General features: G+C 38.0%; 1 protein-coding gene across 4 annotated transcripts; it reads left to right on the top strand.

Moving 5' to 3' along the window:
* The first annotated feature begins 24,317 nt into the window (after positions 1-24,317).
* On the top strand, positions 24,318-43,388 carry LOC114301031 (apoptosis inhibitor 5-like protein API5). Of its 4 annotated transcripts, none has more exons than XR_014339588.1 (16): positions 24,318-24,731; positions 24,864-25,028; positions 27,391-27,490; positions 27,578-27,643; positions 30,505-30,602; positions 30,682-30,756; positions 30,923-31,072; positions 34,765-34,830; positions 34,924-34,989; positions 37,705-37,815; positions 38,198-38,287; positions 38,375-41,346; positions 41,623-41,737; positions 41,840-41,905; positions 42,091-42,194; positions 42,956-43,388. XR_014339588.1 is itself a non-coding variant. In XM_028245926.2 (16 exons), the coding sequence occupies exons 1-16, from the start codon at positions 24,645-24,647 to the stop codon at positions 43,152-43,154; spliced, it is 1,665 nt and encodes a 554-aa protein (XP_028101727.2). In that variant the 5' UTR covers positions 24,555-24,644; the 3' UTR covers positions 43,155-43,388. The 4 variants fall into 4 exon arrangements, 2 of the variants coding, with proteins under 2 accessions (XP_082742767.1, XP_028101727.2); XR_014339589.1 differs by having other exon boundaries at positions 41,455-41,737; XM_028245926.2 differs by having other exon boundaries at positions 24,555-24,731; positions 38,375-38,481.
* The last annotated feature ends 28,701 nt before the right edge of the window (positions 43,389-72,089 follow it).

Genomic DNA, 72,089 nt, shown 5'->3' with positions numbered 1-72,089 from the left:
CAGTTAGCCCAGTCCGAAAGAGCTTGGTGGTTAGCTCGGTCACCACGATCGGTGCAGTAACAGTTAGCCCGGTCATACTATATTGAGCCAAAGTATGTTAAGCCTTCCTTAGAACCATGCTATGGGTTAGTTCGGTCCTAGCTCAGTGTGGTTAGCATGATCTCAACAGCCTGGTTGGAGTATGTCGAACCGAGGTACACGCAGCGAAAGGAAGAACCGAGTTAGGTGGAGCTCGGTCTAGTCTGCGGCTTTAGCATGGCCACATTATCCCGGTCGTATTGACATCCGACCTAGGTAAAACCATCTCACTTGGTTTAAGCAGTGAGGGGGGTGTTGAAGGATAAACATTATCTTTCAGGAATGTGATTCCTAGGAGGACTCTACATGGAGGAGTAAGAGTCCTACTAGGATTGTGCCACGTGGAATCTATAAAAAGCTCATAACATCACCTATAGAGAGGTAACACAACTTTGATTCCCGAATTCACAGAGCTTTTTGTCTATTTGTCTATTTTGCTGACATAGGTATCGGAGAGGTATTCGGCACACACCCGCCGGCTAGCTCACGTTTGTGCTTTTAGGGAGTAAAGCGACGACGTATGGAGGAGTAAAGCGACGACGTATGGAGGAGCGCAATCTTAATCAACAGGATTATATGAGAAGGTTTATTTCTTTCCCGTACAATTGGCGCCGTCTATGGGAATATCAGACAAAGAACAAAACCTCTTGGTCAAGTTTCTCTCGCTAGTTGAATGGCGCACAACGAAGATTTGCCGCAGTCTGCCATTGATGGACAAATCCCAAAGGGGGGTGGGAGGCGCGAGGGATTGCACTCTATCCCTCCCATGGCGGACTTAGAGCCCAAGCGACAGAATCCCCTGAGGGATACAAGGGGAAGGCGAAACAACAGCCCCCGTCGCTCTCGCTCACAAAGTCCTAAAAGGCAAAGGCGAAGAATCGACCCTCAAGCTTTAGAGGATCGCGTAAAAGAGCAAGATGAACTAATAAGGAAGATGGCGGCGGACATGGAGGCCATGAAGCGCCAGATCAAGGAAAAAAGGGTGACGACAGGAGAAGGGCGCAAAGGCAATACGCCTCCTCGCCACTCAGAAGATCGTGATGGGCATACCACGCCATCGCAAGCAGAGAGCAGAAGCCTCAGGACAGGCGACACCCAATCAAGGACTTCCAGAACTCGTTACTCCAGGTCTGAGAGAACGAGATCATTGAGGTCTTACACTGAGGGAAGTACCTATCGGGCCTCACATACGCACCAGACATCATCCAGGCAAACGGAGTTGCCTAGATCGTCCGAATTACGGATTGTGCTTGAGGAAAGGGCGCAACAGAAGGAGGATGCCAGGGCACACGACCCACACAGAGTTTCAGGCCTTCAGCGGTTGACTCCTCGGACGCATGGAAGCGTCGAGGTTGGAATGCCAATACCGCACCTTGCCTACGAACCAACAGATAAAGCGTTGGCAAGACTACATAGCTCGCCGTTCGTTCCGGCGATTGAGAACGCACCATTACCCTCAGACTTCATCCAGCCTAAATTTACCACGTACGAAGGGAAGACAGACCCTTACATGCACCTAAGCCACTTTCGCCAGGTTATGGCAGTATACCGGCAGAACGAAGCTTTGATGTGCATCCTATTCCCATCTAGCCTTGGCGACCTAGGTTTAACTTGGTTCGAAAAGCTACCAGAAAGCAGCATAGCCTCCTGGGCGCAATTAGCGGAGGCGTTCGTGACGAGATTCAGAACGAACACCAAGATGCCAGTGGAGATTGATCAGCTACTCTCCATCGACATGGGCGACAAAGAAACATTAAGGTCCTACAACAGTCGCTACTGGGAGATATTCAACCAGATAGGGGACTGCCCCACTAATCTCGCCATCGCACAGTACCAAAGAGGACTTCCAGTCGGAAATAGATTGAGGGATTCGATTACAATGACTCCACCCTCACGATGGAAGCCTTGATGGAAAGAGTGCACCAATATATTCGGGTGGAGGAGGATGGCGCCCGTGCCAAGGCAAAATCTAGTGCGACAACAATACCAGAAAAGAAGACTACGGCAAAGGTCAATACAGTAGAACGTCAAAGTAAGAATGGACGAGGCAGGCGAAATAACGAAGAGGACCGAGATAAAAGATGGTTGAGAGTCCGCACTGCCATCACCACGGTATTCAAGAAACCAATCTACCAAATTCTCAGTGAGATACGCGATGAACCATTCGTCAAATGGCCAGCTAAATTGGGAGAGGCTCAGAAGGACTACGACGAAAGATCACGGTGCACCTTCCATAAAGAAAAGAGGCACCGCACTGAAAATTGTACACCATTGAGACAGCATCTAGAGGAGTTGGTGGCAGCCGGTCACCTGGACAAATACATTGAAGGAGGGCCGCAGCCAGCCCCCCAGAATGACAACCACCCGAACGGAATGCCAATCGACGCCCCACCTCAAGGCATGATAAACGTAATACATGGGGTATGCGAACTTGAGCGCGTATGTGAGCTCAGGGGCATGATCAAAAATGCTGAGCACTTAAGGGAGGTTCTAAGTGCACAACCCACAATCAAGAAAGAAAGAACAGAGGCCACCAATGTCATCTCTTTTTCAGACAGAGACTTGGCGAGGATATACTGCCCTCACAACGATGCGCTGGTCGTTACACTCCGCGTCAAGGATTACGACATCAAGCGGATTTTGATAGACCATGGTAGCTCGTGTGAGATAATGTACTACGACACCTTCAAACAACTGAAATTGGAGGACGAAGACTTGGCACCAGCTGTGTCCCTCCTGATCGGATTCAACTCAATGCCAGAGTGGCCAGTCGGCAAGATTATCCTTCCAGTCAGGGCAGGAAGCGTGACAAAACAAGTGGAATTTTGGGTGCTGAAGGTCCCTTCTACTTACAAAATAATCTTGGGAAGAACATGGCTGCATGTCATGCGAGCGGTAGCTTCATCCTACCACCAAGTAATGCAATGCCCCAATGAAGCCGTGGCAATTGAAGAGGTCTTTGGAGACCAAATTATGTCCAAGCAATGCTTTGTCACGGTTAATTACAGCCGCGCTGCCAAGGGATATATTCATTCGGTGGAAGAACCTGAGAGCAATGAACTGTTCGCAAATGTTGGCAAAGCAGCTGATCAAAAAGCGGTGGAAGACTTGGTAGAGGTAAGAATAGATGAAAAGAACCCGAATAAGTTCCTTTTGCTCGGTTCGTCGTTGTCCAGCACTGAGAAATTAGAGGTCTTGGAATTCTTGACCTCTAACATCGAAGTGTTCGCCTGGACGCCCTACGACATGCCAGGCATTGATCCAAACTTCATCTATCACCAACTCAATGTCCACCCATCCGCCAGACCAATTATTCAGCGCACTCACAGATCAGCACTCCACCACGCCGAGATAGTGGCAGAAGAAGTGGGAAATCTGCTAGAGACAGGAGCTATCAGAGAGGTGCACTACCCCAGATGGATTTCCAATACAGTTGTGGTGCCAAAGAAGAATGGCAAATGGCGCATCTGCGTCGACTATAAGACAGTCAACAAAGCATGCCCAAAAGACAGCTTCCTCCTACCACGGATAGATCAACTGGTAGACCTAACGGCAGGGCACAACCGACTTAGCTTTCTTGATGCGTACAGAGGCTACCATCAGATTGCCATGTATGAACCAGACCAGGAGGTCACGTTCTTTACAACTCCAAGAGGACTGTATTGCTACAAGGTCATGCCCTTTGGCCTAAAGAATGCAGGGGCAACATTCCAGAGAATGGTCACCAAGATGTTTGAGCCGTTGTTAGGCAGAATAATAGAGGCTTACATCGACGACATGGTGGTCAAGAGCAAGGATGAAAACGACCATCTTAAGGACCTAGGTGAGATGTTTCAGATCCTTACGATGCACAAGTTACGCCTCTATGTGTCTAAGTGTGCATTCGGAGTAGGATCTGGCAAATTCCTAGGCTTCTTGGTGACTAACCGGGGTATAGAAGCAGACCCCTCTCAAATCAAAGCAATTCAGGATCTGGAGAGGCCAAACACAGTGAAAGAAATGCAGCATCTCACCGGTATGGCAGCCGCACTCAACCGATTCATAAGCCGGTTGTCAGACAGACTACGACCATTTTTTCAAGCATTAAAAGCCAAGTTCGAGTGGGACGAAGAATGCGACTGCGCTCTGGAAAGCTTGAAAGAATACATGTCTTCTCCACCACTGCTGGTGACCCCCAATACCTGGAGAAGAACTCTTTCTGTACCTAGCAGTTTCACAGCACGCAATCAGCGCAGTGCTAGTCCGAGCAGAAGAAATCCAACATCTACCCATCTTTTATGTCAGCAAGACATTACTGGGCGCCGAAACAAGGTACTTGCCACTGGAAAAACTGGTCTTGGCCTTGATGATGGCCTCAAGGAAGTTGTCACACTACTTTCACGCCCACACCATAGTCGTCCTCACAGCTTTTCCATTAAAAGCTTTGTTTGAGATGGCGAACTTTTCTGGGCAAATCTTAAAGTGGGCGGTAGAGTTGGGACAATTCGACGTCAAGTTTCAACCAAGGACCGCGATAAAGGCTCAAGCTTTGACAGACTTTGTCGCAGAATTCACCCCAGGAAGTCATCATATCTGCCTAGTCGACCTGACTGACACAACCGAACTAAGGATAGAAGTTGACGCCGGAATAGCATAGCCCCTGGTGCAGGATACTCAGTCAGACCCCAAGGCAGACCAGAGTAAAGAAAGCAAGGAAGAAGTGAACCATGCTACACCAAGCCAAGACTCACCAACAAATAAAGACTTGGTACAATCAGATAACGAGGGGCAGACAGCAAGCATGGACCTTGAAGAAAACACCAGCAACCTTCTTGACCCCACGGCATCATCTAACCCCTCTACTTGCTGAAAGTTGTTCGTTGGAGAGATGTGGAAGCTCTTCGTAGATGAAGCATCCAACCGGCACGGCGCAGGACTCGGCATAGTCCTCATCTCACCAGACGGCCTAGTTGTAGAGCAAGCAATCAATCTTGGCTTCCCAGCATCAAACAACGAAGCAGAGTATGAAGTGCTTCTTGCAGGTCTCAAAACAGCATTCTACATGAAGGCCACCGAGCTAATGGTTTACAGCGACTCACAATTGGTGGTAAACCAAATTTCAGGCGACTACGATGCAAAGGATGACAGGATGGCTAAGTACCAAAACTTAATTAGAAAAGAGATCAAGAAATTTGAAGTAGTAAGGATAGAACAGATTGGCAGGGAGGAAAACAGCAGAGCAGACGAGCTAACAGGCTTTGCTTCAATGACAAATACATCAATCCCTCATCCACTACTAATCGACTACCTACCAAGACCAAGCATTGAAGACCTCGAAGCAGAAGAGGTATGTTGCGCTGAACTAGGCCCCTTATGGATGGATCCCATCATACTGTTCTTAAAAGACGGCGTTTTACCGGAAGAAAACAAAGAAGCTAACAAAATTAGAGCAAAGTCACAGCGATTTTGGCTCTCCCCTTCTATGGCATTGTACAAAAAGTCATTCTCAGGACCTTATCTAAAGTGTGTTCACCCCAGCAAAGTGGAAGCATTCTTGTTCGAGATACACGAAGGTGTGTGCGGAAGCCACCAAAAAGGAAGATCGTTAGCTTACAAAGCCATTTCGCCAGGATACTGGTGGCCATACATGCAGGCAAACTCGGAGAAATATGTGAAGAAGTGCGAGAAATGTCAGAAGTTCGCACACCAAATACATCAGCCAGCCAGAGAGCTCCTACCATTGACCAGCCCATGGCCCTTCGCAATGTGGGGCTTGGACATAGTAGGACCACTTCCAACAGCACCCGGAAACAGGAAGTTCTTTCTCGCAGCAATAGACTACTTCACAAAGTGGGTGGAAGCAGAAGCATTGGCGTCAATCAAGGAAAAAGATGTGAAGAAGTTCGTCTGGCAGAATATTATTACTCGGTTTGGCATACCTAAAGCCCTAATATCAAACAACGACACTCAGTTTGATAGTAAAATCTTTAGAGGCTTTTGTGAAGAATACAAGATAGAGTTCTATAATTCTACACCGGCATATCCCCAAGCAAATGGCCAAGCAGAAGCATCAAACAAGGTTGTCTTAGATGGATTGAAGAAGAGGTTAGAAAAAGCAAAAGGCAAGTGGGCTGAGGAACTGCCTCATGTTCTGTGAGCTTACCGTACCACACCTCGGCGATAATTGGAGAGACACCATTCTCTTTAGCCTATGGCATGGAGGCAGTAATCTCACTGGAAGTTGGCATCCCCACAATTAGAAGCGAAAATTTTGATCTAGACTTAAATGGAGAAGCCATAGCATTGGAACTCAACCTCGCTGAAGAAAGAAGAGAAAGAGCATTGGTTCACATTGCCTCGTACCAGCAAGAGTTGTCCAGAAAGTATAACAAAACAATGCATCCAAGACAATTCAAAATCGGAGATTGGGTACTGCGCAAAGTGATGAGAAACACCGTGGTACCAGGAGATGGCAAGTTAGGGCCTAATTGGGAAAGACCTTACAAAGTGGTCGGATTAGCTGGCAAAGGGGCATACCACTTAGAAGATGAGGACAGCAAAGCCATTCCCAGGCCATGGAACACTGCTAATCTCAAACTATTTTATTTTTAGCCCTTTTTCATAATACTTGTAATTTTTTCATTTCTCAATAAAATAAGTAGTTTCTTTTCAGTATAGTTGTTTCCTTCTGTAAAAGATCGTTTTAGTGAGTTAGGGACATTAAAAGCAAAGTTGGCCGGAATAACCAACTATGCACCCTCTTAAGCCTAGGATAAGGATCCAGGCTGTAGGACGTTTGGTCAGAATAACCAAACACTTTACTCTAGGTTGGCTGGAAAAACCAATCTAGAGGTTGGCTGAAAAAACCAACACCCCTCCTAAGCCCAGGATAAGGATCCAGGCTATATGACGTTTGGTCGGAATAACCAAACACTTTACTCTAGGTTGGCTGGAAAAACCAATCTAGAGGTTGGCTGGAAAAACCAACACCCCTTCTAAGCCCAAGATAAGGATCCAGGCTGCAGGACGTTTGGTCGGAATAACCAAACACTTTACTCTAGGTTGACTGGAAAAACCAATCTAGAGGTTGGCTGAAAAAATCAACACCCCTCCTAAGCCCACGATAAGGATCCAAACTGTATGACATTTGGTCAGAATAACCAAACATTTTATTCTAAATTGGCAAGAATAACCAATTTAGAGGTTGGCTGGATTAAACCAACTCTTGGTACTCTTCAGCCGAGGTAAAGATCTCGGCTAAGGAGTGGTTGGCTGAATTAAACCAACTCTTGGTACTCTTCAGCCAAGGTAAGAATCTCGGCTAAAGAGTGGTTGGCCGGATTACACCAACTCTTGGTAATCTTCAGCCGAGTTAAGTATCTCGGCTAAAGAATGGTTGGCTGGATTAAACCAACTCTTGGTAATCTTCAGCTGAGGTGAAGATCTCGGCTAAAGAATGGTTGGCAGGTATACTTATAATTGCAATGTTAAGACCGAGATAAAGTATCTCGGCAAGGGAATGCTATACCTCATCCAAGACTTCAGTTAGAAAGTAAAGTATAAGCATAGAGATCAACCGAAATAAGAGTTGGAACAAAAAAGCAGACTTCATTAAAAATTCAAAGCAAGTACAAAGGATGGGGCCTCAACCCGGTTGCAATCTGTGTCCAAAAGCAAAGAAAAGAAAATACAGAAATCAAGCAAAAAGAAGAAAAATACAAAGTCAGGCAAACAGATCATCAAGATTAGCATCAAGTTCAACTCGCAGCCCGATTTCAGTTGGAAGCTCGATTTCGGTCGGGAGTATGGTCTCGGTTGGAAGCACGGTTTCAGTTGGTAGTTCGACAGTCAGGTTTTCCACCGTTGGCTCCGCCCGAGCTGACTGAATGGCAGGTTCATTGACGACTGGGGTCTCGTTGGGCACGATTTCTTCTTCATTATCCAAATCTTCAAGAAATTGTTACTGAAAGGTCGCAGCATACTCTGATAGTGAGCTCGGAATGAAGTATGGAGGAGGATTGAAGACCTCGGTCTCAGGTCCATGACCGAGCTGCACCACGGCCTCCCTCCAACCGCACTTAAAGAAGAGATCTTTCGCAGCTTCACACTACTTGGCATAGAGGGCTTCGCCTTCCTTGAAGCCGCGGGTCTTCGCATCTTCCAGCTGCTTCCTAAGCTTTGTTATCTCGGCGTTCTTCTTTCCTTCAAGTTTAGCCAGTTCACGCAGGTATTTGTCTTTTATCATGGCAGCAGCCTTTTGTTTGTCTGCTTCAGCCGAGCTAACGAGACCGGTCAGACGACCGTTCTCGGTTTTTAGCTCGGCTATCTGCTTCCTGGCCTGTTCTAGTTCGGTTGTTTTCTCGGTTACATCGGCCATGGCTTGCCTTGCTATTTTACGAAGCTCCAACACACGCTTATGAGCAATATGGTTCTTTTGCATGGCCTGAAAAAGAATGGGAAGAGACTTGTAGTAAAACCGAGCAGAAAGTTGTACAAATTAGAAAAATCAGCAAAGAAAGCTACTTACAAGCACCATGGATTTTGTGACCGAGCGGATGGCCTTTAGCTCGGTCAAATGGTTGTGGTGCTTCATGTCTGCTGGAAGGCAAACACTCTTGGCAAGGGTAAATGCCATTAAGTGATCTTTTTCAGCGATCACTGAATCAGTGTCCTTGATAGCCCGGTTTTGGAAAGAAATCTTTGGAGCCCACTTAGAAGAGCCAGCTCGGTCTGAACGCTCCGACTGTGGGCTCAGTGGAGAAGTTGGTAGAGTGGTTTGAGGAACCACGGTTTCGTCTTCATCAACCAGACGTTGCTCAGTTGGAGTAGTCCGGGCACGCTTCATTTGGCGGGATGATGAGGGTTGATGAGATGGAAGGGCCACCACAGTCTCCTGAGGTTGACCGGCTGGTGGTACCTCGGTTGGGTTTGTTTCGGTGAGAAGGGCTCACACGGCTCTCTTCTTGGCCATTTCTTGTTCGGTAGTAAGAGGGATAAGGTTGATTTGAGGCAAGAATGGGTCCGGTTCAGGAGAGGCTTCTAGTAGAAAGTCAGTTACCCTGGTCCTTCGTTTTCCACTGTATTGGTAGGTCGGTTCAAAATTAAGCAGGTCAGTTCAACTCCGGTCTGGATATCGCAGCGCGCGCGCGAAACACGTTCAAGTTGGGGTAGCTGTATTGGGACTTAAGAAAGTTCCTATCTGCAAAAAAGAAGACAACATTTAGTTCGGTTCACAATCAGAAAATTGAAATAACGAGAAGAATGCAGTAAAGCCGAGGTAACCCTACCGACTACACCCTTGTTCCAATTTATTCTGTGGCCTGGGATCTGGGCTTGGTAGTCTTCAAAATTCCCAGATACCCAGAAAAAATCATCATCGTTCAAGTCTTTGTTCGGTGTGTCCTTTATTATTTTTTCATGCTGGCGCTTTATTCGTAAGTAGTAAACCCAACCATCTTCGGCTGATCCTATGGAATACCGGTAGAAAAGCTCGGTGAGACCGAGGTTAAGGCCAGCCTGGCGGTTTAGCTCGGCTAGTCCATTTATTATGCGGTAAGAATTAGTGGAAAGTTGGGTAGGGCAGAGTTTGGTTTGCCTAAGGAATTCACAGAGGAGGGGCTGTACAGGGAAACGTAGACCGCACTCTACGATTGAAATAACATTAAAAGGGACAAAGCCTTGCTTTCCCCAAGGAACGGTTTCTGGTTCGGCCAGGGAGAGGTGGACATCATCTGGAATTTGGTAGTCCTTATGAAATTCGGCTATGGCCCCTGGTGAGTTTACTAAAAATCTATACTTCCCCATTTATAGTTTAAGTTATGTACAGATTAAACTGGGTGTAAGCTCGGTCGAAGAATGGTGCTGAGTAGCTCGGTTGAGAGCTCAAAGGAATGCCTAGGCAACAGATCGTTGGATCGTGCTAAAAGAAACAATGGCAAGATAAATAAGGTCCTAACTCAGCTATGTGAGATACTGCGAGTCTTAGCTCGGTTTCAGCAAGGTATTTGTTAGCCCGGTTGAGCCTTTAGGGGCAGCATTCTTAGTTCGGTATTGACTAAGAGGGCTGGTTTAGCCCCAGGCTGTAGCCCGGTCGTCGTTAAGGCATTCAAGCACACTATTGCGCAGACTTACTATGGTTCGGTAGTTTGGTAAAAATGAATCAAAAGATGGTTTGACTTGTTGAAACTACTAGTATAGCGCAAAGTGTTAGTTCGGTTGGTAAGTCTGGCCAGACTGACATGAACCACAAACAATTTTCTAGTTCGGCTAGATGATGATTTTGGATCAAATACAATGTTCAGAAGATTATTCCATAAATACGAATAGTTTTTACAAAGTTCTTCCCAGAAAACGCAAGCCTAAGCAGAAAATGGTAATAATATATTTTGCAAAAACACAAACACTATGCTATGGATTGTAGAAAGCAAGTGCAAAAACAACAAAAACAAGAGAGATTTGAGTAACTTACCAGGCCAAGCGGCACTAGAAGATGGAAATAGCACTAGGAGGCAGGAGCTTCGCAGTTACAAGATTAAAGAACAAAAGGGGCTCAGAGACGAGAGAGAGAGAAGGAGATGAATAGTATGAGAGTGATTCGAAACAAGGGTCTGTTTTGTGTAGAAGGAATGACGAAAATGCAGGAACTGTTCAAAAAACATGAGGTACGAAGACGGCGTGACAGCTACCCTCAGCCAATAAGAGCATGCCACGTGTCCTTGGAATAAGAAGCGATTGAAGAGACACTTTGACCGGACAGATAGAACCCAATGTAAATTTAGCTCGGCTGGAAAGGCTAAAGAGTTTTAGCTCGGCGGGAAAGGCTAAAGGGTTTTTAAGCTCGGTTGGAAAGGCTAAAGAGTTTAGCTCGATCGTAAGTTTTTAGCTCGGCTGGTAACAGGTAATCCCTATCATGCTATGCAGATGGAATTAAGGGACAATTGAGAGGGTTATTTATATATAAAAATTAGGCCGAGTTGAGTAATGGGCCGTTCATTGGGCCACGGTAAGAAGGGCTGGATAAACAGGGGCTTGGAGTTAGCCCGGTCTTGAGAACGCCTTATTGTTATCCCGGTCCAGAGGAGCCTCACAGTTAGCCTGGTCCGAAAGAGCTTGGTGGTTAGCTCGGTCACCACGGTCGGCGCGGTAACAGTTAGCCCGGTCATACCATATTAAGCCAAAGTATGTTAAGCCTTCCTCAGAACCATGCTATGGGTTAGTTCGATCCTAGCTCAGTGTGGTTAGCATGATCTCAATAGCCTGGTTGGAGTATGTCAAACCGAGGTACACGCAGCGAAAGGAAGAATCGTGTTAGGTGGAGCTCGGTCTAGTCTGTGGCTTTAGCATGGCCACGTTATCCCGGTCATATTGACATCCGACCTAGGTAAAACCATCTCACTTGGTTTAAGCAGTGAGGAGGGTGTCGAAGGATAAGCATTATCTTTCAGAAATGTGATTCCTAGGAGGACTCTACATGGAGGAGTAAGAGTCCTACTAGGATTATGCCACGCGGAATCTATAAAAGTTCATAACATCACCTATGGAGAGGTAACACAACTTTGATTCCCGAATTCAAAGAGTTTTTTGTCTATTTGTCTATTTTGCTGACTTAGGCATCGGAAAGGTATCCGGCACATACCCGCCGGCTAGCTCACGTTTGTGCTTTCAGGGAGTAAAGCGACGACGTACGGAGGAGCGCAATCTTGATCAACAGGATTATACGAGAAGGTTTATTTCTTTCCCGTACAGCATTATATATATATATATATATATATAAGACCCTTTAAAGAATTAAGAAGTAAAACGTGAAACGCAAAATTGGTATTGGATTTGTGGATTATTTCAATTTACCATGAAAAATACATGGAAAAAAATATTTGTTAAATAGAGTCCATATAAAATGGGTAAAGTTAGTATAATTTAAATTAAATTTGAATTTGTATAAAACCCTATATGTAATTAAGAAAATATATGTTGACGTGTTTCTCTTAAAAAAAAGTAAGTCTTCATAATGTGCTATTGCCACCTAAGAGCATCGGCAGTGGACACGTTAGTCCACCCATTAGTGTCAGTTGCTAAATTTCAGCCAGCTATTTTCACTTTAAACTTCACAGTGGAGCTGTTAAGGGAAACGTTAGTGGTCAAGGTTAGTGTCAGATGTTAAATAGTGTGTTAACCGCAACTAGCGAGAGAGAGGGAGAAGTGCTATGAGGTCGTTCAGTCGGTCATCTCCTCGGATGTCCGGACCTTCAAGAAGAACAAAAAAACAAAAACAAAATTGCATGAGTTTTTTTTTTTTTGCCAACCGGATGATTTTATGGTCGACAGGCTTATTACCAAGCAAATGTGATAACTGACAGATAAAGAGAGAGACACTAACAGTGCAATGGGGTGGGGTCCTACTTCACTTTTCAATTATTTTATATTATACTAGCGTATGCTCGTGCCTGAAGGCACGGTGTAAATAATGATGAATAGCTATCATTGGTGCAATTTCCCCTTCACTGAATTACTAAAATTCTATGGCACTACCTTTGTTTACAACAATTAATTTCTTCATTAATCCATCATGGAGACCTACAAATAATGGATAAAAAATAGTGCATGTATTAAGCACTAAGTACAATAAGGCAAACTTATTGGAAAAGAGCTGCAGATCTAATATAAATTATATAGCCTATGTTTGGGAAGTTGGGTTTGAGGACTTAGCAAAAGAAGCCAAAAATGTTTTTCAAGTTTCAAAATTATATAATGGTAAATACTGGAAGATAAAAGTCAAACCAGTCATGCACTTCAATGCAATAATCAAACAACATAAAATATAATCATCAAGCCTAATTCATCCTGTTTCTTCCAGTCTATCAACTGGGGGTTGGATTATATATATAAAGCTTAAACAGTCAAATGGGAGGTCAGACAAAACAACCCGTGTTCACCTTTCCTTTCTTAAAAATTAGGAAGAAACTTCAATTGGTTGGAGCCCAAGTGTGCCAACAGGAGAAGTAAAAACTTACTTGATTCAGTACATGTGAAAAAAAGGCATAATCAACAAATGCAATTAAGTGCCCTGTAAGTTTTCATAATCAACAATGAAAAAAGGGCATTGAACTTGAAAGAACAATAGACGGGTAATATAATCCTGCTGAGTTGTAGGGCATTAAACTTGAAAGAACAATTGAAGTTTGGGTTTTAACATAAATAATAAAAGCATGCCAAATATTTTCAAAAACTGTCATGCTTTATTATATAGATACTCATCCATTTCCTAATACTTCAATAATAATGTAGCTCAAAGAGTTCGCAGAATTTAATCAATGGCAGAATATGACATACTTGCACCAAATAGCATTTTTAGTTGCAGCAAGCCACCAATTGTGAACTAATAGCTCAGAGTTTAATCAATGGCAGAATATGACATACTTGCACCAAATAGCATTTTCAGCATCATAAAATATCGAAATTAAAGAAAACGACACTACCATTGGAGATAATTTTCAGCATCATAATAGTTAAGACAGAACCATAATTTTTAGCATCATAACAATTAAAACAAAACCACTTAAAAATTTGAAGTGTGATTCAAACCCAAGAACGAACAAAATCTCACAAACCATAAGAGGTAAATTTGTATTTAGATAAACCAACGGTCAAAAACCCAGAAATCCCACATTCACATGTCCCTATGTATGCCCATCTAATTCAACTAATAGTGTCAAATATAACTTTCCAGAAAGAAACCCTTCTGTCAAACTAATAAACAGACAAATACCATTGTATATGAGGCAATATGCAAAAACACTTTGATGAACACTATGATATTGTTTTTTGCACATAAATTGCTTCATACTGACAATATAAATGCTACACTGAAACAGTGAATAGAACTCACTTGAGAACATGGGATGCCATTAGCAACTCAGGCTCTCCACCACATACATAAGGTTGTCGAATTATTTCCACATACGCTTCAATGAACCTAAAATCCATGAAAAGAATGAATAAGCACTTCCATTCCGATTTAACCATGTGCAATAACACTAACTAATGTACTTCAAAAAAATAAAAATCAAGTTAAACCATACCTACTGTTTTCAATGTGTTTGATGAAGGAAGTCTTAAATTGCAGCAAGGGAAAAGGTTGATTTAAAGGATTGATTTGATGAACTCACCTATTCATCTCAAGCAGTAGCAGTTACCAGAACTAGGTGGTATGCCCGTGCTTGAAGGCACGGTGTAAATAATGATGGAAAAGGAGGTGAGAAAGAAAAACCTGGTGGTGGTGGTGATATAGATGGTAGTCTTAAGTTACCATCTGAGTCATACTTTATTGGCCTCCCTCTCTTCTTCACCAACAAACCACCACCACCACCAACTACACCATCACCACCTGTGGTGGTGATCTGTAGGCTTCTCTCCATGCTCATGTTCATCACTTCAATAACAAATTGTATTATTATTAAAATAAAAAATAAAAAAATAGAAAAGCCCTGTCATTAACTAATGTACTTCAAAAAAATAAAAATAAAAAGCGCACCAACGGGAAAAAAAGAAATAACAAAATTTAAATCAACAACCAAATTGAACTCATCTTGGTAATGAAAAAAAGAAAAGAAACAGAGAATAACAAACTCTTCGCTTGGTAATTCAACAACAAACCCTAACTAAATTAATTGCTCCATAATTTACAAATCAACACAGCATAAAAAACCCCATTTATTTTAGAAACAGAGCACTTCAACTAAGCCCTCAACTTCATAGTAAAACAGCAAAATCATGAAATTGAACAGCGGTACCAAATTTGAATAGCAAAATCATGAAAAAAATTATAATAACAAATAAATTGTAAAAAAACCCAACAATTAAAAAAAACAAAAAAATAATCAATTATATGGAACAAAAAAAATTGGAAATTTACTATTTCACAACAATCAAAACCCAACAATTAAAAAAAATAAAATAAAACAATAAATTAAAATTTGAACAAAAAATATAGTAAAATATTTATTCTACAATATAAATGCTCTGAAAGTTAGAAAATACTAATAATATAGTAAAATATTCATTCTACATCAAATTGTAGTAGGCTAGTAGTTAAATGTAATATATGGTCTCTTTCATGTAACTTCAGTGCATAATCACAAAAAGTATGTTACAATACTTAGACTACATCCAATAAAAGGTGTCTAATATTGTCTAGAACTATGTAAACTTTTTTTTTTCTTCTTCTTCTTCTTCTTTTTTTTTATTTTTTATTTTATTTTAATAATTGAGAACGAATCCTAGCAGGGCCCTTTGAAACAAATCAATTATGTGAAGATTTTATTCACTAACCCTTTCAATGGTGCTACAAATTCCCATTTCTGAGGTTTAGCATCCTTATCCTTGCATATCTGTAATAAATTGAAAAGATTACAATTCCTTTTTCGCAAAATATAGTGGAAATATACTTCAAATTTTAACTAAATTTTCTTGCAGTCTTCCCAGTTAAATCATTTTTTGCACATCTTAGGAGGGTTTGTATGGTCTAACTTATCCTGAATCAGGATTTGCTCAAGCTTATTCAAGTGTAACATACCTTATGTCCTATATAGACCCATTTATGTTCTGTTTGCTTCTCTAATATTTGATATCTTTTGCCTTCGGTGGTACTTGGGATAAATATGATTCCTTTCTTACCACTTTAAAAGCACAACTAATTTGTAGCTTTCAAAATAATCTTTTAGTCATTTTGGTGATGACCCCATGTTTGCTTGCGCATGAGTGCATGCAATTCTATTTTAATAGGAGACATGCTGTCTAAATGCCATATGACAAAAATGGAATGCTATGCTGTCATCGCGTCCAACTTAAGTTATAAACAGAAGTTGCACTAAACAATGTAACAAAAGAAGCTCTAAGCAACTCCATAAGCTGCACCAAACAGATAAAATGACACTAATAATTACAAAGTACATTTATTATAAATGTTAGGATGAATTCTTGTAAGCAATCTGAGGCCATCCTTTTCAGCTTTCATTTCTAGTAGTTCACTTCACTTGCATTTGTTTATTTGAGTGGTGTGCATTCATTCCATGAGTTGCAATTTTTATTTCCATCTAATAACATGATCTTCTTCTGGTTAAAAGCCCCAACTAAAATCACATCGCTAACTACTATCTGAGCTGAACTAAAAATATAGTAGCATCAGAAAGTGAATTCAGTATTCTGATCTTTTTTGCAACATGTTTTGTGGCAGCGATGATGTGGCTTTTGCATTGAAAGACAGCAATGAGCTACCCTGGTTAGCCAAGTATCTGTGAGATTCATCGATAGTCAGAAGAACCAAATGAATGACATGCAGGTCATCATCCAACATTATTTATTAATTTATTTTTCATTTTTCATCTTTACACTTCACAATTCTACAATTCATGCCAATTTATGTTGACATTTGGTGTGGACAATGGACAATACCATTTTTTTTTGGTTTTTCTTTTCCCCCTTCTCCCAATTTTAGAATTAAGGCAACATTTATTTTATTTCATCTTATCTGGGAATGCTATTTAGACCAAGTTAATACATTTTTATTTTGGCTAACTATTTATTTATTTGTTCATAATCAACATAGTATGTGGCAGAAATAATGCACAATTTGGAGACCATAGACGTCATCTGTTGCCAACAATGTTAGAAAAAGATTTGAAGATTTACAGTTTCATCAAATTGGGGATTCTCTACGTTTGCTTTGGGAAGACATGGTGGCTAACTCATCAAAAGGTGTATATTTTAACCAGACATGGTGGGAAGACATGGTGGCTAACTCGACGGTGGAGGACGGAGGCATCGTAGCGGGTTGAGACACCTAGGCTATAGCGATCCCGGATTTACCCTTGTTGTACAGTGATCCGGACATGTGTCCGTGGATGTTGGTAGTTGATTATTATCTTGTTTACATCCTTTTTACTTTGTATTTGAGTTATAGGATGTGTTGGGCAAGTTTGTTTCAGGTTGGTTGAGTTTAGAAACCAAAACTAGTTGCCCAAATTCTGACCTGTCCGCTCGAGCGGGGGTTTGGGCGCTCGAGCGGGAATTGCACCCATCCAGTATTTCCTGTGCAGTGTTGGACGCTCGAGCGTGGAGTTGGCCGCTCGAGCGGGGTTGTGTGAGTGCCGCTCGAGCGGGGAGTTGGAAGCTCGAGCGGAGACTTGGTTCTGTAAAAGTTCTGAGAGTGTGTATCCGCCGCTCGAGCGGGATTGTTGGCGCTCGGGCGGGGGGTCTGTGAGTGACGCTCGAGCGGGGTGTTGGACGCTCGAGCGGGGCGACTGGGTTTAAGTTCCGTGTTTTGACTTTTCAAATCACTTTTTCACTGTCTCTTCTCTCTCCTACTTTTCCAAAAACACCATTGTTGAGCCTCTCACTCTAGAACTCTACCTTCTCTCTAGGTTTTGATCTAGTAGGAGTGATTTGCTCATCTTTGGCCTTTACAAAAAAGTTGTTGATCGTCGAGAGCTACATTTTAATCTGAAAATTTCGGGATTTGGAGCACGTTGGGTTTTGTCATCTTCTCCTTTGGGGCTCCGAATTTGAGGTAGGGATATCCTACTCCTCTCTATGGATTTTGTCTTTAAATTTTAGTATTTTGAGATGTTGGGGTTGGTTTGGTAATTTTGTGAAAGTTTGGGGTTTTTGTGTTATTTTACAAAAGTTGGGGTTTTATTTACAATAAACCTAGATGCATGTTTGGTAAAGAGAAATGGAATAAATGTTGAATCATTGATGAAAAAGGGACCTAAGGGTTGTAATGTTAATTATGGAAAATGACCTAATTACATTGATTGATTAATTGGGATAATTAATTGTGGGAAACGAGGAAATGAAATGGAATTGTTGAGATTGGGAATGTATGGGGTTAAAGGGTGTAGTTGAATTATTTATCACTCACCGAAATGAAATGTTGATCGAATATCCATTTGTGCGTTTATTTTCTGTTTAGAAATAATTGCTTTGGGCTATCGGTGGAGGATAGTCGTGATTGTTGTAGACAATGCATGATGATTAGGCAAACGGAAACTAATCAATGGAATGTGTCACAAAATTTGACGATTGATAGAATACATTAACTGTATGTATTGAGTGATTGTATATAGAACCAATGTGTTTGTATACGTTATGTGTAGAGGAGGAGATGGGGGATGTACTCCGCGGTTTAGGGGAAGATGGAGGATGTACCTCTAAACCGGATAGTATTGGGAGAAGATAGGGGATGAACTTCGTAGATACAGCTCATATGCTTGTCTAGAGAAGTGAAGATAGAGCTCATATGCTTATCTTTGTGAAGTGTGGATATAGCTTATATGCTTATCTGTGAATGTGGGATATAGTTTTTATACATATCTGTTGAGGTGATGATAGAGCTAACATGCTTATCTGTTGAAAAAGCGAAAATGAAAAGTAACTTGGACTCATAAGTCGGATGACATAAATATGTGATTTATGTGAATGTATCAGTGTTGACCATCTATCAATTGCTAATCTTTTAGTCATTGTTCATGGTTGGTTTAATGTATTTCTACTGGGCTGTGGCTCACCCTATATGGGAATATCATTTTCAGGTACAGGTAGCATGCCACCTCCAAGGACATAGCTTGGGAGGCTAGAGGCAGACATACTTCTGTCGTTTTTTTTTTTTTTTTTTTTGATGTATTACATGTAAATTCAAGCCAAGGGCTTAAATGTGTAAATGAGTTAGCACTCTTTTGTTGTAACCAAGTGTTAACTTGGAAAGCTGTAAGCCCATAGGGCATTTGCTTTTGTTGTTAATATGTAATACTTTTGTAATAAAACTCTGATGAATAGAATAATGTGGTTATTTCTTATGTCAATGAATGTCTTATTTGATGGGTTTAATGTTATTATTTTGAGGGCGTTACATAGGCCAACAACTAGTTCACAGAAGCTGTTTGATTAGCAAGCCAAAAAATTAGATAGAGAGAAAAAATCACCAGTACCCAGCCAGAGTCGCTCTGTTCAATCGCTGCCCATTCTGATACTTGTGATCTTTAGGACAGAAAAAGAACCGCTTTTCATTAGTCGTCTTTATTGCCGATTTATCTGCATAAAAATAGATCAAAGCAAACCCAAAATTAGGGCTTTTTAATCAAGTATATATCAATAATCAAAGCAAAAAACCCAAAATTTTTTATGTGGGTAGTTTACCAGGCAAATCCCAGGGTTCGCATTTGCAGATATCGATCTCTCGAATAACACTGACTTCTCATCGCCATTGATCTTCAACTTCAGATAGTGATTGATGAGTTCTTCGTCAGTAGGGCGAAATCGGTACCCAACCGGAAGAGACTCCTCCGCCAAAATTTTAAGAGAGACATCGCTAGAGAGAGAGAGAGAGAAAAGAAAGGGAAAGTGAGTATGGATCGAAATGAGGAATTAAAAACCTAGAGAGGTTGCATAGGGTATGGATAAACAAATCGAAAGAGAAAATGTATGAGATTCAAAGAAAATTCAGTGGGGTTTCAAAGATGTGGGGTTCGATATGGGAGGGAGAAAAGATGAAGAGTTGCTGTCGGTGGAGTTCGGAGACGGCGTAACGGTGGAAGCGAAGCGACAGTGGAAAGGAGTGGGAGGGAAAAGAAGAGAGAGAGATCTGAGAAGTTGGAGAGAGAGAGAGAGAGAGAGAGAGAGAGAGAGAGAGAGAAGTGCAAATAATGTTTGGGTTTGTCGTGGGTGGGTGGGTGGGTGTGTGGGATGCTGCAGAGAGAGAGAGAGGGATTGTTTTGGGCGGGAATGCGAAAATGTCACAAAGCATCTCAGCCTTTAAAGAATAAAAACAAATCATCTCAGCCGTTCAAATTAAATGTATCTCTGAGACATTTGTATACATTTTCAAAAACCATCTTCCCTTATTATATAGATTTATTATATTCTTAACACATACCTTAACATATCTATTGCATTACCATTCACTCACTAAATTAACAAACTCTTAACACGCATTTTTTGGTTCCACCTTTATCACTTTTTGTTATATAACACACTTTAACACACATTTTTAACACATCCATTGTGGATGCTCTAAGTATGGAAAAACACTACTTTTAATAATATATAATGATATGATAATTTGTGTATTTGACAATTTTAGTTCTATTGTATTATAAAAGTGTAATTACTATATAATAATTTTGTATGATATATATTAAATTATAAAATAGTAAAATAAATACTCATTTTGATATTAAAAATAATAGTTAAATTGGAAGAAGAATTAGTAACATAAAATTAAAAGTAATTCTAATTATTTAATTTTCTTTTATATTTATTTGGAAAATAAAAATATGTAAAAATAGAAATTATATAAAATTTATTTAAAAAATTAAATATAAATATGTTGTAATTGGATTATCATATAATAATTATATATATATATATATATATATTAGATTATAAGATTGTAAAATAAATATTCTTAATTAAATTAAAATGTCAACTATATAAAAGAAATTCAACAGCGACTAACTAATAAAGAATTACATAACAACATCTAAACCTAAAAATAAAATAATAATAAAAATATTCAAACAATAGATACATATTAGTTGTATCTGTAATTTGATATCAAAACATAAAAGAACTTATTATTCAACAATTGAAAAGTAACTCAAGTAGTAAATCCAAACTTTAGAGATTCCTCAAGAGTATCATTGTTGTGTTTTTCCTCTTATGAATTGTAATTATATAAAATAATGTAGGAATGAAAGTATAATCATATATAGAATTACTATAAAATTTAAACGATAAATCCATAATATAGAGTAATATAGAATTAGTATTGGGTAAAGAATAATGCACGAGAAAATAATTTTAAAAAAAAGCAATTTAACGTTAAAAAAAAAGCATAATATTCTTGAAAGAATTAAGAAGAAAAACATAAAATGCAAAATTGGTATTGGGTTTATGGATTATCTCAATATACCAGGAAAAATATATAAAAAAAAATATTTATCAAGTAGAATGCATATAAAATAAGTAAAGTTAGTATAATTTAAATTAATTTGTATAAAACTCTATATGTAATTAAGAAAATACATCCTGACATGACTCTCTTAGGAAAAAAAAAAATCATAATGTGTCACACAAGTATGGGAAAAACCCTACTTTTAATAATATGGATATGATATAATACAAATAATTAAATTTAGGTGATAAAAATAAAAAGAAATTAAGGTAATGTTTGGTTTAGTTTTTAAAACATGATTTGGATAAAAAAATAAAAAAGTTTGTTTGGATAACAACCTTTTGAAGGACAACTAAAAACTCAATTTTCACTTTCTTCTCCCATTCTCTTTTATTATTATTATTAATAAATCAATAATTTTCTCTATCTCCTCTCTCCTCTCTCAAATTCTAAACATCAATCAATGATTTTTTTTTTTCATAGTCATTTATTTAATTAAAAAATATAAATATAAATCATTTCAAAATTATTTTCAAAATTTATAACCAAACAAACTTTTGTGTGTTTGGTAACGTTTATGTTTTCAGTTTATATTTACAAAAATTTTATAAACTGATTTTTGTTTATTTTTAAAAAAACATAAACTACAAACGCATTTGGTAATTGACAAAATGTTTAAAAAATTTAAAAAATATAAAAAAGAATACGAAATGACAAGTGGTGGCAAGTGGCGGCGGAAAACGGTGGTGAAAAGTGGTGACGGTAGGTGGTGGTGGTAGGTGATGGCGGGTAGGTGGTGGTGGTAGGTGGGTGGGTGACGATGGCGGGTGACGGTGGTGGGTGGTGGGTGGTAGCGATTGGGTGGTGGTGGTGGCAGGTGGGTGGCGGATGGCGGGTAGGTGGCGGGTGGTGGTGGTGGTGGATGGGTGAGTGACGGTGGTGGGTGGTAGCGAGTGGGTGGTGGTGGCGGGTAGTGGGTGGTGGTGGCAGGTGGTGGTGGGTGGGTGGGTGGGTGACGGTAGCGGGTGGTGGTGGCAGGTGGGTGCCGGATGGCGGGTAGTGGTGGGTAGTGGCAGGTGGTGGGTGGGTGACGGTGGCGGGTGATAGGTGGTAGCGAGTGGGTGGTGGTGGTGGTGGGTGGTGGGAGGTGGTGGCGGGTAGGTGGCAGGTAGCTGGTGGTGGTGGGTGGCAGGTGGTGGATGGTGGTGGCAAGTGGGTGGTGAGTGGTGGTGGCAAGTACATGGCGGGTGGTGGATGGTAGTGGCGGGTGGCGGGTGGATGACAGATGGGTGGTGGGTGGGTGGTGGTGGTGGCGAGAGGTGGGTGGTGGTGGCAAGTGGGTGGTAGGTGGGTGGTGGTTGGTGGTGACGGGTGGTGGCATGTAGCTGGTGAGTGGTGGTGAGAGGTGGTAGTGGGTGGTGGTGGCGGAAGACGGTGGTGGAAAATGATGACGGGTGGTGGCTAGTGTTGAGTGGTAAAAAAAAAAAAAACTGAAAACTCAAAATGGAAACACATTTTTTGACAAAATTTATAAACTGAGACCACTAATTTATAAATCAAAAATTTTACCAAACAAGTTTTTATTTGAGTTTTTTAAAATTTTTGTAAATATAAATAGAAAACTGAAAACGTGGGTGTGTTTGGTAACGTTTACGTTTTCAGTTTATATTTACAAAAATTTTATAAACTGGTTTTTGTTTATTTTTAGAAAAACATAAACTATAAACGCGTTTGGTAATTGATAAAATGTGTTAAAAAATTTAAAAATATAAAAAAAAAGGTGAGAAATGGCAATGGTGGCAAGTGGCAGCGGAAGACGGTGGTGGAAAGTAGTGACGGTGGGTGGTGGGTAGCTGGTGGCGAGTGAGTGGGTGGTGGTGGGTGGGTGGGTGACGGTGGCGAGTGGTGGGTGGTAGCGAGTGAGTGGTGGTGGTGGTGGTGGTGGTGGCGGGTGGTGGTGGGTGGTAGCGGGTAGGTGACGGGTAGTGGTGGGGCATGGGTGGGTGACGGTGGCGGGTGGTCGGTGGTAGCGAGTGAGTGGTGGTGGTGGCGAGTGGTGGCGGGTGGGTGATGGGTGACGGTTGACGGTGGCGGGTGGGTGGGTGACGGTAGCGGGTGGTGGGTGGTAGCAAATGAGTGGCGGTGGTAGTGATGGCAGCGGGTGGTGGCAGGTGGGTGGCGGATGGCGGATGTTGGCGGGTAGGTGGTGGTGGTGGGTGGGTGGGTGCCGATGGCGGGTGGTAGGTGGTAGCGAGTGGGTGGTGGTGGTGGCATGTGGGTATTGGGTGGGTGGTGGGTAATGGTGGTGGTGGGTGGTTGGTTGTGGCAGGTGGTGGATGGTGGTGGCAGGTAGATGGTGAGTGGTGGCGGCAAGTAGGTGGCGGGTGGTGGTGTTGGTGGTGGTGGTGGCGAGTTGGTGGCAGATAGGTGGTGGGTGGTGGCGGGTGGTGGGTAGTGGTGGCAGGTGAGTGGTGAGTGGTGGTGATAGGTGGTGGTGGTGGTAGGAGTGGGTGGTGGGTGGTGGTGGCGGAAGACGGTAGTAGAAAATGGTGGCGGGTGGTGGCAAGTGTTGGGTGGTAAAAAAAAAAAAATTGAAAACTCAAAATGGAAACACATTTTCTGTGTTTTCATTTTTTGGCCAAATTTATAAACTGAGACCACTGATTTATAAATCAAAAATTTTACCAAACAAGTTTTTATTTGAGTTTTTTAAATTTTTATAAATATAAACAGAAAATTGAAAACGTAAGTGTTACCAAACGGCACCTAAGTGTTATCAAACGACACAACTTTTAAAACTATTTTCAATAACTTTATCTTTCATAAAATAACTTGAAATTCATTTCAAAAACAAAATCAAAGAGAGCATAAAACATCCTAAATTTTAAAATTATTTTCAAAATATAAAACTAGAGTTATAAACGAGGCGAGCTTTACTGAGCCTGAATTCAACTCGATTCGTTAATAAATTTGACTAGGACCGATACGATTTTTTTAATATTATTTAAATAAAAAATATTATTTATATGATTTAATATATATAAATATATTTATATTATTATTTATATATTTAAATAAAATTAAACAAATATTTATTTATATGAATAACTCGATTGATTTCCACCTTTACTTAACTAAGGCTAGGTTTGGCATAACCTATATAATCCATCTTTTTATCTTTTTTCCATCGCATCACCTCTCTACTTTTCTGTACATCTTTTTGTAAAAAGATAAAAAGTACACTTTTTTAGGACACCCCAAACCAGCCCTAAATAAATTTTATAAATTATTTTTTAAAATTATTTTACATATTGAATCAATCAAACACGGGTTTTGTTTTTGATGGTTTTTCCCGAGTCCTGATATATAAAGAGGTGAAACGGATAGAGCGATGCATTTTCTCTCTCCTCAATCCATCGTTTCCAAAAATCCATTCACAGCCCTTTGCCCAGCCCCCTTGTTCACGACTTTCCCTGTTTCACACAGATCTCACTGTATCTCTCTCTCTCTCTCTCTCTCTCTCTCTCTCTCTCTCTCTCTATATATATATATATATATATATATATATCTATATCTTCATACACACGCACACACACTGTTTCTTCGAGCTTCACAAGTTGATCTCACTCCAATTCTCGTAATGACCGACGCCTCTGACGATGCTAAAGACATCGAACTACTCTACGAATACGGCGAGCGATTGAGCGAGGTCAAAGACAAGTCTCAGGTTCCTAATTTGTCCCCCACTCTAATTCAATTTTTTAGGGTTTTGTTCTTCAATTTCAATTTGTTGTGGTTTTGTTGTTTGTTAATTTGCAATATATATATATATATATATATATATTTTGAATTTTAACAGCATGTAGATGATTATCGAAGCATCATTAAGGCTGTCAAAAGCAAGAGCATCAAGGCCAAGCAGTTATCTGCTCAGCTCATTCCCAGATACTTCAAGTTCTTCCCTGAACTGTCCGACTTGGCTGTTGATTCCCATATCGATTTGTGTGAGGCAGAGGAGCTTGGGGTTAGTCACTGCACATTATATATATATATATATATATTCTTAATTATTATTTTTTTAATAGCACAATTTGTTGGAGCTAAATCAATTTAAAACGGGTCTTGCAAAGTTTCAAAATTGAGGCAATTTGGTGACTAAAATGATTAGCTAATTAGACTTGAGTTTTCGGCTATGTCTGATGAGTATAGGCTTCATATTGGCTCACTTACTTGTGGGTTACAGTTTTATCTTGGGGGCATTTATTTGGTTTCTTAGGGTTTCTGTCTAGGCATATTACTTACAAGAGTGACCAAAGTTTTAAAAGGCGTTAAACGCAATCGAGGATTTAGTTTTTAGGCAATATTCCCCCATCAGTTGTGCATCTCAGTATGAGGCATACGCCTCAAGTGCACCTTGTACAACTTTTCTGTATAACAGGAGTACACACGTGGAGAGCGCTTCTCTTGGGATTTTGTTAAAATTAGTCTAATTCATGGTTTAAATATAAAAAAGAACATATTTTGTAACAACATTCCATGGGAAAAATCAATGAACTGCCAAAAAAGGAAAAAAAAAAAAAAAAAAAACTCCAGTTAAGGATCAATGGGAAGTTTGATAACTTATGCTAATATGTTGATTTCACCTGGGAAAATTTCTTTCTTTGTAATGAAATTCTCTATGCCTTGAGAAAAGCCCCGAAGCTTATGTTTCACCTCATGAAGGGTAAAATGCCTCGCGTTACGCATTTGTCTTTAAAAACTTTGGGTAATAATAAAAAGTAGAAAATGAATGTATTTGTGGAAGTTAGAAGTGTCATTAATTGAAAAACCTGATGAGTGGAAGCTATTGAAGATGATTTATCCACATGAAACGCAGACCCACCCATTGATCTGCTAATATAGATGCACAGATTGATCTAAGTTGAAAGCTGTGTTACATGGGCTCTTCTATTTCCCTCACAATACCTTCACAATACCTGTGTCTATCGGATATGACACGGGTAAGGGTGTGGGATGTGTGTGTAACACTTGTACCCAATTTAGATACTCAGATTCTTTAATTTGTTACAATATATGAGAAGAAGAAACTCACATTTGCTAGTAAAGTAATATTTTTAGCCTCTCACATTAATTAGATATAAAAATTTCATTTTTTTCCTGAATTCTATTTAATTTCAAGTATATTTTGATATAATTTACAACATTTCATTTGAGAATATTATATAATATACAATATATATGCATATATGACACGTCTCCTTACCCATATCCAATTTTGGATACGTATTTCAAGATCTTAAGATTAAAATTTATGAGAGTCTGACGCTTGGATACACACCCGCACCCTATACTTGTACCCGAGTCCATGTAACATATGAAAGTTGTGTTACATGGACTTGTCGGTTTAGGGCAGAGTACCCGTGTCGACACGACACGGGTGCAGGTGTGAGATCTGTGTCGGACTCGACCTGATTTTCTCGGACACGGCTGACATGAGAGAAGAGGGAAGAAGGATTAAACTTGCAGTGGTAGTAGGACCTTAGTCTCGATTTGATGCAAGAAGGAGCTAATGCGAGAGACGTGAATCTGATGCAAGGAGTTGATCGCGATCTTGATCTCATCCTCACTCTCGATCTCTATCGTCTTCTCTCCCTCTTGATCTCGATCTCATCTTCTCTCCCCCTCGATCTTGATCTCGATCTTGATCTTGTCTTCTCTCGATCGATTAATCTCAATCTCATCTTCTCTCTCGATCGATTGTTCTCTCTCTCTATCGAATCTTCTCTCTCTCAGTTGATCCTCTTCACTATTTGTCTGTCTGTGTTTCTTCTCTCTCTCTCTCTCTCTCTCTCTCTCTCTCTTTCTTCGCTATAATTGTATTACACTGCATTTCGGAAAATTTTATTATTCTTTTCATGTTAGAAAATTGATTTATACTCCTTTTGTTCAGTTTTGATTGGTAAAAAGTTTCAAAGTATTACAGTGAATTTTTGTAAGTGGTACAATATGTATATATCTTTTGATTTTTTATTTTATTTTATTTTGTTTTGATTTTTGATTTTTGATTTTTTTAGTTTAAAAAAATTCATCTCTTTGAGAGTTACTGTGCCATTCACCAAGTCATCATTTTGAAGGACATTATTGGTGTAGGTATTTTTCTGTCAATTTAAGGTGCCCTTATTTTATGCTTTTGAATGTAACGATGCATGCTGTTAAGCTTACTCTTGGTCTTAATTAATCAATAGTAGATGGTTGAATCAATTAATTATTGCATTAGAATGGTATAGACATAAATCTCTAGTTATGTTTTTTTTTTCTTCCTGTTATTATTGATACATTGCACTTGATTTGAGCCTTGAAAGTTTTGTTGTTCACTACAATTACAGGTTAGGGTGCAGGCAATTCGCGGACTTCCCCTTTTCTGCAAGGATACACCAGAGCATCTTTCTAAAATCGTAGATATTCTTGCACAACTCCTTACAGCTGGTAAATTTAGTGTTTCAGGCTGTGCTGTTGAGGATATGTACTTTACTATGTTACAGATTTAATCCTGAGTTTTCTTGATTCTTCTAGAAGAAAATGTGGAGCGTGATGCAGTGCATAAAGCCCTTATGTCTTTATTGAGGCAGGATGTGAAAGGTAATGAATTTATTTCTTCAAACTGGTGGAATGTAATGATTGTGTGAATATTTATTTACAAAGAATGGATACGGATATCGTCTGAAGTAGCGTCATTGATTGCATGAAGATTTTCTTGGTGTCAATTAGTGCCATGCTTGCATTGTTTCTATGTTGTGTAATATGCATATGCAATATGCAGCAGAGCACAATTGCTGCATTACAAAATAAGAATATTAGGTTGCATTTCGATTGAGATTTTAAAATTGAGTGGTTTTGGTTTTAATCTTTTGCGAATAAAGGCTTAGATTTGGATTGTCAACAAGAAGTTTGAATGATTTTGAAAGCCTTTTTGTAAGTTGATTTGAAATGACATGATGAAAGGAAATTATTTCAAACCAATCTTAAGAATAATTCTAGACTTTAGTTGTACAAGGACCCTATGTAGTATCCTTAGTACCTTTCGGGGTTATCCTTCTTAGGTCTCCTAATCCAATACCACTCAACTGACCCTTCTATGTAAGTGTTTGTGAATTTGAATGCCAAAATCTTCATTTCTAATCCATTCAATCTTAACGATAAAGTTAAAGCAATTGTAAAATAGGAATATTGGTAATTAATCTTGTAGATGTCATAATAATTCTATATTTGATTGGCATGCAAATCTTGTATATCTTGATGCAGTAATAATTAATCTTGTAGAATATTGAACTTGTCTTAATGTATATCTTGCTTCTATAAGCCTCATCAATGAGATGGGTGATTAAGATGTGAATATTGTTAATTTTTTGGGAGAGGACCTCTCTCAATGTGGTGCATTTCCTAGTGGTAAAACATCACATGGGATGTTTACTGGAAATACCAATTGGGAGGTCATGGGTTGGATTAATTTCTATATGGAATTGACGTATGTTACATGGGGGTACAAATATTGGGTGCTAGTGTGAGTCCAATCATTAGACCTTCCTAAACTTAAGTTCTAGGATATTTTGGGGTATGTATTCAAAAGTTGGGTATGGGTACAGGGACATATCTTGAACACAATGTATCCAAAAGTTGGGTATGCGTACATTTCTTGAACACATATATATTGCATATAGTATAATATTATTAAATAAGATCGTGCAAATTATTTAGAAATGTATTTAAAATTAAATAAGATTTATAAAAAATATGAAATTTTTATTCATGTGAGAGACATATCTTACACCCTTACCCTTGTCATATCCGATGAGCATGGTTCTATGGGAAAAATAGAAGAGACTTCATAACACTAGAACTAACATATGTATGTTGATGAATTGCCATTAAGTCCTTAAGAGGGTTGACTTCAATGAAGGTGTTTCAAATAACGTATGTTCTTTATTATGGAAAAGTAAAATTCCCCTGTTTTGCATCTATAGAAAATTCAAATAGCTTTTGAACTTGTTTACAACTTTTGACCATGATTATTAGTTCTATGAAGTATGGATTTTATTTTGTGCTTCTTTTTGTTACGTAAACTTGGAATAGTTATCAAGAGTCAAAATTATGACATAGCTCAAGAATTGATAGGGTCTTGGATTCATGCTTTAAAAAACAATAAACCAAGACTATTATCAAAGAACAATGTTGAGTTCCATAACTCCCTAGCCACCTCATAGTGAAGGAGGAGGTTGTTGACACTCCCCCAACTTGCTTACACAAACATCAATGTTGCACCCAAAATTTTCTCTGTTTCTCAAATTAACAATAAGAATTACCTTATGAGTTGCAAACCATAATTCCTTTGTGAACTCCCACATTATAGGCTTCTCTAACTATTCTAGTGGACAAATCCTCCCATTCGTTCCCATATTCTCCCGCCTCCACTCCACTCCACCCTCCTCCAAAAACTATTCCTTTCAATAGCGAACCTCCGCAACCATTTACCCAACAATGCCTCACCTCCCACTTTCAAATGCCAAACCCACCACTTTGAATGAGAAGCGCACCACCTCTTAATCAAGAAGATCGTATTTTAATCTCTCCTTGATAGCCTCTCCCATAAAAAGTCCTTTTGAAGCTTATCAAACCTCCACACCACAAACTTGGGAATCATGAACAATGACATAAAGTATGTGGGCAAGGTAGCCAAGTATTGCCCGTTGGAGTGGGGGGCTGCCGCGGGGAAGTCAAAGGTTGGCTTGGGAAGGTACTCTTTTATGTGGGATGTGCCATATAGAGAGGGGGAGAAATAAGATATCCTTTGAAAGGATGGAGCTTCTTATTCATAGTTTGAAGGGGTTGTTTCTTATTACCTTATTATTATTATTTTTTTTTTGGGCTTAGGGAGGAATCCCTGTTTCTTTCTTTCCTCCTTTATTTATTTATTTATTTATTTTTCCTTTATGTGGATTTTTGGGGGAGTGGTATGTCTCTACAGATATATAGGTTTATAGGTGTTTCTCTTTTGTACTTTGCATGTGCAGAGTTTGTGCTCTCTTTTTTGGCATGAATTTAATGATAATACTTGTAAAAAACGAAAAGAAGAACAAAGTTGAGTTGTCCTTTCTTGGTAGAGTATTTGGCTGTTATTTTTTCTTTAGGTGCAAATGAAGTGATTAAACATTTGCATATAGTATCACTGTTGGTATGAATAAGTGCATACCACACTGTTAACCGGACATCCACTACCAGGCTCTGTGCGCTTTAGTATTGTGATTATATGCATTTATCATTGGCTTTATGGTTTGATTATTGTTAATATTTGTTCAGCATGTTTTTGTTTCCTTTGAAATTTTCTTTTAATTCAATTTAAGTTTTTTTTCCCCCCGTCTTTTTTTTAATGATTCCCTTGTAGCTATGACCAATGGCTTAGCTTTTTATCTATCGAAAACCCAACAATGGCTTTGTTTTTACAGCTTCTTTGACAGCCTTATTTAAGCACATTGAGAGTGTTGATGAGCCAAGCACAGATGAAAATCTTCGTGAGAGGACACTATGCTTTATAAGAGATAAGGTGAGAAACCAACACATGTATTTGCTGATTACACCATTTCGTTCTTAACCATATTGAGGACTAACCAATTTTACTGCAGGTTTTTCCTCTTAAAGCTGAGCTCTTGAAGCCTCAGGAGCAAATGGAGAGGCATATAACTGATCTGATTAAAAAAGTGAGATAATGATTTGCTTCTCTGTATGCAGTTGTGTTTCTCACCATTTTTATCCTGTCACTCTCTTACTTTGATTTGATGTTATTGCATATAAAATGATTGTCTTAGATTTTGCTTCGATAGTCTACTAGAAGATGCATTATATTTTTGCTGACTGTTATTGCAGAGTTTGCAAGATGTGACAGGAGCTGAATTTAAAATGTTTATGGATTTCTTGAAAAGTTTGAGCATATTTGGAGAGAAAGCCCCTGCAGAGCGTGTGCAAGAACTCATTGAAATTATTGAAGGTCAAGCTGATCTAGATGCACAGTTCAATGTAAGTACTTGCCTTGTTGTATTATGTTTAGGAAATTGTTTGTTTCATCTTTGATTTGAAAATGACACTTCACTAAGTTGTCTGGTTAAAGTTTTCAACTTAGATGTTACTAAGGTGGATCTATTTTACAGTTAAGGGGCCTTCGTAGGTGGTCTATAAATGTTAACTCTTGAGATCTTTTACAGTTTGATTACATGCATATGAAGTATTGGATTTATTTGCTTACCATGATGTAATTTTAGGTTCTGCTAGGGATTTGAAATGCATGGATTTGAGATCGATCAATCATTTAAGGAGAATAACTAAAATTTCGATTTGATAATTCATCCATGAATTTCAAGATTGTATTAATTAGTTTTATCATGATGGATTTGAAATAACTGTATTAGAGTAGTTATTTGAAATCATGCTAAGGATTCTCCTTCTAGCTACCAGGAACATAATAAAATACATATATATATTTTTTTGATCTCAGCTTATGTTCTTCTATAGTTTTTTTTATCCACATATAATAGCTAGCACTTCAATATTTTTATAAAATTGAAACTCAAATGCCTTGATTTGAAATTCACATCCATCCAAATGGAACCTTTTGTGTTTGTAAATTAATGATATGTTGTAACCCCCTAAATTTTCGACAAGTAGAAGAAAAGACATAATTGTGGTGGATTTACTTCCAAACATTGGAAACTTTGGATATCATGGTGAAATAGTTCCAGTAAGTTCATTATTTACGCATTGTATCAAAAGAGGGAAGCAGTATTGTAATTGACAAAAAAAATTGCACTAGAAGTTTAGAACATATATTGCCATGTTGAAATTTAGTGGTATTTACTTTATGTTGTGTGATATAAGACACATCTTTCTTATTGAATTTTTGAACTCTTGGACAATTGCACTGTTTTTTGAGGGGCAAAATTCTGCATAATATCTAGTACTAGTTCATGTTAAGAGGTTTGGTGCACAGAGATTCCATCCAAGGTGGCATTTTTTGTGGAGAGTGGTCACGTGTAGAGCTATCCTCGATGAGTAATAATTAGTGACTAGGGGAAAAATGATTTTCAATAGCTCTGTATATGCAAGAGGGCAGAGGCAATGATATAACTGTTTCATTTATTATGGCCATAGAGCTATGTTGTCTTATCATTTATTTATTTATTTATTTCTCTTTGGAGTGTTTTGGAGGATGCTGAGATCTGTTCTGAAAGTTACTGTGGATTGAATAGTAGTTTTATCTGAACAAGAAAAACTTCTGCTCGGAGGGCAGTCCCTCTGTCTCCTTAGGTGCATTTGGGAAGAGAGGATCAACTACATGTCCAACAGGGTGGTTTTACCTGTGCCTAAAGTCCGATCGATTTTGTTGAATATTTGTCCTTTTGGCTTTGATAGAGAGTTTCTCCTTTTTGTATATGATGTAGGTTCTTTAGATATGTGTACCTGTTTTAAGTTTCTTATCAAAGTTTTTTTTTTTAAAAATAGCATAGCCCTTTTAGAGTTCAGGTGGCGGTTTTGTTAAACTCTTCCGTACTAGCGTGTAGGGCTGTACACGGGTCGGGGCGGTTCGAGTTTACAAGTGGAACCATGACTCGAACTGACTCTTTCGGGTTTCAGATCTTAGTAGCAGGAATCATCGGAATGGGAGACGATTCTCGTCTAGAATCGCGATTCAGCGATTTGTAGCAAGATTCGTGATAGAATCACGTCTCCGTTGAGATTGAATTGCGGATCTAACTAGATGGGAGCGATGGCGACACAGAAGGGGGGAGAGAGAGAGAGAGAGAGACCAGGCTGTGAAGAAGCAGCAGCTGCTGCTAGGGTTATGCTGCGAAGAAGAAGCAGACCAGGCTGCGAAGAAGCATGTGAAGAAGAAGCAGCAGCTGCTAGGGTTGGGAATTATAAACATAAGAGTTGGGCTTGGGATTCTTATTGGGCTTGGGATTTTTTTTTTAGACTCATACAAACATTTGTATGGGCTTGTAAGCTATAAACATAAGAGTTGGGCTTGGGAATTTTTATTGGGCTTGGGATTTTTTTTAGACCCATACAAACATTTGTTTGGGCTTGTGAGCTGTTTTATTTATTGTTTGGGTTACTAGATGATTTGTTTGCATCATAAATAGGAGAGTTGGGCTTGGGATTGTTTTTCTTCTCCTCTCCCTCTCTCTTCTTTTATTTTATTTTTGTAAGAAAATAAATAAAACAAATAATTTTTAACAAAAACATTTTAAAATAAATAGATAAAAAAATAATACAAATATTTTAGAATAAATGAAAAAAATCTAATAAAAGTATATAATTACAATATTTTAACATATGATTTTTTATAGTACTTTTTTTTTAAAAAAAATTATAACATATATTTTCATTATCATTAGAGGAAAAAAATATATAATCTTACAATATATTTTTATATATTATATTATTTAATATATATATACGAACGCTCCCTACCAGCGCTTCTTGAAATGTCTACGATTTCCCGATTCCGATCCCGATCCCGCTTGCGCTCCCGCTTCCGCTTCCGCTTCGTGCAACTAAGTTTCAGATCTCACCAGCCGTCATCGACTGACTTTTTGTTTGGAGCCGACTGCCTTTCTTGTTCGGTTTCGGACGGGTTTCAGACGGTTTTGAATATATGGTTATCATCTTCCCCTTTTACTTAAAACCCTAGCATATATACATATATATATATACACACACACATAAATATGTGATAGAAAAAAGATTTAAAGAAAAAATAGAGAGATTAAATTGGGAAGCTACATAGTTATATTGCTGTGGACTTGTCCATCTTACAATGCCTACCACCGCGAGCTGCTCCATCTTGCAACGATCGGCGTCCCGTTTTTTGCTTGAGCCCAGTTGGCATGGACGACACAAGTAAGATCTTAATTAGATTTGAGAACTTTGTGTCCAAGAGTGAGAGACAATGAGATAAGAGGGATGATGAGAGTAGAAAATGTTAAAAAATGTGGTGAGGAACTTTAGGGGTTTGAGAAAGGAATATGTGGTGAGAAACTTTATTTTCAGAGATGAAGAGAGAAGGAGAGAGAGAGAGTTGGTGATACAATTGATAGGCTGAGTGTAAGGTAAGGTTTCTTTGTCTTTGTCTTGGGAAGATAAGCGGTGGAGAGAGAGAGAGAGAGAGAGCTGAGTACATAGAGAAGTGAGTTGTCTACCTAGAGATATGACTGCCTTGGGAAGATGAAAGTCTTTCCTGGGAAAAATAAAGACTAATCAATCAAACATTAATAATATTTTTTATATATTGGTCGGGTCGGGTTAACCGAATATTATATTGTCAAACCCGGTACTCGACCGAAATTTGAAAAAAATTCATACATTTCACTCTCAGCCGACCATGCTCCTCAGCAAAACCGTCCGTGGGTGATTCGGGTCGGTTGGTTTGGATCGGATTCGTTGGGTAATTGGTTGTTTGAACACCCCTACTGGCATGTCCTAGGGTTCCATCCCCTTCGACATATTTATATTATTTTTATTCTGTCAATAAGGAAAAACAACAAACAAAAATGTGGTTTCTTGTCTTTTCTTTTCGAAAGATTCTTTTGGGTGTGATCTCATAGACTTCTATTACTCATTAAAAAAAAAAGAAGTGATCTCATAGACTTCCTTTATGATGTTGTAGTTACTATGTTACTACATTCTTTATTAGAATGGCTTTCATAATGCAGGTTTCAGATGGGGACCACATTGATAGATTGATATCATGCCTGTTCATGGCTCTTCCCTTTTTTATGGTACAGGCTATGTTTATATGGGTTTTTTCCTCATTCTGATCAAATAGCAGATTTTTTCTGGTAGACTACTGAACCCCTCTTTTTTGCACACAGCGGGGCGCATTGAATAGCAAGTTTCTCAACTATTTAAACAAGCATATTTTGCCTGTTTTTGATGAGGTAACATCACACCTTCCTGTTCTTAATAGTTTATTCGATTAAGTTATTTGCCTTTTCTAGTATTCTTATATTTGGTATCCATTTTCTGGTTTTACAGTTCTCAATACAATTTGATTATTTATTCTGTTGCTTGAAAAGTAAAATTAGGGTCATCTCCAAAATCTGAAGCCCCTAATGAAATGATGCTGGTCAAAACTTTGATATCTTAAATGCTTCTAACATCTTGCTTGGTTCATTCTTCTCCTCCTCTTCTATTCTTCTTTTTCCTATTTGGGTTAATAGGGTTTCTTTATCGCATGCTTTATGTGGTCATATGATTCAATAACTACGGATATTTTTTTCAGATTTAGGAAATCTCTCTCTCTCTCTCTCTCACACACACACACACACACACACACACAAACACACATTTCCGCAGTTTCTTTTGTACTTGTGGAAATTGATACTGCAACAGGGCATACTTGTGCCCTTTTAATTGACCTTATGTTGTTAGTAGTGCTCAAGATCTTTGAGGTGCTTATATGAAATGCACACACAATGCTTTATCTGGTTACCACAAGGACCCTGTGATGCCTGATACCATGTTTACATTTAGTTGCATGAAAATTTTAAGTGTATTAATTTATGTGCTGGATGCATGATGACCGCTAACTTCCCATGGATTTTTTTAACGCAGTATTCAACACTTTATGTTATTGCCTATGCTACATGGACTCAGGTACGGTTGTCAGGTGTGGGTGCTTGACACATCAAACTTCAAATTTCAGGATACGTAGACTTGGCCAAAAAGGATCTAAAAATTAGATATGGATACAGGGATACGTTGGCTAATTGAAAAGATAATAATTATATATAAAAATAAAATTTGTTCATGATATATCATATTATATATGAACAATAATTATATATATATATGTTCCAAAACAGAAAGATTGGATCTGTACCTGTACCCTTACCCCTGTTGGGTCATGTCAACATGGGTACTTCAACAAAACTGAAGAGTCCATGTAAAATAGGTTATTGCGATCAGAAAACCTCAGCTCATACATGTATGATGCATTATGCATGCTATCATTTTATACTGCTGGGTCAAAACAAATGTACACATGTAGTTGAACCTATCAAATCATTTTGGTATGCATTGGCGTTTTTGATTGTTTGTTTTGAGAGTTACTGATTTGACACTCTATATCCATGTCAAATTCCACCCAATTATAGGCATGTCTGCATCATAGTTATGCACAAAATTCTGATCAGTTGTTTTAGTTTTCCCCTCACCTTGAATATGAATATGTGAAAATTGCTTAGTTGTTCTTGCTGCAATGTTTCTTATGAACTGGAAAAAGAGAAATCGATTAAATTTCCTGCATTCAACATATTATTTAAATTTGGTTCAGGCCTGCTACATCAATTTTTTTTTTGTGTGTGTTAATTTCAGGCACCCAATATGAATACAAGTCATATGGTTTTCATGTGATATGTTTTACCTATAATCAGCTTCAGTCTATGTTTAGATATTGTATACCTGATATCAATCACCAAAAAGTATATTTGAATCAGTTTGGCCTCCTGCTGAGAAAGCATTCATTTTTTAGTTCATTTCTCAAAAAATTTCAATTGTTACGCACAAGAAATAGGCCAATTCAGCAGCTTTTTTGTTCAATTTCTTTTGGAGTAAAATTCTTAGCTCAAAGGAAAATCTTTGGGCATTTCATTTATTGAGCGGTTTTTGTTTGGGCATTTCAAAGGAAAATATTTTTGTTTGTCTCGTTTAAAATCTATTTGGATCTGTATTGATTCAAACACTGTACCTAGGGATAGGGATAGAGGAAGAAGAAAAAAAAAAACGGAAAGTGTTCAATTGGAACATATAGTTAAAGAAGTATGCTTCAAGCAGGTTTTATTTACTTTGTGCAAGTTGGCCCTTACCAACCATACAGACCAGAGGCTTTGCTGTGATGTATGGTTCTTGGGAATTTGTAGAACTTGTAGGAAAGGCTTAATAGAGAAAAAAAACAGGATTTTATCTCAATTTTGTCCTAATAGTCGCTTAACCATTTTCTTTTTTCTTTTCTTTCCTAATCTTCTTTTTTCAAATTTAATATTTCAATCTGGGATCAGTTTGTTTGCACAATAAAGGACGGTATTTCATAAAGTTGGGTAATCACATTATGTCTGGAATGGTAATTACATTCACGAGTTTACTGACTTGGCTTCTTGAATATTATGTTAATTCGTCTGTGGGGGTGGTGGGCTATTACTTGGTCTGATGTCTGGAGCTTGAGCCAACCATGACAGCATCCCATGTTGATTGGACCAGCACTAGGAAATTTATAGAAAATATATTTTCACATGAGTACATAACTAAATTTGTTCAAAGACCGTTCAGAAATCTAGTAAAAATTATGTGAAAATCAATTAAAGGTGACAGGCAGTAAGCCTTTAACTGAACACCACCGCTCACAAACTGAGGGACTTTTTCTTCAGAAGTTCTTGAAATAGCGAATGTTGCATTCCCCGTTCATTTTCAAGTATCTGATAGTTTAATGGAAAACGGATTCTGCTTTTTCCGTAGACTTCAAGAGAACATTCCTCCAACGTCAGATTATGACTTCCTGAGTTATGAGAGTCGTCTTGGAATGCAAGCTAATAGTAGCTTTGTTTTGAAGTTGGATTTCTGTCCCACTCCATACTAACTATAGTTTTGCCTCTCAGCTTCCTGAAGAACGCAAAGTAGACTTGCTCAAGAACCTTGCAGAAAGTTCACCTTACACGACGCCACAGGATTCACGTCAGATTCTTCCCTCTGTTGTCCAGCTCTTAAAGGTAATGTATAGTGAACAACCAACAATGATATGCATACTGCTCTTTTCATTGTTCATCTCTTAAAGGTACACATGTTACGTACAGTGGCCATATAAATTGTGTTATATTAAGGCATGCCAGCAAGTTTTGTGTTTTTCTTTTATGAATCTTTATGTCCTTGATCTCTTTTCATTATAATTTATATATAAACATTTATCCTTTCCTAGATCTATGCCCATTATAATTTATGTTTCATCTTCATCTATCAATGCTTCACTTTTTTGTCTTTTTTTGTTTGTTATTATTTAAGGCTAGTTTTTGAGTGTTAAGAAATATGAAACCTTTTTGCCTATAAATTTATATATTTTAATTTACTCTTGTCTCATCTATTTTTTCTTTCCAGAAATACATGCCTCGGAGAAAATCTGGAGAAGAGACTAACTTTACTTATGTGGAGTGCTTGTTGTACACATTTCACCATTTAGCTCATAAGGTTGTAATATCCAACAATCCTACTCTCCTGCGTATTTCATACATGTCTTTCCTGTTCAATGCTTAATTGCTATTTATCATTGTACAGGCTCCGAATGCCACTAATAGTTTATGTGGTTACAAGATAGTGACCGGCCAACCATCTGATAGGCTTGGGGAAGACTTCTCAGAGTATTACAAAGATTTCACTGAGAGGTGATTTGTTTGTTTAAGCTCTTTATTTTCTTTATGTTTTCAGATGTATTTTCTGCTGTGAATATTCAGGGACTCTATGCTAACCTTGCTTGTGTCATAGACTGTTGATGGATTATGGACGAATATAACAAGAAAAAAGAACTGGAATAATTTCTAGTTTAGTCCATGTTAAATATTAAAATAAATGCCTTGCAGTTCTTTAACCCATTTACAGAGAAATGGCTTAAACAAAATGATATTAACATATGTAACAAAGTAAAAATATGTCCCACTCAAATAGAGTTGGCTGCATGAATCATTTTTTTGTCATTCTTTTTTGTTCACAACTATATTATGCTTAGTTAAATTTAATAAATTCATCTCTCTTTTTACTGCCGCATCTTATGTCAATTTAGGTCTTTCCCTCCCGCTAACATTTCATTTATGGTGATCATGTCACTCTTCCTTACTGTTGCATCTATAGATCTTGGTTGTACATGACCTAACCATCTACTCTTAGATTTTAATCCTCCTGCCTGAAACATGCTTCTAGATAATCACATCATCTGTTTTGTGTAATATCTTGATCTGACACTTCTATTAAGTCATCATTTGACTCCATCATGTGTCATCATCTGGAATTTCATAGTTGGTTGAGTTGTTTAGATTCTTTACTGCCCCAGATGGGAGGTGAAACACTTTTGCTAGTCAGCTTGCATTCGTGCAGGAACAATTGGTAATTTAAGAAAATATGCTCCAAAGTCAATTATCACTGTGGAATGTCTACATCCATACATATTTTTCTAGTTTGAAAACTGAATATTCTACAATTTTTGGCATAGAAAATACCATCCACTTCATCCTCATCACAAATAAGTTATATACTGATATTTTGTCAAAGAACAAATATGTTGTGGAAGACATGTAACAAACCAGTCTTAATTGGTTTGCAAGAAGAGGGTTGACACATGTAGCACATGTTTTGCATTTGTAATGCTTTGCATAGCTCAATCTCCAATATTTTAAATGTTCGAAACTGGTCCTTTCATAGTTCTTTATACTTATCAATAGCCTGGTGTTTTTATATTCACACTTGTCAAAGAATATTCTTCAACTGGTGTACAAGGTTCAGAATTTCAGGGACAGCTGGAAGGACTGGTGGTGTCTTTCATGCTCATGTTACTGTCTTCTTCATTGTACTTAAATAGAAGACCTGTGTCATTGCAACTTCAAAAACTGCTTTATTGATTTCAGTACAGACAAATTTGTTGAGATTGCAAGCTGAATCCACCAGTCAGATAAATTTTGTAACTGGTGTCTTGGGGCAGTGGTAATAAGGAAGCTATTGTGGAGCGGATGCCAGGGTTCGAATCCCATTGACTATCCAAAAAAAGATAACTACAGTAACGTGATCCTGGAATTTAGGCACATGTTTAAGGTGGCCCATACTAGGATGGTAGAGCCATTTGGAGTTTTTATATTGGACTACTGGTTTGCCACAAACAAATTGTCAGTAGAATTGGAGAGGAAGCAATGCCACAGTAATGCTCCAGAGGGAAAACCAACAGGGAGGGTGAACCCAAAATTTGGAACATCTTTCAAAGTTCTATATTAAGTTTTTCTACTCATTAGTGATTCAGCATGGTAACCTTGGACATTATTAACTGCATACTCTCAGCACTCATAAATATTGGTGGTGATGGCTTTTGTTCTAAAAGTTGTGGATGCCAAACTGTGTGACGGTGCATGCTAATTCCCTCAACTAAGCAAAGCCTTTCTATTTGGCCTACTTGGGGTTGGTTGATTGGGATCCTATCTTTCCTTTCAGGTCTATTGTGTGGTAATCAAAGTGTGATGTTCTTTTTTCTTGTCCGTTGTTATCCAGCAGTCCATTGTTTTTGTGGCACCTTAAACATGTTGTTTACATTTTCTACATTCATGTTTCACTTCTTCCCTTTGCTGGATATCTTTTCCTTCTCACCCCACCTTGGGATCTATCACTGATAGAACTCCTGTTACTATTCTTCTTCCCCAGTGATTTATATCGGCTGCAATATAGTAGATCTTTCATTCAAATATCTCACTATCTTTTAAAGGACAAACATTGATTCATGGGTCTTCTAGCATGAGGAATGAAACTTTGGCGAAGTAATGAGTGCAAGAATTTTTTGGGGCGTTAATGATACCCTTTGGTTGTGACCAGCTAGGGATAATGATGAGGTTTATTTAGCAAGGTTCAGGTGACTGTTAAGCTAGGGGAAAAACACAGCCCATTTTGGGATTGATTTGGTATCAGTTTCACTTTCAGTTTCCAGCCAAAAGCCTGTCCCAATATATTAACTTTTATCCTTTGCTGCCTAAATTTGATAGTTAAGGGATTAGAAGTGGTTTTTTATCCAATTCCTTTGCTGCTTGCATCTTTGCTAGCTGGTGAGTCGCCTTGCTAATCACTATTAGATTCCTTAGCTGGATTTCTGGACTCCGTAATCTCTCATGGTGGTTTTCATTGGCAAAAGGGGTCATTGCCAATTGAGGAGAAACCTGCACTTAACCCTGATCGACGTTGGAATATCATCAATCATCATGATCTCTTTACTCTGCATGATTGAAGACTCATCTGTGATCATGGTTGACAGCATTTTGTCAATTTTTATTTTTGGGAATTTGTCGTAAAGCCATTTGTTTGGTATAATTCAATGGGAGAGGAAAGAATGAAAAAGAATTAAGTATCATTCTGTCCAAGTGGAACCATCTCTACCTTGTTGGGTTTTCTATAATCAGTCGGCATCAGGATGGGGCTGTCCTGTTTCATCCTTGCACATTTACCATCTCTACTAGCCAATGCATGAAGTGATGGGTGAATGGGATTGTGAGATCTAATAAACAGTACGTTGAACATTATTTTATTATCCTTAAGAACATGCGCATGTTTCTATCCAACTTATGCAGCAGATAGTATCACATTGACTTGCAGTGTCCTATTATTTGATGTAGAATGCAGTTGAAAAGGGTTCTCTATTTCTAATGAGGCATCTAGGATCTGGTTTTTTTTCTCTACATTTTACTCATAGTTGCAACCATCCATTTTCCAATATTTTTTTTTTAGTTTTTATTTGTAGCCAGGAGAATTTAATTGAAATTTATTCTTGGTTGACGAGACAGGTTAAGCAGCGTTGAAGAGCTAGCCAGGGCTACCATCAAGAAGTTAACTCAGGGTATGGCTGAGCACAACAAAGCAATGGCTTCCGCTAAATCTGATGAAGCAAAGGCTAGCGTTGTGAGTTTATCTTGGAGAGCTTTCTTTAATCTTTTGCCAATCTTTGGGCTTTATGTTGAATTTAACTAACAAAGATGATTTGCAATTTTGCATAATTTGCAGAAAGCTCAAAAGCAGAATACTACCACTGGACTGCGAACCTGCAATAATATTTTGGCAATGACACAGGTCTGGAATAGATTATTATTATTATTATTTTTGTTTGTAAATACTTGTTCATAGAACAGAATGGCTAAAAGGATTCATGTAGTCAACCTCACACCGACCCAACTTAAGTGGGACACAATGCTTGGTATGTAAATACTAGTTCATGCACTCAGGACTGAATTTTCTTACTTTTTTTGATAACTCAGCTGCTGCATGCAAAATCACCTTCATTCATTGGCGATAAGAGAATCAACCTTTCCTGGAAAGAAGTAGCAAAAGCTTCGGCACCTTCAACCACTACTGGTGCTGGGTATGTTGAAAACCTCTTATTCTTCTCATATAAAACGCCCCTTTTTGTTGATATGTGAGTTCCGCATGACACTTACATTTGCTGCAAGATTTTCACCTAATTGGCTGGAGCTTGTTGGGAATGGGGATCCATCTTTTATTGGAGTAATGGTGGCTTGCACCCTATAATCTTATTAGAGTTGCATTTTGTCCCTTGTAAAATTAAAAGGTTTTGCTTTAGACCTTATAATTTTGTAAAAGTTACACTTTGCATTCTTTAACTTAAAAAAAAAAAAGAAAAAAAAAAGGGGGAATATGGTAAAAACTAAGGGTGCAAAGTGCAACTTCTATAAAAAAAACTACAGGATGCAAAGTGCACCTATTTATTTATTTAGTTGTTGGATTGTTGTATGATATTACAATGAGGCCAAATGAATTACAATCTAATCAAGATGAAATACAACACATAATTAATACAAAAAACTCTCAAATGTCGGAGAGAGAAATCCCAAACAAATGCAGAGGGAATAAGACCCACATGAAAGTGGAAAGTTTTGAACCACTGACCTCCTAGTGAGGTGTGAGGGTGCACCTTTTTTTTTATAGGGTGCATAGTGCAACTTTTAATTTTATGAGGGGCATGGAGAATCTTCCACAAAAACTAATAGGCGGTAGCAAAGTGCCATTAGCCCTTATTTTTATTTGAGTTTTATAGTTGTATCAGCTTTCTTTTTGTCATTTTATTATTGTTATTATTGTTCATATTTATTGATTTTTCTGCAGAGGGAAACGTCCTGCAAGTGCCACTAATGTCATGAACAGCAATGCATCAAAAAAGGGTCGCGGTGGTGGTGGTGGTGGTTTACCGAACCAACTTGTTAACAGGGCATTTCAAGGTCTTTCGTATGGACGAGGAAGAAGTGGTGCAAGGGGTAGAGGCAGGGGCTGGGGTGGACGTGGGAGAGGAAGGAGCTACCAGTAAGCTTTGGTTAAAATCCATGGTAACACAAGGTTGAATTTTGTACCAAGTTATTATTAACCAGATGAATATGAGCACATAATTGTGGAATGTATTATTATTATGGTCTTATCTACTGTAACGAATTTTGAAAATTGTAGCAGATGAGGTTTGGATTATGGACCGGCACTAATTCTTCTCTCTGGACCTTCTCTAATTGGGATTTTGCATTGAAATTCTGTTTTCAACCTACAAAAACTTTGCTAATTCTCCTATTTGGTTTATGTGAACTAGAGCTTCATCTAATTATTCTGGAGCCTCAAGGCTTGATGCTGAGTGATTTTTCTATTCGATTTGGTGAATTGAAGCAATTCTGTTGGAAGTTCACTCTTAAGAAAGAAAAGTTCTAAATTTTATATATTTATTTATTTAATTTTTGGGAGTAAAATTCTCAGATTTTATGTGCATGCCTAACAGGATGCACATAAAATCACAAAATTTTATGACAAATCATAAAATGATTTAATTTTTCACCCAAAAGAAGTATTTAACTTTTTATTAATCACAAAAATTACAACTTGAATAACTTTAATATTGTCTTTTATACTATGACTTTAGTTTGGAGAATAAAGTACTTTATAGAAAAAAAAAAAAAAAAAAAAACCCCACTAAACTTTGGTTTAGCCCTAGCTGGTAATTCCCTGAAAAGAAAATTTGTGTCAGTTCATTGTATCAATGTTGATTTTCCATTTCTCATTGATATTATTCCTGTTCACAATAATGGTGTGCATTGGAGTTGTTCACAATGATTTTCTCTGAAAAATAAAGTAATTATAGTAAGTGTTATAATTTTGACATAATTACACTCTCAAAATAAGTTTTCTATAAATTTTGATCAATATAGTCATTTGCTAGCCAAATCGGTAAAAAATGATAATGCTATCCGTCGTTAGACTATATGCTTATTTTAACCTTTTATTATACTTATGTTCACTCATCGTATGCATCCTAACACTCATATTCCATGTCCAAATAATACACACCGTCAAGGGAATGAGAGCAATTAAGTCCTTGAGTAGGTAAATGGGAGTGTAATTATGTCATTTGACATCAATACATATTTAAATACAAGAAATATTTAAGGGGTAATGTAATAATTTTATTAGTTCCGTTAAAAGTTATCATTACAGTAAGAATGACTATAATTTTCTCAAAATTGTGAACTGTAATTTTTTCATTACTCAAGAAATCTCATTGTACTTTACTTAATTTTCAAAAATCACAAGCAATAACTACAAACCATATCTCTAAAACATTTGTTAGTACAACAAAAATATGTCACCGGACCGTGACATATTTATTTATTATTATTTTTATATTTTTATATAAAAAATTTAAAATATAAAACGTTTTTTTAATAAAATTTAAACACTAGCCATCATCATAGTGAAATTGGTAAACTTTAACCAACTTAACATAACTAATTATTACTAGAAAATTGCTTGATAGCTTGAAATGGTTAGGCTTGAGTGGCCCGAAAAGTACTATTTTTCTCTCTCCTCTCTATCTCTTTCCTCTCCTTTCTTCTACTCTCTATCTATATTCTCGAAGCAAAAACACTCTCATCACTCTCACCTCCGTTCCCTCATCCCTCTCATTTCCCAAATCTCTCTTATCACTTTCACCTCTGTTCCTTCATCCCTCTCATTCGCCAGATCTCTCTCATCTCTCTTATGATGAAGATCAAGAATCGAAACAGGACTTAAATTCTCCGAAACACACACGGGTTGCTGGACTTTCTTAGCTATGTTGTTTCGACTCTTTTTCTTGTTCCCAATGTTCGATTCACTCACTGTTTCCTTCTGATTCACATTCTTAACTCCACTTTTTTTCGCTCTCAAACTTTGATGAGGTTGTCTCTGAACAACAACCTTATTCTTACTGTTAATGTATATCCTAATTAATGTATATATATACTAATTAATGTATATCATTGTTAATGTATATCATAAATTAGGAATTAGAGTTAGATTAGGATTGTATCACTCTCCTATATATAGGAGCTCTTGTACATGGTTATTTAATTCAATAATACAGATACACAATTTTCCCTTTCTTTTAACAATTCTAACATGGTACCAAAGCATATTGAGATTGATTGTCACTTTATACGACAACATGTTACTAGTGGCACTGTTTGTCTTATCTTTGTTATCTCTGCTGATCAGACAACCGACATCTTCACCAAGGCTAATCCTCCTGGTTATTTGAGTGATCTAGTTTCCAAACTCAAGTTGGTTGATGCTTACCCACCTTGAGTTTTAGGGGAGCTGTTTATGTATATCCTAATTAGTGTATATATAGTGACAGAGGCGTGCGCGACGTATAGTAGCAGAAACGGTGCACGCGGGTGTATGGTAGCAGGAGCAGCGTGTGCCTCTTTTGCTAACGTGCACCGCGCACACTGTCGTCATCCACTTGTTGTTGACGTCATCTTTGGCCTATTTGTCATCTATAGGTCCATTTTTTGGCTATTTTTGGGCCAACTCAGTTGCTCTCTAGCTATTTTCAATGTTCCAGATTCACTGGGATACTCTGTTTCACCCAATTCTACTTCGACACTACTGGGCCCTCTTTGTGACTCATACTTTGATTACTTCATGGATCATTCAGATAGTTCTCCTCTCTACGATGGTTCTTCTGGATTCTCTGTTAGTCGACATGACTCTTCGATTCAGTTTGTCGAGGCTGTTGTTGCACTTGCCTCCTCTTCTACTCACACTGTTCATGATATTGAAGCTATTATGCAAAAGGTTCTTTCCACTTCTGGTACACCTTCTACTGCTATCTCAGTCACCCTAGGTACCTCTTCATGGTATTTTGATTTGGCTTGTTGTAACTATATGACCTCTGACCCTACACTGTTTTCTTCCACTACATGTCCTTCTAATTTATCTAGCATTCATAATACTGATTGTTCTCAAATGCATATTAGTCATGTAGGTCATATTTCTACCTCTAATGATCCCTAATCTTACACTTAATCTTATCTCTATTGGTCAACTCTGTGATCTTGGCATCACTGTTCTATTTTCTTCAATTGGTTGCTCCAATTGGTTGTGTTGTGCAGGATCCGAAGACGGGACAAACCCTTGGGATAGGTCGTAGACATGGATGTCTATATGAGCTTATCCACCTTCGCATTCCTTCCTCCAGTCCTTCCAATGTTGAGACTACTGCCTCTGCTACTATTAGTTCCCCTCTTGCTTTGTGGCATTCTTGGTTAGGTCATGTGTCTTTTGGTCGTTTACACTCTCTAGTTTCAAGTAGTTAGTTAGGTGATGTTTCAAATGGTAAAGTAGACTGCCTGTCTTGTCAACTTGCAAAACAACCTGCCTTGCCATTTACTACAAGTACCTTTATGTCTCATGCACCTTTTGATCTCATACACTTTGATGTTTGGGGCCCTTCACCTAATACCACTATGGGGGGATCTAAATACTTTGTTATATTTGTCGATGATTTCACTCATTTTACCTGGTTATTTCTTATGAAATCTCGCTCTGAATTACACCAAATATACTATGATTTTTGTCACATGGTCAAAACTCAGTTTTCCTCTACTATCAAAATTTTTCGTATTGATAATGCTTAGGAATACAAAGAAACTCATTTTTTGATATTCCTTCGTCAAAATGGTACGCTTTCTCATTATTCTTGTCTTGGTACCTCTTAACAAAATGGTTGTGTTGAGCTCAAACATCGCCATATCCTAGACACTATTCATGCTCTTTTAATCTCTTCTTTTTCTTGTCCTGAACATTTTTAGGGAGAAGCTGCTCTCACAGTAGTCTATACTATCAACCATGTCCTTCCCCTACCATCAATAATCAAACCCCATATGAGCGTCTGTATGGCGCACCTCCTACCTATATTGGTCTTTGTGTGTTTGGATGTGCTTGTTTTGTTATTCTTCAACCACATAAACATACCAAATTCGAACCTCACGCCCGTTTGTGTTGCTTCTTGGGGTATGTGATTGAACATAAAGGTTATCATTGTTAGGATTCTCTTTCTCCTCATCTTCGTGTCTCTCGTCATGTAGTACTTCGGGAACACAAAATGTTCTCTTCTACATCTAAGTTTCATTTGTCCACTCCTCTCACTACACCATTCTTTACAGATCCATCTCTTCTATTTGATAAGCTTGATACAGACACTATTTCTGACATGATGACTCCGGCCCATCTTGAGGATTCTGCTCCGCCTCTTGGTCTTATTGCTCCACTCCTTGATCCTGAGCCAGCTTTTGTACGTGCTCCTACTCCACCTTTTAGTTCTGTTATCATTCCATCTCCTAGTGAGCCTTATACGTCCCTTGATTCCACTACATCATCTTCTACACCAGAGGTACCTCTTCATCATTCTACTCGGGTAACACAACCTTTTGTACTTTTTCATGATTTCATTGTTAGTTCCACTGCTTTTTCTTCTCATGAACCTACTTCCTATCAAGAGGCTTGGTCTAACCCTCTTTGGTAGCAAGTTATGAGTGATGAACTGTAGGTTTTAGATAAAACTCATACCTGGGATGTAGGTGACCTTTCACTTGGCAAGAGTGTTGTTAGTTGCAAATGGGTTTACAAGATGAAAACCCACTTTGATGGTTCCATTGAGCGTTACAAAGCTTGTCTTGTTGCTCGGGGGTTTACTCAAGAATATGAGATTGATTATGAGGAAACATTTGCTCTTGTTGCTCGTCTTACTTCAGTTTGTAGCCTATTTGCCGTTGCTGTTGCTCGTCAATCGAGTCTTTGTTAGATAGATCTTAAAAATGCCTTTCTCAATGGCGATCTCACTGAGGAAGTTTATATGCAGCCTCTTCCTGGTTTCTCAGTTCCGTCCACTGCTGTGCTTTGTATGGTTTGAAACAAGCTCCTCGTGCCTGGTTTGCCAAGTTCAGTTCTACCATTAGTGACTTTGGATTCTCTTCCAGTGCCTATGATTTTGCTCTGTTTATACGCAAGATAGAGTGTGGTGTTATTGTTCTTCTTCTCTATGTTGATATGATCATTACCGGGATGACACAGTGGGTATCTCTAGTCTCAAACAGTTCCTCAGTCGCCAGTTTGAGATGAAAGATTTAGGCTTGCTTAGTTACTTCCTCAGCTTAGAAATTTCTCATGATTCTTCTGGTTACTTTCTCACCGAGGCCAAGTACATCTTTGATCTCCTGACTCATGCTGGTCTTACCGATTGCAAGATTTCTCTTACGCCAATTAATCCTCAGACTCGTCTCATACATCTTGACGGTCACCTGTTGTTTGATGCTACCTTATATCGTCAACTAGTTGGCAGTCTTGTTTATCTCACAGTTACTCGTCCAGACATTGCCTATGCTGTTCACATTGTCAGTCAGTTCATGGTTCCTCTTCGCTTTCCGCATTATGATGCTTTGGTTCACATTTTGCACTATCTCAAAGGAACTATGTTTCATGATCTTCTCTACCCAGCATACTCATCTCCACAGTTACACGCATTTTCTGATGCAGATTGGGCAAAGGATCCTACTGATCACCGTTCTACTATAGGATTCTGCTTCTTCTTAGGTGACTTTCTCCTTGTCTGGCGTAGCAAGAAGCAAACTCTTGTTGCTCGTTCTAGTACTAAGGCTGAGTATCGTGTTCTTGCTGACACTACTCAGGAGCTTGTGTGGCTTTACTGGCTTCTTTCTGATATGGGGGTTTCTCATTCTATTGCGATTAACCTTTATTGTGATAATCAGAGTGCTATTCAGATTGCCTATAATGATGTTTTCTATGATCGCACAAAGTATATTGAGATTGATTGTCACTTCATACGACAGTATGTTACTAGTGGCACTGTTCGTCTTATCTTTGTTATCTCTGCCGATCAGACAGCCGGCATCTTTACCAAGGTTCATCCTCCTGGTCGTTTTAGTGATCTAGTTTCCAAACTCAAGTTGGTTGATGCTTACCCACCTTGAGTTTGAGGGGGGCTGTTAATGTATATCTTAATGAATGTATATATATCCTAATTTTCCTAATTAATGTATATATATCCTAATTAATGTATATCATTGTTAATGTATATCATAAATTAGGAATTAGAGTTAGATTAGGATTGTATCACTCTCCTATATATAGGAGCTCTTGTACATGGTTATTTAATTCAATAATACAAATACTCAATTTTTCCTTTCTTTCAACCATTCTAACACTTATGATCCAAATTAACATTGTCAACCTTCGAAGAACAATTTCCACATAGCCTGTTTGGCTGATCTTTCTTTCTCTTGTTTTCAAACTCTCTCTTTCTTAAATTCTCCGTTTCTCTCTGCTTTCATCTCTTTCTGCTTCAATTCTTTTAAACCCATGTCAGAACTCAAACCCATTTTGTTCCCTCAATTTCAACATACTTTCTTGAAGCACAAAACAGAAAAAATAAAGATTTTGCTTTTGTTGTTATTGTTGTTAAAGAAAGGTTGGAACTTTGCGAAACAATAGTGATGTTCTGACTTGGCGATGGTGGGAAAGAGTGGGATCGAAATCTGGGAAGTAATCGATGGAATTGACTGATTTGCTACGAAGAATGGAGGAGTGTTTTGGAATCAAGTTGAGGTCTGGGAGTAAGTCTAGACCCATGAGTCTTGTGACTACTCCTGGGGTCTTAACTTGGGTTTTGAAATCTATTTTTGGGTTTTCGAAGGTAGTGGTGGTGGTGGGATCGGATGGGAGTATGCCGAAAAAACACTTGGATGTGGAATTCTGTGACTCGGTCATGTTTGAGAGAGAGAGAGAGAGAGAGAGAGAGTTGAAAAGTCAAATTCGGGCCACTCAAGTCTCGACTATTTCGAGCTACTAGTGGGATTGTTATTACTAATTTATTTACTAATATAAAATATATATCATATTTATTGTTGTATAATTTTTTCAAAACCGTAAATCGAACAGAACCGAACCAAATCTGTTTCTATGGTTTGATTCTGATCCAGTTTCATAGGTTAACAGTTTAGGGTTTAATGGTTTCTGGAATCGTAAAAAAGGGTTCGATTCCTAATTTAATCTAAAATCGGACCAATTCAATCTGTGTACACCTCTACTCATAAGGGGGTTCAAAAAAAGTTGCTCTGATATTGTCATTCTCAAACTCTCCTGGGTAATTGGATCGGGAACCAATTGGCTTGATGTTATCCTCTTTGAATTAAAGGACATTCACCACTTCTTAATGCTTTGTTTGCTGAGAAACCTAAGGCTAGTATTGATGGAAGACATAGTTTTTAGGGTTAATTACACATAATACCTTTGTATTTTATTAAAATCTCACTTTAATTCTTTTAATTTTAATTATAATAGTCAACTTCTTATACTTTAAGTCAAGTTACAATCTCATCTTTTAATTTGTCTACCGTTAACAAAGTTGACGAAACTTATTATTTGAAGCATATTCTGACATTTTTATTCTCTCATTAGTTTTTTTACACTTTAATCAAAATCTCACTTTAATCTCGCAATTTTAAAATCCCGTTAGCATTATTAACTGTAGATGGATGGAAAGATGACATTGAAACTTGATTTAAAGAGTAAGGGATTAATTGTTATAATTGAAAGTAAATAGGTCAAGGTGAGATTTTGATAGTAATTGTAATTTACTCTAGTTTTTAATATATATATATATATATATATATATGCACTGTATTGTTTTGCAATACAGTTTGGCCAATGGATGAATTAATCTTCTCACACGTCCCATTTCTCAAAGATTGTCCAAGTTCAAGGTCACCCGTGACAGAAAGGTACCCTCCTTAATTTTTATTTTATTTTTTATTTTCTAGAAAGTAGAATTGTTTGTTATATCTATAACCTGGTTTGTTTCTGATTCATCCTTAATTTTTATTTTATTTTTTATTTTCTAGAAAGTAGAATTGTTTGTTATATCTATAACCTGGTTTGTTTCTGATTCATCCATGTGTGTGCCTCTGCGGGAAAAAAAAAAAAAAAAAAAAAATTGTCTGGAGCTTGTTTTATTTATCTTGATGTTAACAACCCCAATAAATTTCATTTTACTTCTCAAATTATTTCTCAAAAATTAATTAGATTTTTTTTTTTTATCTTTTGAAGTATATCAATTTTACTACACGTTAGCTATTCGAATTGGGATAAATTTGAATCCTATCACATGTCGTCTACAATCAGATAGAATCTAACCTGATCCTGACTCTTTTTTGGAGGAAAAAGTGAAGTGTTTCCATCTATATTTGACAATCATATATGTGAGAAACACTCCCAAGTGTGAATTATATATTAGGTTTCCAAATTGAAATTAACCATATATGTGAGAAACAATCAGAGTGTGGATTACGTCAGGGTTCCAAATCGAAATTAGGATGTACACAGGCAAGAAATACTTTATCTTTGAGGTCAAATCAACAGATTTCATTTGATTATAGACCACAGAGGTCAAATTGATCCTAATTTGAATAGTTCGGGTATAAAATTTATATAATTAAAAGGAAAAGGGTCAAATTAATTTTTGAAAATAATAGTTAAGGTGTGGTACAATGATTGATATTTTTTTTTAGGTGTAAACAAGTGTATTAGAAGAAAGGAGAGACCATATTTAAACTATGTGAGAAGACCTAAAGGAGGAAGGAGAATTGAGGGCTGTGCTTTGTATTTTGTAAGATGTGCTTCCAAGTTCTGGGCTTCAAAAGCTTCTAATTATCAGCTTCCTGTCGTGCGGGAATTTGTTGGGAAACATTCTATGTTTTGTAAACATAACAAGCTCAAGAGAGATTAAGACTGTGTTTGGATTATGAATTTGAGTACAAATTCAGAAACATAATTATATTTCACACATTTTTTCTTTTCCTTTTCAAATTTTTACCCTAATTCATAATCTAGATACAGTCTGAAGCTCAGGTCGAGCTCAGTTTAGCCTTTACTCACAACATATATGCCAGAACCTATTTCAATGCATTAGTGTACAAGATAAAGCAAACATTGAAAACTGAAATGTTTATTCTTAAGCTTTTGATTAAAATCCACGGAAACACTAATTAAGATTGAATTTTGTACTAAGTTATTATTAACCAGATGAATACGAGCACACAGAATTGTGGAATGTATTTTTATTATTATTATTATTATTATTATTATTATTATTATTATTATTATTATTATTATTATATCTTGTCTACTGTAACAAAATTTGAAAATTGTTAGCAGATGAGGTTTGGATTATGGACCAGCACTAATTCTTCTCCCTGGGGCTACTTCTCTAATTGGGATTTTTCATTGAAATGCTGTTTTCAACCTGCAAAAACTTGCTAGTTCCAATCTGGTTTATGTAAACTGGAGCTTCATTTGATTATTCTGGAGCTTGAAGGTTTGATGCTCAGTGATTTTTCAATTCGATTGGGCAAATTGAAGCAATTCTGTTAGAAGATCACTCTTACGAAAAGAAAGAAAAGTTCAATTTTTTTTCTTCTCAGGTTGGTATGAGTAAGAAGAGTCTCTTCTCATCTTATTAGCATTATATAAAAAGAAGGGGATGTTATTATGTGCATGCCTAAAAAGGATGCATATGCTATGTCAAAATTTTGTGACATAAATCATAAAATGACTTATTTTGTTTTTCACCAAAAAAACGTATTAATTTTTACTCATCACAAAAATATAATTTGTCAAAATTTTGTGACATAAATCAGCCCTAGCTGGTACACTGCCCCCCAAAATAAAAATTGCATCAGTTTATTTTTTCAATGTGGTCATTACATTCTAAATTTTTGTTTATTTTTTCTATCGGTACATCTTAGATTACTGACAAGTGTATCGAAATTATTAAATTTAACCTCCAATTTGAATAAAAAAACTAAATTGAAACTAGATTTAAGCTATAGGAATCAAAATTTTCAATTTGAAAATATAGAGATTAAAGTGAAATTTTAATCAAACTATAATGTTATGTTTGGTTGGGAGATTTGGAGAGGGATTTGGAAAGGGAAATGGAAAAGGTGTGTGAAATTAGGTGAAATGTAGGTATATTTTATTCACATTTCACTTACATTTTCCATTTCTATTTCTAAATTCCTTCTCAAATTCTCTCTCAAATTCCCCAACTAAACACAACTTAAGGATTAAAAGTATAATTAATCCATGTATGAGTAATACTCACTGTTGGCATCATTTATTAGGTAAGGGGGAGTGTAATTATGTCATAATTACACATTTAAATACAATATCTAGGAGGAATATAATAATTTCATTATACGGTTTGGATTATCGAAATGAGACCCGCGCTCTACAGCACGCTCCAATCCTTTGTGTGGACTGGAGAAAAGCGTCTCCCTTATCTATATGGTTTGAAGTTATTGCTTGTGATTTTTGACAATTGAATGAGATTTCTTGAGTAAAGAAAAAACTATATTGTTTGAAGTTATTGCTTGTGATTTTTGAAAATTGAATGAGATTTCTTGAGTAAAGAAAACCTATATGGTTTGAAGTTACTGGTTGTGATTTTTGAAAATTGAATGAGATTTCTTGAGTAAAGAAAACCTATATGGTTTGAAGTTATTGCTAATGATTTTTGAAAATTGAATGAGATTTCTTGAGTAAAGAAAAAGTAAACAAAAAGGGATTTGTTAGTACAACAAAAATCTTAATACTACTATGTATATGAAACAATTGAACCTTAATTCTACAATTTCACAATCTTCAAATTTTCTTACTAATACATAAGATCATCCTGTTCTTATGGGAATTTCAATTTCAATTGATCACAAGACCACAAAATTTTCTGGAATTTCCGAGGGACTCACCAACTCCTACTTCTTCGAGCTCCACACATCTCGTGTGCCATCAATGGTTGGAGCTCTCCCCAGAGTTCTAGTTCCTCCATTATGGATGTACTGTGCAAAGCTAACCATCTTGCTCCACAAACTCCTAATGCTCGGAGTAGTAATGTTGCCTTGGCTTGCTTGAACGTGATTCCAATAATTCTTTAGTATGTGAATTAGGAAAAACATAAAACAGATGATGGAAGTGATGCCGGAGATGAGGTATAGACCCCAGAAGCTTTGGAGGTTCAAGCTATCTACTTTTGTGGCAGAATCGGCATTTGAATAATTATTGGAGGACACCTTAGACCACTTTTCTCGTATTTTTTTTTTAGATCACCTGTTCTCTGATATGGTTAGAATGGTGTAGACACCTCATTTTTTACGGCCCTTACAACTTGGACATTATCGCCTGCACACCCAATGATGAGTCTATATGCTTGTCAAGTGCTTGAAATCCTCAGCGGAATGCTACAGCTTTGAGCCTTTCAAACCTTGCACCCTTGTTGCCCTGTTTTGGACCAAACCCAGTGATCTTCAAGCCTACAACCTTTGGTGGCCTGCCGGCCACCTTTAGGGGCTGTCGGCCATCACTCTTGGTTGCCGGCCACTAGTGATGGCCGACCGGCCACAAATGTCTTTTGTAGATATTTTGTGACAGCTGTGCTAGCTGTTTGCACAGATGCTTGCATTTGCTCCCACGTGTATGGTTGGATGTTCTTGAGGGAAATTCATGTTTTCTATATATAGAGAGCTTCCCCTTTTGCCATGGGGTTAGAAAAATTTTGGAGCAAAATTTTTCCTCTCTCTCTCTCTCTACAATTCTTTTTCCCTACCAAATTTCTTAGTCTTTGCCTATATACTCTTCACCTTTGCCTATACACTCTTAACCAAATCTCTCTATCTTCAAGTTGAGGTGTCATTGAGCCTTGTTTGAGCTCTTGAGGGTGTGTTTGCTTGGTTTTATTGCTTGGAATTGATTTCCTCTTCAAAAGGTATAAAGCATTGCCTCTTTACTTGCTTTATCTACCATTTTTCTTGCAATTTTCAATTGTTTTTGGGCTATAAAAACTATGTATTTTTGGGTTGAAACTTGGATTTTAAGGCCAATAAAGGTTGAGGGGTGGTTCACCATTCTTTTCACCTTGCTCTCAAGGCCTTTACCTTTGAGTTTCCCACATTTGCGCTATCTTTTTTTGATTTTTTAAACACTGATTGTTAGAGGTATTTCAGTGGCCAAAATCATGTTTTGAAGTCCAAAATTGGAGGGGTTAGCCTCCCCTCCTTGTGTTTTGCTTACTAGCCTAGCTTGTGCTATATTTTAGCTTATTAATCTAGCAATTTTTGTCTTAATTCCAGCATGTTTTAGGACTATTTTTAGACTATTTTAACACTATTTTTTAGTGTTCGTTGCATTTGAGCTTTGTTTTGCATGTTTGTGGTGTAATTATCCTCATGAGTTTGGTGTTTTAGGCCTTAGACACCATCTTATTTGAGTTGTTTGCATTTATTTATGGCTTTCCATACTTGTGATCACTCTTAATCATCTCTGCAATCTCCCTCCTTTCTTGCCTTTTGTTTTTCTTTGAAAGTGGTTCAAACTACTTGTTTGTTTAAGCATGAGATTGAGATGTCATGCTTAATGGTTTAATCCCTTTGGGGATTCATTACCAACGGTACGACGTCTTTTTCATGCCCAAAGCAACTCTTGGTTTGAGCCCTCTTTCCATTAGAGGACTTAAATTCACTTTTGGACTCAATTGATTAAAGAATGGTTGGTAATTAAAATGGGAATAAAATGGTGCAAGATAAGAATTTGGTTTTGTGTTCAATCGGACGTTAATTGAACACATGGAAGCTTGAGGCATTTCATACTCATTAGTGATGAAATAGTTCAAGTTTCCAAGGTCACCACTTCCCTTGATCAATTCATGAAAGGAAGGAGGTTTGTGTCTTGTTTTGTTGCATTTATTGAACTTGCACACTTTGGTTCATAGGCCATCATGCAATGAAATTGCTTTCATTGATGGTTTGTGAACCAAGCTTACTACTCCTTTGATTTGTTTATGATAAAGAGGGGTGAATTGTGCAAACAAACCCTTGAGAATACCCTATGTATGCTCTATTTGTTCTTTGTTGCAACAAGATGAACTGTGCAATAGTGGCCAGCAAGCCATCACTGGTGGACGGCAGGCCATCATTCCTGGCTGGCCGACCACCAATGCAAAATCCAGCAGTGTGTTTTTTGAGCAGAGCAGAGCTATTCTGGAGGTAGACAAAAGTGTAAGTGTTCTACTGTGCAATAGAGATCTTCTGGAAGCAAAACAGTGGTCTTTTCGGGTGAAAACCGAGCACGTGCATGAGCATTCCTCGTATATCGAGCATGTTTAAGTTTAAATATTTAGCTTAAATATTTGTCATAATTAATTAGTTGTAACTAGTTAATTTTGTAAAGTGTTGTAATTAATTAGTTAGAATAGCTAATTTATTTCGTGTTGTAATTATTTTAATTAGCTAGATTAGTTAATTTATTAGTTCATTTGGTTTGTAATAATTAGTTAAGTAGTTTAGCTAAATTATTCATTTGTTGTTGTAATAGCTAGTTAATTATTTTAGCTAATTGGTTAGTTTATTCGGACCCTCCTATGTGAGGGCGCAATATTGTAATAATGTATACGTCTTCCAACGTGTTTCTCCCTTTTATTTACTAGCTTATGATGGTTAGTTTAGGGACATTATGTTTTGTTTAGCATACTTCATGTTTGCATCCACTTGTATTGCATGCACCAAGGCTCGGTTTATCATTCTAACTTGTATTGTTAGTTTAAATACTTCTTTGAATATGTGCTTAGACCACATGTTATCAAATTGATTCATATGCCATACTAGTAGCCGAGCCTAGTAATTTCATATTGTATGTGTTGCATTAGTCATATCGTATAGTTAGGAATCATGCATTTTTCTAACTTTATCATCTTTTTGGCTTGGAGTACTAGGTAAGCCTTTATTTGCTTTAGCATATCGCATGTATATGAATGTTGCCATATCAAGCATGCTTACCATGAGGCTAAGTGCTTAAATGATAAATTGCTTGAATGTCTGTGAATGGAGGCTAATTGCTTGAATTGGAATAATTTGAGTAATGTTTTTATGCGATCACTTTTTCAAGTGGTACATATTCGAAATAATTTTTAAAACAAACATGAATCGAGATGTTCTAATTCTTGCAATTTAGTCTATACTTGTGTGTGTGCGCATCACATAGTAATGCTAGCCTAATAATCGGAACAAGAGCATATAATATACATAAGATTCATATCATGATTAGCAGAGGCCGATCTTTGATCGGGTGAGTGGGGGTGCTCAATTCATGACCTTCCCCTCTAGTACCTAAGTTCCAGAGCCGAGACAATCTTGGTGATGATGGACATGTGGCCTTTGGCACGAGTCATGGGTTTCCTAAATTTCTTCAAAAAATATTTAGGTGGCGACTTTGTATCTGGCAAAGTAGTCCATTTTTAGCAATTTGATTCAAAATCGATTTTCAAAAGATTTGCCAGATTGGGACTCTTTGGTGTTTATCTATTTCACATTGCACTTGTGAGATTAGATTCAGAACCGCGAGAGTTCGATATTGTAGGGCTTATTTGACTCCCGAGAGGGGGTGCGAAAAAACCGAGCTACAAATGGCTTTGGACACATCAATGGCAATAGGAGAGCCTTTTTGGAATGTCTATATGAATCCCAAGGATCAAAATTTTGATTCAATATATTGTTTTTGAAGCAAAGAAAGACAAATATTTTTCAAAAATGTTTTAGCCATTTGGGTGGAAATAAAATGAAATCTTGTTCTTTGGTAGCATCATAGGGGCCACAGTTTTTCCTACAATTGGCATACTTGTTTATCTTTAATACACATGTTATAATATGATGAATTTCATTTGGGTAAATTATACTAATAGTGTTTGAATTTGAGTAAAATTTCACTTTGGTCTGTACAATTTTAATTTTATTAATTTAAATCTCATACTTTCGATTTTATTTCAATGTGATCCCCCCTCTGTCAGCTGTCGTTAACATTTTATATAGAAAAACAACACGTGCAAAACTAGAGGGACCCAAGTGAAATTCAAAAGAAAATATAAGGACTACCAATATAAATTATTAATTTTTCTTTCTCAAGAATTGTTAAAATTCTCAAATGAGTTGCACATGGCATTTTTTCGTTTAAAATACTAACGCTTACTAACAGATGGATCACATTGAAACATAATTGGTAGTGTGAAGGAAATTGAGAAACTTCATTCAAACTAGAGGAACCAACAGTATAATTTATAGTATACTTTGGGCCTGTTTGTTTTCAGAGTTTGGTTGGGTAGGATTGTTAGTGAGGGGGCTAAGAAAAATTGTGTTTGTTTGTGATATATTTTAGTGAGGGGATTAACTATATGAAATACCATAAATACTCTTTGGTGTTTTTGATATATTTTAATATTAAGAAGTCATATTTTATAAATATTTTATATATATATATATATGTATATATAAATGACTTAATACCCAAAAAATAAAAAATAAAAAAAAATACATACACAGAGCATACAACATGGATAAAATAGTATTTTTCCAAGCTAGTCTCCTTACTAGTTTTGAAACCCAACCCTTGGTGTGCTAACCCTACTCTATGTTATGGTAATTAGTCCTAATTGTGCTTATAATTATGGGCTTGATATGATTTTGAATGCTGATTTTATGATTGTATGTGTGTTTGAATTTCTATCTGTTTACCGTAGAAAAATCTATTTGATTTTTTGTTATAAAATTTAAATTGAAGGCCGTAGAGGCGTCATAAACCAAAATTGACTGTACCAATGTGATTAGCATAATTTTTAGAGCCTACAGTGAAATTTAATTAAAAATTTATTCGGATCAAAATAATTGGATTAAATTGATTAATTTAAGCCTAGTTAATTGGCCTTAATTAAGTTGATTAGCCAAGTGTATATATATAGGCCTTTTAACACCCAAGCTCATTCTTTTTGAGCTCAAAATTTCCAGACATACACTCTAGAGAGAGAGAGAGTACACGGTTCTAGAGAGAGAAGAAGCTCAAATTGTGGATTTTGGCTCAAAGTTTGGAATCTTGGAAGCTAAACTCAAGAATTAGCTAATTTTGGAAGGGTTGAAGCTTCTAGGCGAGTAATTAGACATGAATTAATGAGTTTGAATTATCATTATGTGAGCTCAAGATAAAATTGTGCTCAAGAACATGGATTGAGTTGAATTTGATGAATTTGTAGTCAATAGAACCATGCATGTAGAAAATTGCCATGAATTTGTGTAATCAAGCATGTAGCATGTTAATTATGAAGAATTGAGTATCAAAACTTACATGCATGCATAATTTTGTTGAGCCTTATGGCTTTGAACATCATTTGTACCTTTTGGAATGATATTGGAGTTAATGAATTACGTGCATGCCCAATTCATGAAGATATGTAACTTGATTGCATGAGCTTGAAGAACTTGAAATGGTTTTGGAAATTTGGGAGATGAACCATGATTTTTGAGCAAGTGATTCCAAGTATCCAAGTGCCTTTATGTCATACTATATTTGTCTATATTCTTTTTCTTGGCATCAATCTACAGCTTTGGAGCCTCTGAAGATGTGTTTTGAGCTTCAAACAGAGTTCTGGAAAACTCAGAATTCAACTTGTCCGCTCGAGCGGGGAAAATGCCGCTTGAGCGTAAAAATCAAGCTCCCAGAAGTTTTGCAGAAATTGTGCTGTCGCTCGAGCGACAAAGTGTACACTCGAGCGGACCCTATTTTGCAAGACTTCTTGCTTGAGCGTTAGAAGTGTCGCTCGAGCGTAAAATACACATAACTAGTACTTTTGCAGACCAAAGGGGTCCGCTCGAGCAGCCAAAGCTGCGCTTGAGCAGGGAGCCCTGTTTCAGAAAATTTGAAAAGACGCTTTATGTTTCGTTTTCCGTTCTCTTTCATTTTTAAGCACTCTTAGGCATGCATTAAACAATGTAAATAAATTAAAGAGCATGAAAGAAGCCTAAGAGCATTAAGCAAATCAAAGAATGGATTGAATTGTATAATGACACAATGTGTTATGAATTATGTATGGTCAAGTGCAAGGACGAATTAGGCACCAGAACACAGTGAGTAATATCTTAGTAAAGATATTTTTGTGTATGTATTATTTCCTAACTGTTACCCATGTGATAAATTTCTAAACTTATAAATTTGTACTATGAATGAATATTCTATTTGTACGATTCATAATAGAATCTGTAAAGTGATTGATGTGAAAATCTAAAAGTGGGCCTAAGGCCGTTTGGAATATTGATAGGGATGCAGATTGGGCCTGAGGCCATTTGGAATGTTTAATAAGATAGACTGAAAGTCATCTTAAGCATGATTTGGACCGAAGGTCGTTCTGTATGAATGTTAAATGGACCAAAGGTAATTTTGAATAAAGAACTGATTGGACCAAAGGTCGTTATGAATGTGAATACAGATGTGATCACAAATATATGCGCGTAATTATGAATATCAGAATGTTGGACCCAAGGTCGTTTGGTATTATGATATGAAGGGCCGGTGGTCAATGGCAGATGGACCCATTAGACCTAAGGTCGGCCTATAAATGAGTATTGGACTCGAGGTCGTTTTGTATGTGAGTTGGACCTGAGGTCGTTTTGTATATGGATATGACGTGTTAGACCTGAGGTCGTTTTGCTTCATTATGATCTATAAATCTGATATGAATGGGAATAGTAGTTCGGATGTTTAAACTATAAGTACGACTCATTTATGGACGAATCTCATTCATTAACCTCCTTACTCTGGTATTATTCACTGGGCATTGGCTCACTGTTTCTATTTATGTATCTAGGTGAGTAGCAGGATGTCCAGCCCCAGCCCCAGCCCCAGTGAGTGATGAGAAATCGTGTTTTGAGAGATCACCCAGAGTCGCTTCATGCAAGAGGCCTCAGTCTTAATTCACTTGTCTTTTGGACCTTTTGCGGTCATGAATGACCAACCTTGTGTATAACCTGAATTTTTGTTAGCACTAGTTTTGGATAATCCTGGATACATGTATGACATACTTCATGTGAATAACCATATAGTGTGAGTTATTAAGTGAATGTAAGAATGCTTGGTTAAGCCATGCGTGCACAGCTCAATGGACAATCTTTGAAATTTTTCTTCTGCAATTTGGTCCCCTATCATTAAATACGGATCGATTTCTGACTAAGGCCGTAGGTAATCTCATGATTACTGGCCGGTTATGACTCTAATCCATGGGCAGGGGGCGGTTTTGGGCCATGACACTTGGAGGCCTTTGCTAATCCCTTTCTCCAAGCTCCACTTTGCAAACAAATATAATTTTTTGTGGTCCCTACTCACTATGAATCCAATCAGCTCCTTCATCTCCCAAAACAACCAAGGCCCAAGACTAACAATCCATTGGATTGTAACCCCTTATCAAATCCGTCCAAACAAACCAGAAAATCCCTCTCCCTAGAGAATCTGACCATATCTTCTCCCAGAAGCATGATTTTTTTTATTAGGGATGGCAAAATACTCGATCCTAATATGATGTTTTTGGAGTGCTTGAATAGGATCAGGTGAAATTTAGAATTATTCAATTAGGTTCAAGTTGAGACTAGGAAAGAGTATTTTTTTTTTACCCATATGCTATTTGACTTGCACATATTATATATAATATGTGCATAATATATTGTTGAGCTTTTATATATAATATATGTATAATGTATTATTGAGTTTTTATTATGTAATATAAAGAGTACGGTCTAGGAAGCCCCAATCCATAGTCAACATGGGCTGCCCGAATGATAAGGCCCAGTAACGGGCCCAATCAAAGAGTTTATGGTAATCAAACCCAATTAATGAGACTACAGAGCATTAACCCCTCCTCTAGGGCGTGGTGAAACCACCATGGCCTACGGCAGGTAGGCTGTAGACTTTCGGCTAATAGGACAGTGTGAATGGATAAGGGAATGATTGGTAAGAGATATAGGGAGGTTGCTGGAGGACATTTGGTAACAAGTCATCTTCTCGCTCTCTTATTCTACTCTACACTCAATTCTCCCTAAGCTCTATTTCCTTATCTATACACTTAACTAACTTGATCGTTGGAGGGTCCTCAGGAAGGAACCACCCCCTGTCCCGGAACCTTCTTGTTAGACTTGTTGTAGGTGTTACCGAGGAGACAAACGCTAGCCAACCCGTGGAATACTTGGATCTTGTCCAACCCATCTCCTGTTTACCAAACTGCGTCATCAGTTGGCGCCATCTATGGGAATCTATTTCCGTTAATAGTTGTGTTCATTGTTGTCGGAAAAGGTTCCCTTCTCACCCACCTTCAACGTTGGAGTGAATGGTTACGACGTGATCCATGACTTCATAACATACCACTGGGAATCCTCAAGTTGAGCCCTCAAACCCAAATAACCCACCTCCATACTTCATAGAGCTTACCAATAGCATTAATTGTCTGGCTGAACAAAACCAGGCCTTAATTAATGCCTTACTTCAGCGTGATATACTCGCTCCTAACATTACTATCGTTATCAACAAGCATCTCAGGGACTGTTCTTCCCTCTCCTTGCCCCGCAAACTAAACCACCAAATCCAAATGGCTTACTTATCCCTCCTCAGGGCTCACATTCTAATCTAAAGGACCCTTAGCATTTTTAAAACCGCCCTCAACAACAACACACTGCCACCCATGAAGGCAGAGCCAGCAATGTTCAACCCCCCACCCTAGGCCAGAGGAGAAAATGCTCCTGTTTGGGACGAAGAACTACGAGCTGTTAAGCTTTAGTTATAGGGGGTTATGTAGAACATGCAGAACAAAGACTCCCATCAACTCTCTTTTCGCTGCCTCTATCAGAGATAAACCCTTGCCCCCTAAGTTCAAAATACCGTCGATCGACACCTTCGACCACACCACTAACCTTATTGATCATTTGGAAGCCTACAGAACACTCATGATCCTTCACGCTTTTCTTGACGAGATCATGTGTCGCGCGACTCTGGTTTAGTTAGCTCAAGCCTGACCCCGTTACTTCTTTTGATCAGTTGAGCAAACATTTCTTGAGCCATTTCATTGGTGCTCAGCGTCAATGACGCCCAGCTACTCAGTTGTTAAACATTCGGCAAATAGAAGGAGAATCCTTACGTAGCTTTGTCACTCGCTTCAATACAGAAGCCTCACAAGTTGAGGAGAATGATGATAAGGTCATCTTAATAGCCTTCATGGCTAGCCTGCGCCCATCTGACTTCCTTTTCTCTCTTTCTAAAACTCCTCTAACCACCATGGTAGCCTTTCTAACCAAAGCCTAGAATTATATGAATACCGAAGATTCTTTGACGGCCTGCCAAGACTCCACATCCAAAGCCTCACAATCCAAAGAGAAAAGAAAGGAACCTGTACCTGGGCATGCTCAGTACTCTAACCAATCCCCCTGATTTTCAGACTGACCTCCATGCTTAGACCGATCAGTTCCATCTCGCCCATTTGGTCAGTTCAAGTGGTATATCCCTCTCACCTCCCCCATAGAGTAAATCTTGAACCAAATCCAGCATGATTATGACCTCAAATGGCCCCAACCATTGAGAACCTCCTCCACCAAACAAGACTGGTCCAAATATTATTGCTTTCATAATGACCATGGCCATAACACTGAAGATTGTGTTAATCTTAAGGATCAAGTAGAGGAGTTGATCAGCCAGGGTCACTTAAGCCGGTTCACCATGGCCCGACCACATCAGAGGGCTAAAGCCGACCCTCTAAGGCGGAATGATAGATGAACACCCTCTAGGCAAGCCAACCCACCTAGGAGGGATGATGATATCGCTCAATAGCAACGTCCAGCTCATGGCGAGCCCTGACCACCTTTGGGTGAAATCAGAGTCATAGTTGGAGGACTCACATACGGTGGACCCTCGTGGTCGACACAGCGAGTTGAACTTAAGAAAATCCAATAGGGGTCAGACAAAGAAGTGACAACAGTTGACTGACCCTACAAGTAGCCCAAGCAGTGGTCAGAACCTACTACCTTTACTGGCGCAGATTGTGCAGGGGTCTGATATCCCTACGATGATCCACTCGTTATCTCTTCCCTTGTCTCTAATTACAACATTTGGCGAGTGTTTGTTGACAATGACAGTTCATCAGACATCATCTTCCTCAATGCTTTTAGGCAACTTAAGATTGGAGAAGAGAAACTATCACCCATGTAGACCCTTTTGGTTGGTTTTACAAGCGATCGACTGACCTCCATAGGGTCAATTGACTTCCTAATTACCATTGGAGAGTACCCGAGGCAGTCCATGAAGCTTCTTACCTTCCTGGTCATAGATTGCCCCTCTGCTTGTAATGTCATACTTAGGCGAATAGCTCTCAATGCCTTTCAAGTCACGACGTCCACCTATCACTTAGCGATGAAGTTTCCAACTAACTATGGAGTCGGCACTGTAAAAGGAGATCAGACTGTCGCCAGAGAATGTTATGTTGCATCATTGAAGGAGGTTAAACTGAAGGAGGACATCATTGAAGAAGTAATTTGTGACAAGCCGGTTGAAGAATTAATTGAAGTATCTATTAATCTTGTAGACCCCAAGAAGACAGCTAGGATTGGTAGCCAACTAAGCCCTCAAGCCAAAGCTGTTCTTATAGCCGTCCTCACCGAGCACAAGGACATTTTTACCTAGACCCATGAGGACATGCCAGAAATTAACCCTTTCATCACCACTCACCGTCTTAGCATTGAACCTCACTTCAGACCAGTTTGTCAAAAGCAGCCCATTTTTCACCCAGAGTGTGACAATCTCATTGCAGACGAAGTGGACAAGTTATTAAGAGTCAAGTTTACCAAAAACATGGATTATCCTAAGTGGTTATCCAACATGGTCTTAGTTCGCAAAAGTAATGGCAAGTGGAGGCTTTGCGTTGACTACTTAGAGACCTTAACAGAACATGTCCAAAGGATAGCTACCCTCTTCTCAGAATAGACCCACTGGTTAATGCGACTACTCAGACCTTAACAGAGCATGTCCAAAGGATAGCTACCCTCTTCCCATAGACTTTCGACTAATAGGTGTAGCTTGCTTTTCGGTCTTTTTCCCATGCCTCGAATAACCATCAATCTTTTGAAATAACCCTCAAACAAAAGAAAAGAAGAAAAGAGAGAGGTTGCAAAAATGGTTATGCGAGATTGATTATTAGAATGAGACTCTTCGCATGAAAACTAAGTAAATAAAGCTATCAACTCAAATGACTCGGTGTCTAAGGCCTAAACAACCGAAGCCATGAGGACTTACAACACAACAGGTATGATATTCAAAGCATAAACTATTTAAATAAATTAAACAGCCCACAACAGCCCCTAAAATGTAAAAAAATAGTAGCTAAAAACAAGAGAAAGTAAGTAAAAAGAGTAGAGAAAAAGCTATGGAACAAAGTCTAAAGAGGGGTGCCTCAAACTCTGCCACTAGTGCTGCTTAAGCCGACAGAACTGGTCTCTCAACTTCTCCCTAATAGTGGGAGGCAAAAACTTCTCCTGAAAGGCATCAACCAAAGCCTCCTAAGTCCCTTAAATGCGCCCTCGCATAAACTTCCACCATTGACCCGCGTCGCCCTTCAGCTGGAAAGACGCCAAGGTCACCCTCAAGCCTCCGTCTTCGATGCCAAGCATCTCAAACGTCTTCGTCATCTGTTCAAGCCACTCATCAGCCTTAAGTGGCTCTTTAGGATACCCCAGAAACTCATCCGGATTAGATCGGAAAAACTCCCTGTTTAGAAAGTACGGCCCTGCCTTAGTTACATGGGCCTGGACTTGATTCTCAGCCTCGAGAATGTCCATGGATTCCCTCAATGCTCCTGCTAGCTCGCGGGCTAAGGCGCCCATGGCCTGCTAACCTACTGGTTCGGCCACATTGGCCTAACCAACCCCCTCCTACTGCGCCGGAATCTCATCCGGTATAGGCACCTCCTACCTCCTAGGCCTACCACGCCTATTACCACGTCCTCGACCTGACATCCTAATAAAGGTAACAAGAACATTAGCATATTCACAAATGTGCCGAAGCTATTTCACTCGCTTCCTAATACATGGACAACTGTAATTCACTCCACATAAGCATATAATCACATAAACACTTATGAATTTCATTTCCAGATAATGATAGTCCTGTGGCGTTGCTTGAGTTCCAGTTAGAAATGGCAGTGATCAAGTGCCTTTCCCACAAGACTCCCAGAAACCCCAGAATCCAATCAACATCCTAGAAACTAAATCCCATACCCAAGTAGTCACGTAAACATGTTATCACATAAGCACATAACATCATACATAAGTCTCTAACAAACGAGACAAACCCATTGTGGTACTAACCACTTCCTACGTACCCAAAGTATTCAAACCCGGTACGCTCTGATACCAAGTTGTAACACCCTCAAAATAATACATACAAACCAATCATTCAAGACATCCATAGACATAAAAGAATAAAACATATTTCCATTCATTAGAGTATTTAGTTCAAAGGTATTACATGTTGACAACAAAAGTAAATGCCCTACGGGCTTACAACTTTTCAAGCCAGCACTTGGTTACAAAAATAGAGAGTTTTAACTCTAAACACATTAAGCCCTTGGCTTGAATTTACATGTAACACCAAAAATAACAAAACAACCCAAAAGAGTCTTCAACTCCCAAAACCTTCCAAGCTAAGGCCTTGGAGGCGGCATATCACCTGTACCTGAAAGTGATGTCCCATATAGGGTGAAACAACGCCCAGTAGAGATATGCTAAACATAATATGAACGATAACTAAAACATTAGCTTTTGATAAATGTTTAACTCATATAAACAGACGTACATCTCTTTCATAACTAATCCATAGTCACAGATATATATATATATATATATATATCAATCCTTTTCCGTTTCATTAACCAAACCAATTCATAGATATGGTTCTCTATTCATCCAGACAGTTTATAATGAGACTACAACCCATGTTAACAATACTTCGATCATGATCAATTAGTATGAGACTACAACTCACATCATTAGCATTTCAATACTCCAATTTCAAATGAGACTACAACTCATATTATTAACATTTAATACTTCCATTCATCTACGTTATGCAAACGTAATCAGGATTTCGGGACTTTCACCCTGGACACTCCGGCAAACTTAGTTATCAATGGAGTCCATCCCCTATCTCCTTCCAAACAGGTTTGAGAGTACATCCCCTATCCCCTCTCAAACCATGGAGTACATCCTTTATCTCCTCCCAAACAAGATACATATGCAATGTATTTGAACACTGATCATATACAATGATCAAGCAAAGCACATATTCAATGTGTTATTCCATCCGTCATATTCAATGACATACTCAATTGATTAGTTTTGGTTCACCTAATCATCATGCAGTATCTATAACAATCAAGACTATCCTCCACCAATAGCCTAAAGCAGTTATTTTTAAACAGATAATAAATTATCAAACAGATAAATTATCTACAACTTCAAAGGTGAGTGATTAATCAATCCAACTCCACCATTCCATCTCATAACTTCCCAATTTTATTATTTCCAAACCAATTTCACATTCTTATAATTAATTTCATTAATTACACCAATGACCCGATTAAACCCAACTAAGGCATTTTTCTCCATTTTCTCAACATTGACCCAAAGGTCCAAATATCATCAATAAACATCGATAACCTCATTTTAAGACCCATATACACATGTACAGTTCAAAAGGAACAAAACCCATCTTTATACATTTCAAGTTTTGAAACCCTAACACCCAAAAGTTCCCAACTTCAACATTAAATAAAAAAGACTACATGTTTATGTCAAAGACCATAAATATGAGTAATTATCCCTACCTCAAATGAAGAGACCCAAAGGAGATGATGAAGAAACTCGAAAGTGCTCCAAACCCACAACTTTTTGGATCAAAATGGAGGTCTTGAGAAGCTCCAACACTTTAATGAAGACACAAGGGTTGGGTCTCGCTAAATCAAGATCAAAATTTAGAGAGAGAGGGTATTCTAGAGAGAGAGGCTCTCAAATTAGGGTTTTGGAAAGTTAGAGAGAGATAGAGAGTCAAAAAAGTGATTCAAAATAGCTTCCCATGGACTGATATACATCACAGTCCGCTCGCTCGAGCGTCAGACACAAACTCCCGCTCGAGCGTGAAAAGCGCCGCTTGCGCGTGGAATGCACACTTCCAGAAGTTCTGCAGACGAAGGTCCCCGCTCGAGCGTGAAAGTGGATGCTCGAGCGTCCGATGTCCTGCAAGAAAAATACTGAAGAATGAATAATCTCGCTCGAGCATCAGACTGCCCGCTCGAGCGGAGGAGCAAATACAAAAGGGCCCGCTCGAGCGTGAAAATCCCCGCTTGAGCGTGAAGGCCAAAATCTGGGCATAAACTATTTGTTTCTAAACACAACCAACCTATTTCAAACATACCCAACACAACCCAAAACTCAAATACAAAGAGTAAAGGATGGAAATGCGATACAAACAACAACAATCATCCACGGAACCGAGTCCGGGATACAATAAACAATGAAGGGAAAACTGGGATCGCTATACCAGCAGAGTCCCCAGAAACTGTAGCTTGCTTTTTGTGCTCCTTTCGGATACGATTAGCCCTACAGTTTGGACTCTCGTGGTTTTGAATCTGATTCCACAAGTGCAATGTGAAATAGATAAACACAAATGAGTCTAAATCTGGCATTTTTTTTGAAAAATCAATTTTGAATCAAAATGCCGAAAATAGACTGCTTTGCTAGATACAGAGTTGCCACCGAAATATTTTTGGAAAATTTAGGAAACCCGAGACTTGTGCTAAAGGCCACTTATCCGTCATCACCAAAGTGTTTTAGCTCGGGAACTTAGGTACGAGAGGGGAAGGTCATGTACTTTAATCAAATCATCCCAATTTAAGCAATTAGCCTTTATCCACAAGTATTCAAGAGTTATATCAATTAAGCACTTAACCTCATGGTAATCATGCTTGATATGGAAACAATCACACTCATGCAATATGCTAAAGCGGAAACGCTCACCTAATACTCCTAGGCAAGCCAAAAAGAAATAAAAGGGTTAGAAAACATGCATGCCCTTAACTAATGCAACATGACTAATGCAACACATGCGATATGCAATTGAAATCGGCTCGGCTACTAACATGGCATGTGACTCAATTTGATAGCATGCAGCTTGAGCACATTTCCAAAGAAGAAATAAATAACAATATGAGTTAGAATGATGCGCCGAATGTAATGCATGCAAGACAATGGATGAAAATCATGAGAAATGCTAAGTAAACATGATGTTCTATATTATCCATCATAAGCAAGTAAATAAAAGGGAGAAAGACGTGGGGTTGGAAGACATACACATATATTACATGTTTGCCCTCGCACAAGAGGGTCCGAACAAATAGCCTAGCTAAGCTAGTTAACTAGCTATTACAAACCAAATGAAATAAATAACCTATGCTAGCTAATTATTACAAATTGAAATTAACTAAATAATTACACTAACTAATTAGCTACAAATTGGAATTCACTAACTATTATACGTAGGATCGACTAATTGAATTAACAAATTAACAACCAATTGAACTTGAGCGGGGTAGTGAACCGTGCATGCCAACACAAACGTCCTCTCGGAAACACTTCTGTTTTGCTGTCAGGATTGTTCTGCCTACAGAAAAAGCTCCTGTTTTGCCTTTGCTTTTTGCTCTGCCTTAAAAGAAAACAACATTGTCTGCTGACACAAAAGTGGCCGGCCAGCCACTAATGTAAAAATAGCCCTGCTGTAACAGAAAATGAACAGAGCAGAAACAGAAACAGAGTGTTTCGAGGGGATATTCATCCTTTCTGCCTCTCTTTATCATGAAATTGCTCAAAAGAGGGGTAGAATTGAGTTGCAAATCATAAATAATGCAAAGTTATTGCTTGATGATCTATAGCTCGATTGAATAAAAGCTCAATGAGGGAAAATAAATGACCAACAAAACCTCCTCCCTATCGTGAGATTGATCAAGGGAAGTGGTTGACATTGACTCTCAAACCATTATCATCACTAACAAGTATGAAATGGTCTAAGATTCAATGGGTTCAACTAACGTTCAGTTGAACCCCAAACCATATTATTATCTTGTTTCATTTTAGCCCCAATTTTATTACTCTATTTTAATTACCTTTCCATTCATTAGTCAATTAGGTCCAATAATGAAGACTGAGTCCACTAGTGGAGAGAAGAATCAAACAAAGGGTTGTTTTGGGCATGAGAGAGATGTCATGCCGTTGGTAATGAACCTCCGAAGAGATTAAACCATTAAGCACAATGATCTCTATCTCAAGCTTTAAACAACCAATCGGTTGAAACAACTCTCAAGGCAATGAAAAATCAAGAAATGAGAGAGATAAAAAAGTGATTAAAGATGATCACAAGTATGGAAAGAACTAAATAAATGCTATCAACTCAAATAGATTGGTGTCTAAGGCCTAAAACACCAAACCTATGAGGACCATTACACTACAAACCTATCAAACAAAGCATGAATGACATAAACAACTTAAAACAATCCTAAAATAGGCTAAAATAGTGCTGGAATTGAAGTCAAAAGAGCTAAAGGAGTAAACTACAATGATGAAGAATTTAAGCTAGTAAACAAGCCAAGGGAGGGGTGGCTAACTCCTCCCTTTTTGAGACCTCAAAACATGATTTTTAGTCTCTGAAAAACTCTAAAAATCAGTGGTAAAAAGCCCAAAAAAAGTTGATGAAAGGATGGAGAACACAAGGGCAAAAGCTTGGGATGCAAGGTACAAAGAAGGGTGGTTCACCCTTCAACCTTGGATAACTTTTAGCCACAAGTTTCAGCCCATAAACACAAGTGCAAAACAGCCCAAAAATAGCAAAAAAAAGAAGATAGGAAAGAAATAGTGCAAGAGAGCTAGGATGTATACCTCTTGAAGAAGAATGACCCTTTTGAGTTATAAACCACCAATCCAACACCCTCAAGAGCTAAGATGCAAGCTCAAACACCTCAGCAAAGAACCCTCCAAGTTTGGTTTAGAGAGTGTAGGTAAAGAGTATGTAAGTTGCAAGAGAGAGATAGAGAAATGAAGAGAGAAATATTTTTTAAAACTTTGCTCCACAAATTTTTCTAACCTCATATCATAAGAGAGGGTCATCTATATATATAAATATACGAAAGACCCTCGAAAATATCCAAACAAATACAGCTAGAATGATATATGCAACTATGGAGACAACTGGTCAAAAATATCTGGTTTTTGCATAAGTGGTCGGCCGGCCACTAGTGGGCCTGTAGGTCTTAGATGGTTAGGCTTGAAAAACTGCTATTTTGGTCCAAAAAATGATGCAAAGTTTGTAGGTTTCTGTGGCTCAAAGCTGAGGCTTCCTGTTGAGGAATTCGAGCATTTGACAAGTGTATACAAATTTATCATCGGGTGATCACTTGGTGGCGCCCAAGTCGTAAGGGTAGTAAAAAATAGGGTGTCTACAATAGGACAATGTGAATGGACAAGGGAATGATTTGGAAGAGATATAGGGAGGTTGCTGGAGGACATTTGGTACCAGGTCATCTTCTCACTCTCTCATTTTACTCTACGCTCAATTCTCCCTAAGCTCCCTTTCCTTATCTATACACTTAACCAACTTGATTATCGGAGGGTCCTCAAGAAGGAACCACCCCCGTCTAGGAACCTTCCTGTTGGACTTTTTGCAGATACTACCGAGGAGATGAAGACTAGCCAACTCGTAGAATACCTAGATATTGTTCGATCCATTTTTTGCCTACCAAACTGCATCATCATAATATATAATAGAAAATTCTCTAATATACACCCCTCTTGGGGTGTGTGTTATATGCCCCCAGTTATGATGTTGTTAGTTTTTGGTTATAACTTGGTTATACATATTGTGGTGTTAGTTATGATTCATGTTGATTATAACATTATTTTAGTTATGATCCATAAAGTCTTTAGTTATA

This window comes from Camellia sinensis, chromosome 9 (assembly GCF_055761805.1).
Source record: "Camellia sinensis isolate YWXY chromosome 9, ASM5576180v1, whole genome shotgun sequence".
Classification (NCBI taxonomy): domain Eukaryota; kingdom Viridiplantae; phylum Streptophyta; class Magnoliopsida; order Ericales; family Theaceae; genus Camellia; species Camellia sinensis.
Note: the sequence above shows the minus strand (reverse complement) of the source record. Positions and strands in the feature narration are given on the sequence as shown.

Bases quoted from the DNA above. Each gene is read 5' to 3' on its own strand.
- LOC114301031 (XM_082886641.1), top strand. From the start codon at position 24,396: ATGCATTTTCTCTCTCCTCAATCCATCGTTTCCAAAAATCCATTCACA. The intron at 31,073-34,764 runs GTAAGTACTTGC...TTCATAATGCAG, and splicing joins ATCTAGATGCACAGTTCAAT to GTTTCAGATGGGGACCACAT. The intron at 38,288-38,374 runs GTTGTAATATCC...ATCATTGTACAG, and splicing joins TTCACCATTTAGCTCATAAG to GCTCCGAATGCCACTAATAG.